Here is a 64,583-nt window from a genome sequence, read left to right as displayed (position 1 = left end):
CAGTAACCAACAACAACGTGATCGGCTGAGAAAACAACAGAAGTTGATGACAGACAAATCATAAAAGCTGTGAAAATAAATCCTAAAAGACGTGTCTGTAAAATCACCAACAACTTCCAGAAAGCTGGGGTGATGCTCTGACAATCTACTGTCCTCAGGAGACTTTGACACAGAATTTCAGATGCTACACAGCAAGATGCAAACCTCTGACCAGCACCAAAAATAGAAAGGCAAGATTAGAGTTTGCAAAAAAGCACAAAGGTGAGCCAGAAGAGTTTTGGAACTGTGTTTATGGACCGATGAGACAAAGATGAACCTTTATCTAAGTGATGGGAAAGCAAAAATGTGCAGAGAAAAAAGGGAACTGCAATGATCCCAAGCACACAGCCTCATCTGTAACACATGGTGGAGGTGGTGTTATGGCATGGGCATGCATGGCTGCCTCTGGAACAGGCCCTCTCAACTTTACTGATGACTTAATGTATGATGACAGTAGCAGAATGAATTTGGAAGGGTACAAAACCATCTTGCCTACCAATATTCAAGAAAATGCCACCAGATTCATTGGGAAGTGCTTCATATTGCATCAGGACAATGACCCAAAACACCCTGCCAGTTCAGTCAAGGAATTTATAAGGGCAAAGAAATGGAAAGTCTTAGATTTAGTCAATCTCCAGATTTAAATCTGATTGAACATGAATTTCACCAGCTGGAGAGGAGAGTAAAGGCAGAAACTCCCCAAAACAAGCAACAATTGGAATTGGCTGCATTAAAGGCTGGGAAAAGTATTTCAAAGGATGAGACCAAGAGTCTAGTTATGTCTATGGGTCACAGACTCACTGCTGTGATTGTGTGCAAGGGATCTGCAACTAAATAATAGCTTTTAATCTTTTATATATGCCTTATGTTCAACTGTCCCAATACTTATGCTCACATCAATGAGTGGGATGAACTCTAAAAATGCTGTTCTTTTTATTTGGTAAAACATGTATGTGTTGAAACGGCTAATAATAAAATGTGACATACTGTAGTTTTGTCTCATATTCATCTTTTAATCATATTTGCAAATGTCTTTACTCCACAGCCAGCAGAGCAATTTTGTCTTTACTGTTCCAATAATTATGGAGGGCACTGTATTTGGACACAGGCAAATTTTGTATTATTTTAGCTGCTGACCAAAACATATTCAAGTTACAGTTATATAATGGAATATGTAATATGGGCTTAAAGTGCACACTCTGAGCATTAATTTGAGGGTATTCTCATCAAAATTGGAGGAAAGGTTAAGGTATTACAGCTCTTTAATATGTACCACCCCCCTTTTTCAAGGGACCATAAGTAATTGGACAATTGACTCATGGTTTAAGTCACTGTTTTATGGACAGGTATGGGCTATTCTTTCTTTATTTCTACATAAATTGAGCAGGTAAAGGTCTGGAGTTGATTCTAAGTGTGCCATTTGCATTTGGAAGCTGTTACTGTGAACCCACATCATGCAATCTCCATACAAGTGAAACAGACAATTGTTAGGTTTCAAAAACAAAACTAATCCATCGGAGCGATAGCAGGAACATTAGAAGTGTCCAAATCAACATTTTGGTACATTCTAGGGAAAAAAGAACACACTGGTGAGCTAAAAGAGGTTTTGACTGTGAATTAAACAAACTTGTATTTGTGATGACCCAAGCTGACCAAACAGTTAATTGTGAAATGTTTGCACTTTGTAGAGTATAGTACCAGCAGTTCAAGCATTTTCATAGGATCTAATTTGTAAAAAAAGACTTTGATTCTCGAATTTATTCAGTAAGGCTGCTGTTGTCACTGGAAAAACTTTTACCCTGTATGCGCCAATCCGGAAGCCAGAAACGCGGAAGTGTGAAATAGGCTAATTGAAATAATTCTATTTCTGTGCCAGTTAACTTTTTGTGAGCGTGTCTGAGATACAGTTTTTGGGAGAATCAAATCTTGTGCTTGTTGAATCCATTTAGCACGTTTTATAACAGGTGAGTATTTATTGCCATGAGAAACTGAACGTCTCTGTTTGGATGCTGTCAAGGAAAATCCAAGAATCAGGTGTGAGCATCCCTGGTTGTCTGTTATTATTTTCTGTTGGACATAAGCTTGCCATAGAAACAGAGTTATAGTTTGGAAAATATTGCATAGCCAGGGTGAAAAAAGACATTTGAACAAGCAGGTGTTGTGTGTCTGTGCATGAATGTGTGTGATTATATAACCAGCTCATACCTGGGCCAACATGGCTTCCATTAGGATGCTAGTCTGTGCAGTCAATTCAATTTCCTGAAAGATGCTAAGCAACACTGAAATTCTCTGCAGTGATGCAAATTTTTTAAAATGCAGTACGACTTGATAGATGTCAGGGATCCATCACAGTCTCAGTCACCTCCGTCATCACAGTCACCAGCTCCGACACACACCAGATCCCTGTCACCAGATTACTGATCACCCGCACCTGCAGCCACTAATCATCTCTCCTTCAAATATACATTCCACGCAGACACGCATCGTCTGGTCTACAGTTCACTATACCCCGAACAGTCACCAGACCCTGTTTGCACTAACCTGTATATACTTACCTTATAGTTCTCCAACGTTTCTCCTGCGATCCTCCTGCGAAGTATCCAGTCATCTCTGGTTACCGATTTCCATCGATCCTGTGAAAGAGGCTCACTTTTGTTCTCAGCTAAGACTCATAGAACTGTGCATAGCTTCAAGATACTCACCCGCCTTTCTCTCCACATGATCTGCAATACCTGTCAATAAACCATCCTGCTGTTTCACTTACCTGTTGTTCCCGACTCTATTTGTGACAGAAGACCAGACTTCAAGATTTGCCTGACATGATGGGCATCCTCCTCATCTCTCAAGACCCAGCAAACCAAATTCTCACATGCTTTCAGCTTGGCCGCTCGATTGAGGACTTTGTGGAGGAGTTCCTCGAGCTGTCACATCAAGTTCCTTGGAACGATGACACATTAAAGACCGTTTTCTGGTGCGGCTTGGATGAGCACCTGTATCTACACTTTCCAGCAGTTGCTACTCCAGGTTCTTTTCAAAAATAGATTACATCCTGAGGTTATGTGAGTCATCATATACAGTAGAGGACGCTCTTCCTGAGTCCGCCATTCCCCAGTCAAGCCAATCAGCCACCGCACTTTCAAGCCTGCCGTCTGCGGGGGAAATTAACACCACCGTCCGTGGCCAACGCAAGCCTGCCGCCATCCACGGCCAACGCAAGCCCTCCGCCGTCCGCGGCTCTCCCAAGCCCGCCATCTGCGGGGAACTCTACGCCGCCGTTCGTCCAGACTGTAAACCCAAATCCGGTTTTGTGCATATCCAGATGGAATCGGATTTGAATAACTGACTGTCCACACAGCATATTGCAACTGTTCATATCCGATTTGTGTGTCCATAAACGCTCTTTCGTTTTTACTGAATGTGTATTGGTTTCTATGGTAATGCCATTGCGTTATGCCTACGCTAAAAACAACAGCTAACAGCAATACAGTTTGCTATACAGATGTTGTCTTATCATTGCGGTTGCGCTGTATTATATTTCGTCTTGTGAGGCAGTGGCAGAAATGCAGGAAGCGATCTGCTACTTTTGCTTTTTTTTTTTTTTGGTCTCCGCTAGTTTCAAAACACAAAGAGGTACGTATACTAGCAGTATATTGTTTTTTCCCGCTTGACTTCGCAACGACACACACTCGTTTCTGCCAAAATGTTCAGCATGTTTTCTGCAAAAACGTCTTGCGTGTTTAGGTTTTACGTGGCGTGAGGACGTGAAAAAGCTAGGCTAAATCAGATCTGACCGGTCAGACTGAAACAGAATTCCAGAAATGCGATTTGAATAGGATTCCAAACCACATACGAATGTAGCTCGAATCGGATTTGCACAAAAATTGGATTTGGGCTGACAGTCTGAATGAGGCTATAGAACTGTGCAAAGCTTCAAGATACTCACCCGCCTTTCTCTCCACACGATCTGCATTACCCGTCAATAAACCACCCTGTTGTTTCACTTACCTGTTGTTCCCGACTCTATTTGTGACAATAGAAATATTAATTGTGACAGCAAGTATGAATGCAAATCTCTGTTTGTCACTTCACCTCTCAAATGAGGTAGTAGAATAAGTTTAATGTCTTTGCTGTCATTCTGCCCTGCCAAATTGTGCTGGCTCCATGTTTAATCTCTACAGGATACAAAAAAGAAACCAGCCTAGACCAGCATGGAAACTCACAGCCGTGTTGGACGTGGCTCTGGACTCGGTTCATCTGTTATTACTCTAATTTCCTTTACACTTGTTGGATGATGACCAGAGCTTTCCCAGAAATGCCGTAAGAACCACTACATGAACAACTCTCTTATATAATACATTCAGCTAGTGGTCGCTGAAGAGCTTTCTCCACTACTCCCTCATTATACTGGCATACTAACACTGTTATCCCTTAATGTTCACGCGCAGACCAGATCTGATTACTTCCTCAAAGAATATGAGCTCATATAGTGATGACATATTTGTAACGTTTTATTTCTGAGTAACAGTAAATAAAATAAAAATGACCTGACAAAAATACAGCATGTATAGGTGTCTGCACTAGCAAATGAGACTTGAAATACAATCACATGTAGACTGGGCCTAAATAAAATTTGTTTTGAGAATGATACAGATAATTTTACACTTTCATTTGAACTCATTTTATTTATTTTTTTCATTTTGAGGTGTGCTTGTTACACATGCTACATGTAATTACTATTATAATAACAATTAATTGTGCATAATTACATGCAAGTAACCCTAAAACAAACCCTAATCCTAGTCCTAACCTTAACCATACAAAAAGTACATCTAGTACTTACTCAGTACTCTTTACTCAGTACTTGAATGTATGATTACACTGTAAAAAGGACACCTTAAAATAAGGTGTAACTATATTTTTTACTAAAGCAGTATGTGAACAGGACAGGAATACCCTTATATGGACATGGTTTGGGAGGGTCCAAACAATCCTTTGCAATCAATCATTCTATGCCTTAATCACTCCAAAGAGTAAAGTATATGTGTTTAATTCAAATATATTTCAAATGTGTACCGGTTTTTATTTTTTATTTTTTATTTTTTATTTTTTTGCTGCAAACACACATAAAAATGAATAAATATGTAAAGGAGTTTTAATTGGTTCAAGGCAACTCTTCATATAAATGGCCATTTTATTTACCCTTTACCAGTGGTTGCTGACAGTAATCCACACGATTCCAGGCCATCAATTAACAAAGTGAAAAGCTGCATGTTTGTAAGAAAATCCATCATTAACGCATTTTAACTTTGAACGGTCGATTCTGGCCAAAACACCAGAGACTATCTTGTTCTGTCGGCACCCATTCGCTGCAGAGGATCCATTGTGATGCTAAATTTCTTCAAATCATTTAAGATGAAGAAGCAAAGGGTAAATTTTCACAAAACTTTTATGTTTTGACAACATAGACTACTTTGTCATATGATGGCTGTGCATAATCATCCCCTCTACAGAGGTGGTCTAAACTCTCAATTGCTATCTCTTTCAACCACAGATGTTTACCATTCCCAGTCTTGTGCCAGATGCCTGGTGTGCATCTATAAGCAAAGCGTCAACCCTGAAATGCGTAGACAGACAAAACCCCAATTCAGAAATTCCTGCTCCACACGCACAGACCATCAGGTTTAGTGAATCATTCTGTCTTCAGCAGCTTTTTTCTTTGAATATGGCTTTCCTGTCATTACAAAACCAACAAGTACAGTTATCAAAGCAGTTACAAGGTTTACAGCAAACTGTGAGTCAGTGGGAGAAATGTGTTTGAGGATGATTTCTTTACAGGGACATAGAGAAAACGGTTGGTGCAATAAAGAAGATTTGTGGCATTCCCAGACACCCCATTCATACTTTTCAAAACTGTAGAGTAAAGGTGAGAAACAATATTCCGCTTAAATGTTTGTCATTGACGTTGACATCACTTTGAGCTCAGTATTAGTAGTATGAGCTGATATCATCGGCGGAAGAAATCTTGAGTTTTACACCCCGCTCAAAACAAATAAACAGACCGGTGTCCTTAGCAACAGGCCTTGCCTAAGAGATTTAAAAAATGTGCCGGTTGTGAGCTGAAGAGAATTCATAATATACTTAACTTCTAACCTTAAAAGTTCAACATCCGGTCAAGACACTCCCACTCACCCGAGCACAGTTTCTGCTTTACTTCAGACGTTTAAACATCTCAAATATTTAAAACATATTAGATAGAGAAATTTTTTTAAGACCAGAACTGCCCATAATGAACTGAAAATGGAGACTGAAAAATTATATTATTATTAATATAATAATATGATATTGTAACTGTTTTCAGTTCATAAAGAGGATGTATATAAACAGATATGAGATGTGTACACAGGTGCAGAGGTCTTTGACCGCTTCATTTTGTTTTGCGTCACTCTGTATAGTTAGTTTATAAACAGTGTTTCGCTACTTTAAATATGAACTTTTATAACCTTCAGCAAGCTACAATGCTTAACTGGTAATGATAGCAATGTTTCTAATAGCTGTTTAAAAAAATATTGTGTGATGCTTTGTGTTGAAAAAGCTGTCTAGTCTGTTGTCATTATCTGATTTCATTCAGTGGCTGATACTCATCTCGTTATCAGATGAAACCTGCTAGTGAACTGAAATATGTAGAAATTGAGATATCAGAGACTGTACATATTTGGAAAAAAAAGAAAGTGTAACAGTGTATGTTAATGTCGTCCTACATCTTAAATAGTAAATTAATGTATGCCAGAAGTGTCAAATCTTGTATTGATATTTTATATAGCATTAATCATGAGTTTGTCATAGTTGTGGTCCAGTGATGCCAGTACAAAAATATATGACGTGTACATTTTCACCTGTGATACTTTACACAATCACAGCCATGTAGTGCTTGATGATAATGATGTAATCTATGATCTAGATGATCTGTATGTGATAATGACAACACTGTCACTGTTTGGCATGATGTATCAATTCTGTGGCACATTAATCATCGATTTGTCATAGGTGTTGGGGTCTCATATCAATGTACTTTATACTTTACACAATCTGTGAAAAGTAATTGCAGTGTACTGAGTAGGTTTCAGGTGAAATTTGAAATTTTGAAATTTGGGTAAAACTAGAATTTGTTTAGAATGTGAATGTGAACGTCTGGGGTGTATGTGTATGTTGCTGTGTTGCCATCATGATCAACATCCTGCTGTGTAATCAAAGTGTCAACATGTTTGTGTCTGTACCACCTGTTTATCAATTTTTTTTTTGTTAGATGCTCCAAAGGCTTTATGCTGTTGTAATGCTAGTTTAAAGTTGGTTTGAAATGCTAAGCAAAATTCTTTATTATTAAAGTTTAAAGGGATAGGTCACCCAAAAATGAAAATTCTGTCATTAATTACTCACCCTCGTGTCGTTACAAACCCGTAAGACCTGCGTTCATCTTTGGAACACAAATTAAGATATTTTGTGTTGAAATCCAAGAGCTCTCTGGCCCTCCATAGACAGCAATGCAACTACACAACTAAAAAAAATGCAACTAAAAAAGTTGAGCCAACTTCAGCAGATTTTTGAGTTCTCTCAACTTATTTTTGTAGGATATTCTCAATTTATTGTTGTATAAACTTAAAACAACAAGTTGAGAAGACTCAAAATCTACTGAAGCTGGTTACCTTAATTTTAAGCTCAACTGTTTTTATTTTTTTTACAGTGTACCACGATCAAGGCCCAGAAAGGTAGTAAGGACATTAAAAATAGTCCATATGACATCAGTGGTTCAACCGTAATTCTACAAAGCTACAAGAATACTTTTTGTGGGCAAAGAAAAAAAAGACTTTATTAACTGAGTAATTAATGACCGAATTTTCATCTTTGAAAATATCTTATAATAATTATATATTAAATATAATTACATATATGAATTAGGTTTCATACAGTGTATATATATATATATATATATATATATATACATATATACTGTATGTGTGTGTGTGTGTGTGTGTGTGTATGTATAGGACAAAACAAGCATTAACAACTAAAAATGAAAGTCTCTTTTTTTAATTCACACCCTCAACAGCAATTTTTTTTCCTTTTAAGAAAAATATGACAGTATATTATAAAAATAATTTTTCTAGACCTTGAAAAGTCATGTCAGTTCATCAATTCTCATAACTTTTTTTGTAGATTTATATATACACATTTTCCAAACTCTAAAGTAATTTTGAAATTTTTTTTTTTTCAATCTTCAACTCTTATTCAGTAAAATAACTGTAAAAGGCAAGGGGCCAATGGGCTAAAGACTGAGAACTGCTCAAGATGATAGTGACAGCCTCCTTAGTAGTTAAATTGTTTGATATCTAGATATTAATAGTTGAGGTCACACTTTAGTTTGGAGACCAATTCTCACTATTAACTTATTATTAACTGAGTTTTGCCTCAGTAAACTTCTAATTTGCTGCTTATTAATAGTTGGTAAGGTAGTTGTTAAGTTTAGGTGAGTATGATTAGGGGATCTAAAATAGGATCATGCAGAATAAGACATTACTATGTGCTTTATGAGTGCTAATAAACAGCCAATATGCTAGAAATGTGCATGGTAATAAGCAATCGCAACTACTTCAAGTGAGAATTGGTCCCTAAACTAAAGTGTTACATTGATCATCACTGTCTGAAATTGTCCAGTAGTGCATTTTCTAACCTGTCTTCACAACAGGACAAGAGACAGTACTCTTCTTATTCAGTCTGGACTGAACATCAGTTTAATGGGGTAGTTCACTAAAAAATGAAAATTCTTCCATCATTTTCTCAACCTCAATCTGTTCCAAATCTGCATGAATTTCTTTCTTCTGCTGAACAACAAAACCAAGTTGCTAGTCCCCAATGACTTCCATAGTATTTTTCCATACTATGAAAGCTGAGCTTCTTTTTTGTTCCACAGAAGAAAGAAACTCAAGAAACAAGCTTTAAATAGGCTGAGGATGAGTAAATGATGACAGAATTTTAGTTTATGGGCGAACTATCCCTTTAATTACTTTTTTATTTAGTTAAATAAACACACATAGTTGCTAATCTAAGTCCTGAGCCAAGTTTTTTTCTTTTTTTTTTGAATTAGGGCTGGCCAACTTTAGTTTTCTTGCCAGCCAGTTTCTTATACCACAAACGTGCAGTGAGCATGTGGGTTTCGTAACTTAAATTGCATCATAGATTTGTAACCCCTTTTGACCTTTGTGTGTGATGAGCAGCATAAAGCCAAGCCTTTGTGATTTCTGCTCTTCCTTTAGCCTAAACTAAACATCCATTTCAATTTCCTCTGTCAGTTAGGTAATTTGACTCGCCACACCAGTGAACAAAACATTTTTCAGCTGGTTTTCTTTGGCATGTTGGTGCTTGTACAGCCTTTACAAGTTCCCATGCAACACCCAAAGAATTGTCTCAGCACAATAACCCAGTTTCTCCAATTAATTTCTTTGATTTACAACATTTAATTCTTTTAGTTTATGGTTGTCAGACACACCTTTATTGCAGTGCATTGAGCCAATATGTTTCTGCCTTTGCTTCTTTTTTATCCATAATAATATAATTTAATTTCCCCAGCTAGCATAAATGTGATAGTAAAAAGTCTTGCTGTCATTCTAAGTATATCAAATCTATTTACTAATATATCGCTTGAGACTTACCAATATAAAAATGATAATTAAACTTTATTTGGAGTACCACTTGTGCACAATGCACATTTCTTAATAATAAGCCTAAAATGTGTTTTAATGTCACTATTAATAAGGATAGCATGATCTGTGTATAATAGCGATATTTAAAGTGTACCTAAAGCGTACTTTCAATTGTTCCACTTTAGCACAATCAAATATGCTTCAGTAAATCTTTAGTTGGACTTCAGCACTATTTCCACACAATTAAAGTGCATTAGGGACTAAATTAGTTGTTACAATTTAGCAGAATTGCATACTAAATATGCATATTGCATACTTTAGTATACTAAAAGTACAGATGCAGGGTATTTTTATTAAGTACATAAATATGTAAATGTATTTGTAGGCTAGTACTTAGAATGAAATAAATGTATTTTGAATATATTAGTATATTTATTTTTCACTAGGGAAGCCATAAAGGAAATTTTCAGTCATATTCTACATTTAGATACAATAAACTAACTACTGTATTTTTGCACACTTGCCTTATATGCTTAATCTACATGTTAAAAATAAATCTTTCCTCCATGCAGAGAACCTGCAAACTTCTGCATTTGAACTTTGCCTGCTGTCCGGGAAAAGTAAGCTCTTCTCCCTAATTTTATCTTCCAGTTAGCCCGTTCTAGGCACTAAACCACTTTCCCAGAACAGTTGCCCTGGCTAGATTTTCCTGCCCCACTAATAGACACATTCCCGCACGTCATCGTGCACAGCTTGCTGTGTATTTTTCCAGCTTGATTATTATGGAGCTGGACAGTGTATGTTGATTCAGGTCAGTACAGTGGTGTTATTTTGTCTGGGTTCATTTCAGTCAGTGTGCATCACACAATGTAAAATCATGAGGAAGTTGGATCTACTGAATCACTATTGGCTCAAGAGCTTCACTGAGTCTCATTTTTGGCAGACATACTGCTTTGCAAGTTCAGCAAGTTAATCAGTTTCACCTAAAATGTCTTTTAGTAAAAATCACGGACGAAAAGTTTAGCAGTTACAGCAATTACAGGGCCAAGTGAAGTATACATCATAACTTCAGCACAATCCAAAGACTCAGAGAACAGTAAAACAATTATTTTAATTAATCTGTTTTCAGCAGAATGCATGAATATACAATGTATTATTATACACATAAATAAAATACATTTTATTTAAAAAATTTGTAGGACATTTTTAAATACAATGCTGTTCAGTTTGGGGTCAGAAAGATTTTTAAAATCAGTTTGAAGTCTGTAATATTTGATCAAAGTACAGTAAAAAGGGTAATATTTTAGTATACTATTATTATTTAAAACAACTGTTTGCTATGTTAATATATTTTAAAATGCAACTTATTTCTATGATGGCAAAGCTGAATTTGTAAAATTCACGTTTATTTGACATATTTAACATAGAAATCCTTTGTAAATTTTTTTTATAAATGTCACTTTTAAATAAATGTAATGCATTCTTGCTAAATAAAAGTAATAATTTCATTTTGGAAAAATCTTTGTGACCCCAAAAGTAAGAATTCAAGAAATGATACATGAAAATGTTTTCAGCCAATATGTTATTGCATTTTAGTTAACTTAAACTAGACATTGTATTTTTGCATGCTTCCTTTATATTCTTAATCTATGTCCTAAAATGTATTTTTTCCCAATCTCAGACCCCAGAAATTTCTGATTAGATTTATTGTATATACATATTGTATATACTTTACGTTTTTCATGATTTTTTTCCAAATCCAATTTGATTTTGATCATTGTGCTGAGTAGATGTACTGTGTAAATAAGAATAATTGACAATGAAAAGACACAAGACATATATTAACAAAAATTAAAATTTTTATTCAAGAAATGCTCATTATTAGCAACAGTTGCAAATTGAAATGTAGATATGCTGAAACAGCTACATTTAATTATTGGTTATAAAAATCTAAGAGAAAGCCTCATGTGACTTTCTTTCAAGTCTGTGTAAAACAAAAAATATATTAAAACGCATGTTGCATGTCAATAGCAATACAAAAACCCAGCAATAAATACATATTGAAATAAATTACTTAAATAAATAAACAAATAAATAACAAATATGACATCAAGTATCATGGTGAAGGCAACGAGGCCTTCAAAATCTTTTAGAGCTCTGAACTTCGCTCGTTCAAGACAACCGTTGGGTTAATATTATTTTGTGTGGAGTGCACAGAGCTTGAATTCACGTTTTCTGAACTCTGATATTTCACATCAGGCACCTGAAAAGACACCATCGGACAAGGTCCCTTGATATTCATGCACACCAGCTTCTTCAATGAGGCTGTGTTAACAATGTCAAATCCCACTTTCCCACCAAATGTGCTAGGCATCCAGTATTCAGGAGAACAAATAGCATTTCCCATGAGGCCTTTGAGAGAGTAGGGCGCTCCCATCTCCACTATAGTCTCCCCAAACACAGAATTGGGTCGGGGTTTCTCCACAAGAAGGCCAGTATACAGCTCAACCACATCTATGTGACCGTACAGCTGCTTCATTTCGGCTGCCAGCTCCTTGTCTCCTGTTTTACCATACAGATAACATTACAATTAAATAAGATGCATTTTTTCAAAATGTTCCTATTTCTGAACCTATGTAGTTTTTGTTTTTTAAATTTTTTAATTATCTTACCTGTCATCTCCTCAAAAGACGAGTAGGGCTTCATGTTGAAGCGTTTCCTGTAGGCATTTAAAGACTGGTAGCGCATCTCTCTGGAATGCTCCAGAGCATTAACAGCCACTCCTTGAACTGCAGCAGGCAGGTTACGTCCACCAGCAACCTGCTCACACAAAAATGATAGACATTAGCAAAGCCAGCAGAGTAAAGACTAAGGGATTGTTCACCTAAAATAAACACTTCCTCACCCTCATGTCATTCCAAAACTGTATGACTGTGGAACACAAAAGATATTTTGAAGAACTATGTTTGCCCAAAGAATAAAAGTCTATAGGGTCTAAAACAAAACTGGACCCCAATCACTTTCATTTTATGGACAAAAATCCATTCGTTTTACAAAATATCTTAATTTATGTTCCATGGAAGAAAGAAAGCCATTTGGAACAGCATGAGGCTTCTCTGAGAAGCTTTCTATCTATACTGAAACTCACCCTTCCAGCCGTCTGTTTGGTGAAGGAATCCACCATGTTGTGGATGCCGTGTTGGGTCAAAATAGAGTTGTTAAACACAAACTGGTGGTAGCCGTAGACCTGGTCCTGGATCTGAAAGTTGTCAGGCATCAGTGGGTGCCAGTGATACAGAGTGTTGAATTCAGATGAGATGCGGTTCTGGTACTGGAAGCGCTCATTGAAGAGAAGCTCCGGGTCAAACTTGAGCTTGAAGTGGTAGCCACTCAAGTGCTGAACATAGTCCTCGATCACAATTTTGATGGTCTCACCTGGGAGAAAAAAAGCGGGAATATTGAATTCCTCCACGAAGTTATGAAGATCAGCAAAGTTTTGGATGATAAGACCAAGACTCACCAATCAGGATGAGGCGAGTGGTTTGGAAGATTCTCTCGTCGTCCCAGTCGGGATGCTCTTGCTTTATGATATCACAGACGCGGTTGTGTTCACGAAGCCAAATGGTGGCATACATCATCAAACCTGGAACCAGACCGAAGGCCTCATGGCCCACAGCAAATCTCTGTTCCTCTGGGATGTGAGGAGGATAGTGCATCTCCACCTGGACATCCTTCACCAACGGAGGATACACCTCACCATCCACAACCTAAGAATCAAATTTTTCATTAACTAGGTTTAAACCAACAAGCAATACTTGTGTCCATTTTAACAGGATCGTTCACCCAAAAACAAAAATTCGGCCATCATTTATTAACCCTCATGTCATTCCGAACCTGTACCTCCTTTCTTCAAGATATTTTGAAGAATGCCTTGAATAAAAGTCAATGGGATCCAAAGTTTTGTTTTGGTCCCTAATGACTTTTATTGTGTGGACTCCGCAAAAGAATGAAATTACTGAAAGACAGAATTTTCATTTTGGGGTGAAAAAATCTTTTAAGTGCTGTCCATTTTAATGTCCACAAACCTGATATTTTAGCTTTCCATCTTTAAATAGACGAAGTTTGTGTTGTCTCTCCAGTGTCTCTCCATAAATATGCCCCAAATCCACCTAAAATGTTAGAGAACCTTTAGAAATTGTATTGCAGTTCCTTGTTCCTTATAGACTTTGGATGGGATGTAAAATTTTCCCAAGTAAAATGGTTAATGAATGCTACTTACTCCATGGCCCAGGGCTTTTGTGAAGGCTGGTCCTTTTTTAAAGTCTGACTTGAAGAACTGGTGAGAGAAATGCTGGGCGAAGAAAGCAAACATGAGACTGGTCTTCTGTGGATCAGGGATGAACTGTTTCCTCACCAGCACCTTCTCCACCACCTGCTTTGCATTTGGGAGATCGGGCATAGGGCAGTTCTTGGGCAATGGAACAAGGGTGCGGGTGTAGTAGGACAAGTTAGAATACGCTTCCCAGCTTTTGTAGTCATAATCTGCATTGTACGTCGGTGGACTGTTGACCAAATGGGACCTTGCTGTAAAACAAGAAAGAGGAATAGTTTTATTTTACGAATGTACTTTTTAATTATGTTCAATTTTTCTATGAATCCACTCCAAAACTACTTTATTGAACTTACATGTCAAGACATATCTCATTATGGCATCTCTCAGGAAGGAGATGTTGTTGATGATGTCCCAGATCCATTTATAATGCGTTAAAATATAATGCACTATGCTTGGCCTCGGTTTCAGAGTTGATTTGATAAGTGTGAGAAGTTCGGCTGTGAGGCAAGAAAAAACAGTGTTGAGTGAACACATCTTCTCTTATTGTAAAATCTTTGTTAAAAAAATCCATGGCCAGACTTACGAGTAGTGCAGTTTTCACCATAATATCCTGTCCTGGTACAGTCACATTCATAAGCATCAGCACCCTTAGACAAACACACGGCCTGGTTTTGGCAAGGCTGTGCACAGCAAGGGTCATCTGCAGGAAACATTCATAAAGAAAAGGCATGATTAGACTGCATTTGGGTAGAACAATCAAACTCTGAAAGAAGCACGCAAGTCTAACATTGCTAAAGCTGAGTTCACTTACATCCTTCACCGGGAAAGATCCAAAAGCTTGAAAGTAAGACCAGGCAAATCAGTTTATTCATTCCAGAAGTTGTGTCTAGAATGTCTTACTCCGAAGCAGAAGTGAGTTCTCTGGTAGAGCGCGTGGAATGTGAGCGTCTGGATGTGCTCCTGTGCCTTTTAACTGCAGGAGAACGGGAAGATAAGAAAAAAAACTGAGGGTTTGTTGCGTCATGAGCCTTCTGTATTTTTCCATGTGTTGCACGTTTTACGTGTTTATTCTTTTTTTCAGGATTTATATTCAGGAAGAATTAGCTAGGCTTAATAATTTATTATTAAATTAATAGAAAATGATTTATTCATTTGAAATATGTTATTTATTTATCAAATTGTTATTGGTAAACACGTTTACAAAGACAAAGACAAATATATAATAAATAATAAACCTAATAAAAATATCATCTTAATGGCAGCCTATTTATAGCTATTCGTAGGCTATTTACAACTAGTCTATAGCCTATATTCTGAATTATAGGCTATATAACATATCCAGTGTTTATAAGTAGCACTTTATGTAGGCTATGTCCCTCCAAAATATGCTATTAAGTAATAAATTTATTAGGCCTATTATAATTATTATACATATTTGATCAACTAGACACTTTAAATTGGGAAATGATAGAATTAATGTGTAAACCTCCGTAGTTTTCAAAACCAGACACGACCTGGAAAAGATAATCAAAGATTATGATCGCGTTACTTTAACTCATGAGCGCCACCTTGTGTCGGAGAAAGTGTCGCTATTAGCCTACATTCATTCGTAATCTTACATGGTTTCTGGGTTAATTTTTATGCGTCATAGTTTAATCAATCTGTCATTATCTTAAATGAAATCCTGGACATTTGCATGCGATGACATTTCTCATTTATAACATATGCTTAAAAATATGAGCATAACGCTAAAATCATTCCCATCGGAGTCCTAGTGAAATTTGAAGAGCTGGGGCGGGGAAAGAGTTTTGCGTCCGCCCTGAAATCGACTCATTTGAGCGAATCGATTCGTTTGAATGATTCGATTCAATAAACTGGTTCAGGAAACTCATTCAACATTATTATTGAGTCATAGATTTAGCGCTTTCTTGTTTGTAGCTAATTAGATATTTTATTCAATAATGATATCATCCCTGCTACGATATTTTCGATTACTTTTATAGGCTATATTAGCTGTATTTAGCCTACATTTTGCTGGTCCAATTTGGTTCAGTGAGTCAAATTAAAACCCTGCCAGCCCTGCATTTTGGCATATAAACTTTCTCAGTAGTTTAAAAAATATTGTGTCAAACGTTACGGTGTAAGTTAGTCCCAACCCTTCACCCACCTCATATAGGTTTAGGGTTTTTACTTATAAACTGTATTCTGTAAGATTTACAAACGTTGTGCGTGTCGGTTCGATTGAATCTTTGCAATGAACAGTCTCAAACAAACGATTCGTACATCTTTTAGTCCGCCCAGTAGCGCATTCCTTTTGGCTTCCTGAAATGACTTTCTTGTCGGAGAGGGTCCAACATCACTGTGCCACCAGCTATGGTAAGTTATTGCATGTTTCATTTCTCTTTAAAGTCGTAAAACGTTTAGTATCCATGCGTGTAAGACTTGTGCAACAAAACCCTGCTTCAACAGTTTCTATCATACTTCTGAACTGAGAGCGAACTTGTGGGTCTCAGAATTCGGAAAGGCGTATCATGTTTCAGTATTTGTTTTTTATTGTCTAATTTCACAGATGTTTTCCGGACTGTCTTGAAATAAAGAGTCTTCCTGACCTCCACATTGCTGCCAGAATGTCCTCCATAGATCCCTATCAGTACATCATAGTAAGTTTCATTATGTCATTAAGAAATCTCAAGTAGAACCTGTTTCATTAAGTTAGGGTAAATTCATCCTTAATGTTGACATGGTATTTGGAGATTTTTAATAAATCTGTTTTAATTTTAATATCTATTCATTTATTCGTTAATGTTGTCAATAACATTTAGTCTCTATGTTGGAAATGAAAAACTGTAAAGCTGCTGCAGTGGTTGGATTAATTTGCATGCAGACATCTGCTGAATTAATGACATTCGAGACACATGTAGTGTCTAGATATAATTCTGTTTGGGAATCACCTAATGTCTATTTCCTACTTCAGTAGTTAAATGAGCTTCCTTTATACATATTTTACTGCTCTTGACGCTCTAAATCCTTGACTTTGTGGATCATTATATGCGCAGGTTGAGCATCAGTATTCTCATAGATTGAAAGTAAATGTGGTGAGAGCTCAAAATGTGACAAAAGGAGCATTTGGGGATTTATGTGAGTATATATTTATGCTGTCATTTTTGCTGTCTTCTTGCTATTTAAATAAACCCTTGAATGAATATTTATTTTCAAGTGATTGTATGTTTGTTCACAGTGGACACCCCAGACCCTTATGTGGAACTGTCCATACCAACCACACCAGAGTCAAGAAAACGAACACAACACATAAATAACGACATTAACCCGAAGTGGAATGAAACATTTGAATTCATATTGGATCCCAATCAACCCAATGTTTTGGAGGTAAAAAAAATTCTACTCTCATTACTTATGGAGTATTATTTACATTGGCCTTTAAAAGCATTTTCTGTATCTCCTGTTTCAAAACAGTGGTCCTAAAAAGTATTTTGAGACTTAAGGCACACTTTAAAATATACATTTCTTTGAATTAGATTACGGCATCAAATCAAGTAGAATCTGCTGACAAATTATACTTGACGTTTTACTAGAGTAACTTCACGTTTCTCAGCTGCTTTTGCAGTGACTTTTAACCAGCTGGTGTCATGGTGATATTTAGTGGATTTTTTGGAAGTCAGAACCCTATCAAGTTTACACAAGGGGCACTTGAAGCTATAAAGTTCCCCAACACTTTTTGTCCTAATTTTCACCTAGAACTACACTAACGTTCAAAAATTTGAGGTGAACAAGTTTTTCAACACCAAATCAGCATATTCGAATAATTTCTGAAGGATCATGTGACACTGAAGACTGGAGTAATGCTGCTGAAAATTCAGCTTTAAAATACAAAACAGTTATCTTAACTGTTTTAATAATATTTCAAAAAATTGCTGATTTTGCAGTATTTTTAGTCAAATAAATGCAGTCTCGGTGAGCATGAAATATTTAAAGATCTGTATGCATTATTTCACCATTTAAAACTGAATAAATGTGTTTTTGTGAAATGTTTTGCTTGAAAAGTGTGCCTGTGCTGTTGTTGGTTTATATGGCATGGTTTATGAAGTATTAATAAAGGTGTTGTTTTGAATTGAAATACATCAGCACTTTGATATAATGCTGTTTGAATGCTCTTTATTTAGATGACACTGATGGATGCTAATTATTTCATGGACGAAACTCTGGGCACAGCTAAATATTCCCTCTCAAAGCTCAAAGTGGGGCAGACAGAGCATGTTACCCTATCTATTGGCAAGGTAAATGTTTCTTCTTTTCTTTTTTTTACACCATGAACCTGCATAAACTAAATTCATAGTTACTGTTTTTCAGTGTCTTGTTGTTTACTATTATTCTCTGATTTTTGCTAGACGACAAAAGTGTTCCTCGACTTGTTCTTAGAAGTGTGGTATGTATGAAGAAATGTTTATTTCTATAAATTGTGTAAGTTTTATGCATACAAGAGTGGATGAGGGACTGAAAGTGAATCATATTTGTGCAGTGCGTCCACAGACTTGCGCTTCAGCATGACACTGTGTGATCAGGAGAAACTCTTCATGCAGATGCGCAGGGACAGAGTTATGCTCAGCATCAAGAAGCTTCTCAAAATGGAACACCCACGCTTCCTTCCAGCCTCACCTAGAGAAGTAAAGTCAAAAACCACAAAAAAACTGCCTTATAAACAGCTATACTAAAAAAAAAATCTTATCTCTAGCGACAGCGATCCTTTCTGATAGCAGCTCTATTTTTGTGCAGGTTCCCACCATCGCCATTTTGGGTTCTGGAGGTGGTTTCCGTGCAATGGTTGGTTTCTCTGGTGTGATGAAGGCTCTGTATGAATCTGGGGTGCTTGACTGTGCAACATACCTAGCAGGACTTTCTGGGTCAACATGGTCAGTAAAAGTCGAATGTTTCGTTTTTTTCTTTAAAACTAATGCTAAAATCCCATGGACTTCTACAATCTTAAAAATACAAGTAATGTTTCCAAAATGGGCTTTTCACAGCATTGCCATTGTAGAACCATTTTGGATTCCTTTAAGAACCTTTCAGTGAACAGTTCTCAAAAGAATAACGTATTTTCTTAGAGTGAAGAACATTTTAGTAATCTGAAGAACCTTTTTCCACTATAAAGAATCTTTTGTACAGTGGGAAGGTTCTATGGATGTTCATGGAACCATTAAAGAACCTTTTCAGGGACCAGAAAATCCAAAAATGTTTATGCGGGTCCCTAATTAACCATCCAAAACACCCTAGCAACCACATAACAATATGCTGAACACTATTCTGAACACTTCAACAACCTCATCAATCACCAATCACATCAAAAATGGTAAAAATCTTGCATACATCCATGTTGCTTATATTTCTACAGGTATATGTCCATGCTGTACTCGCACCCTGAGTTTCCCGCTAAAGGCCCAGGGGATATTAATATGGAGCTGATGAACAGAGTCAGCAATAACCCGCTCAAACTGCTCCTGCCCCAAAATATCAACCGCTACGTTAAAGAGCTGTGGAAGAAGAAATCGGCCGGACAGCCTGTCACCTTCACTGACATCTTCGGGATGTTGATCGGAGAAACTCTTATACCAGGGGTGAGATATGCAGGAATACAAACTGGGTTATTGAGTTTTTACTGCAGTAGGCCATCAAGAGCGGCATGAACTGCACTGGGCTGCACTGTACTCTATTTATACACTGTAGTTTGTTCAAATACAAAGACTCCTTTGTATGTTGTCTCTCTATTATGCATCCCAATGCAAATGGACCCTTCTCTTGGGGAGGATGGTCCTTGTAAATCAGGAAGATACTTCTCTATACAGGAAGGAATGTGTACTACCATTAATGTATACCATTAATATTTTTTTAAGAAAGAAAGAAATGAACACTTTTATTCAGCATGGATGCATTAAATTGATCAAAAGTGAAATAATGTTACAAAAGATTTTTATTTCAAATTAATGGTGTATTTTTATAACATCAAAGAATCCTGAAAAAAAGTATCATGGTTTTCACTAAACAGCCATATCACCCTGCAGCCCAAGACCGGTTGCCCACTGAAGCTAACCAGGGTTGAGCCTGGTCAGTACCTGGATGGGAGACCTCCGGTGAAAAACTAGGTTGCTGTTGGAAGAGGTGTTAGTGAGGCCAGCAGGGGGTGCTCACCCTGTGGTCTGTGTGGGTCCTAACGCCCCGGGGACACTATACTGTCAAAAAGCACTGTCTTTCGGATGAGACGTTAAACCGAGGTCCTGACTCTCTGTGGTCACTAAAAATCCCATGGCACTTCTCGTAAAGAGTAGGGGTGTAACCCTGGTGTCCTGGCCAAATTCCCTCTACTGGCCCTTGTCTATCATGGCCTCCTAATAATCCCCATACACTTGATTGGCTCAATGATTCTCTCTCCTCTCCACCTGTAGCTGGTGTGTGGTGAGGAGAGAGAATCATTATAAACTCATAATTAGGAGTTATTAAAGACTGTTATTTTGAGTTATATTCTCGTCTCCGTGTTCCTTATTCATCCTTGCTGTGTGCACCGTGACACCATCCTTTTAGAAAATGCTATGCCTTATTTTAATATCAATTTTTTTTTACGTGCATTGACACAGATGCTCTAAAGAAAAAAAGTTTGATCGTTGAGCTTACTTTGTGTGTGTGTGTGTGTGTTTTGCACAGAGAATGAACACCAAACTGAGCTCCATGCAGGCGAAGATTAATGACGGTCAGAGCCCCCTTCCTCTCTTTACCTGTCTGCACGTCAAGCCTGATGTCTCTGAGCTCATGTTCGCAGGTAAGATGACAGTTCACAGAAACATTAAGAATGCTACATTATATTGTATTGTCCGGTATTGATTGTGTGAATTGTAGAATTATGAAAAATAAATGAGACCACACCGCAACTGTACAAACATATTTGTACAAATTTGTATAAAACCACTTTCATAGCCTCCATGGAAGCTGAACACTATCGATTTGTTTAATACTGTGGAAAACATGCAAATACTTGTTATGGGACCTAATGATTGACCCACTGTGAACTCACTATGAACTTTCACAGTCCCCCCCCGCAGGTGTAGACACTATTTTTAGAGACTAGTCATTTTCTGTTGAATGGGATCAGAGATTGTAACTAAACAGATGATGGTTAAGTGGAAGTATTTGTCAGTTCACTTGCTGTACATTATGCATTGTATTTGTCTGGACATGAGTCACATAGTCGAGTAGTATTTTGGTAGTGCAGTGTAATAGATAAAAACGCCTTTGATTGTTATTTTGACTTAATAATATTGAGTTTGTTTGCTCTGTCTCAATCAGACTGGCTGGAGTTCAGCCCGTATGAGATTGGCATGGCCAAATACGGCACCTTCATGTCTCCAGGGCTGTTTGGGAGCAAGTTCTTTATGGGAAGCGTTGTGAAACAATACGAGGAAAACCCCATACATTTCCTCATGGGTAAGACTGGGACTGCTCTGAATTTCAACAGAACGGTTTGCTAAGAGACTACTCAATATGCATATGATTACTCATACTTCCCATCAATTTATAAATAATATTCCTAAGAAGTTTTGAAATGTATAGAGTTGGACTGAAGCATTAGTTCACTCCAGAATTACAATTTCCTGATTATTTACTCACCTCCATGTCATTCAAGATGTTCATAGCTTTTGTTCTTTAGTTGAAAAGAAATTAAAGTTGAGGAAAACATTCCAGGATTTTTCTCCATATGGTGGACTTCAACAGGGACAATGTGTTGAAGGTCCAAATTGCAGTTTCAGTGCAGCCTCAAAGGGCTCTACACGATCCCAGCTGAGGAATAAGGGTCTTATCTATCGAAACAATCTGCCATTTTCTAAAAAAAATGTATATACTTTTAAGTATATACAGCCACATTGAAACTGCAATTTGAAAATACATTACAAGAATACTATACAATACAGTACAATACAAGAAAACTGTTATTTTAAATGAATGAATAAATGTTCATGACACTGCTGTTTTTACATATGACGGCATACAAATTGCAAATAAATGCAGCCTTGTTCAGCATTTATAGGCTCTTTCAAAAACATAAACCTTTTTAAAGGTAGTGTAGGTAAATAAAGTTTGTTACAGTGTGTTATATAAATAAAAACAATGAAATATAATTCAGTTTTTGATTTTGAATGACCTTTGCCGACAGCTGTTCAAAACAAACATGAATATTGAGAGAGAAATCGTCAAAAGACTAAAAAACATGCTCTTCGTGCTTTTTTCTTATGAGTAACACTTTATATAAATGCTAAATGCGTTGAACAAAGAACACTTCTCTTGCACAAAAGAACATTTTCTCAGTCAGACTATGAGCTCTACATCTGAATTTATAATCCTTCATAATTTTGTTTACTAGAATATCAGTTCCAAGTATTGTTTGTCTTTAAGCAATTTTAATGTAAGTGTATGTGCTGCAGGTGTATGGGGCAGTGCTTTCTCCATCCTCTTTAACCGGGTTCTGGGGATGAAGGAGACCACCAGCAGTAGCACAATGGAGGAGGAGCTGGGTGAGTAAGATTGTGTCTTACTCTGTTAGCTATCAGAGGCAAAGAACTTGATGGATGAGACAAATTGCTCCACATTTCAAAAGAACCCAAATGTAGGCCAAGTTAGATTGTGATCATATTGTCAGTTTGTATCCTTGTAACATGCTGAAATGTGCCATTACTTGTTCTTGTGCAGACATGTACAGTTGACACACATCAGTGCATGAGTGATAAGTGATAAGATTAACACACTGCCACACTGATCTACACATTCAGAGTTGAAGTAAAGCATCATATAACACTAACAGATAAGTACAGTAGCATAAGTAACAGTTCAGTAGGTTCATGTTCCACTGTTCATACATACGTTTTGATTAGATAATATTTAGCTTTTTTTATTTTTGTATTAAAGTTTTTCCAGACTGGGACTTTATTTTCAACCACGTTTAGTGTAGTAAAGAATCAGGGGATCACAATGAAAAATCTTAATGTTCTTCTATGCTAAATTTAAATAGGCCTACTTTTTTGTGAGTTTCACCCATACGGTGAAACCCAAGACAAGGTAAAGAAAGGGGTCGTCTCTTATCGTAGGTCCAATCTGAAACTTTTGCATCTTCTGTTTTTCAGAGCAAATTAAACCCGAGCATATTGTGGGTGATGATTCAGCAGATAATGAAGAGGAAACTCGAAGGGGTGAGAAAGTTCTCTCTGATCGTTTATCTCTCTTTCACTTTCTCATTCACACACGCACTCCATTCAGTTCAGGGCTCAACAATAACAATGGCCTACAGGTTTGGGGTCAGTGTGTGAGAGTTTCAGATCAGTTGATGGGACTGTCACATACACTGTTGCGTCATTACATCCCATGTTTCTTCATGTACATGTTTTTATACCTTACATGTTTAAGCATTTGGTTTTGTGTGGTATGATGAACATTGTTATTTTAATCTTGTTTTATTTATTTATTCATTTGATGTTACCAGGGTACTATTATGTATCTGTTTAATGGTTTAGTCATTTTATTAATTAATTTATTTATTCATTCATTCATTCATTTATTAATTTAAATTGCTACCAAGGTATCATTATCTAACTGTTTTGTCTATTTATTTATTTGTTTGTTTGCTTTAATTATTACCAGGGTAACATATATCTAAAGGCCCATTCACACCAAGGACGATAACTGTAAAGATAACGATAAAGATGTAGCACGTGAGCATTTCCATTTTTGCGTAAAGGCCCGTCCTGACAGTGCGTTAAAGGGATAGTTCACCCAAAAAGGAAAATTCTGTCATTTATTCACCCTCGAGTAGTTCCAAACCTGTATGAATGTCTTTGTTCTGCCGAACACAAAGGAAGATATTTTGAAGAAAGTTTGTAACCAGGCTGTTTTGGGGCACCATTGACTTCCATAGTAGGGAAAAAATACTATGGAAGTTAATGGTGCCCCAGAACTACTCTGTTTCCCACATTCTTCAGAATATCTTCCTTTGTGTTCAGCAGAACAAAGACATTCATACAGGCTTGGAACTACTTGAGGGTGATTTTCATTTTTGGGTGAACTATCCCTTTAAGTTTTATTTTATTTACTGAATGAGTGTTAGCACGTACACTCGCGTCAGACAGACGGAACACAGTAACGTTAGAGAGGGAGACAATTAATATTCAGTGAAAAAACATTCATTGTGCTGAAATATCTGTTGTTGTACGTTAAATTAAGGTTTAAAAGTCAACATGTAGTGCAGGTATTTTATGAGTAGGAACTGTAATAGGGATAACTGCGTGTAATTGTCTGAATATAAATATCAGATGCTTCATAGGCGCCTTTTAAAGGATAAAGAAATGACAGTAAAGACGACTAAACTAGGCTATATTCACTAGCCTACATACAATGCTTAACAAATTTATGTGAGGTTATAAACAAATTATGTAAATTTTGTGCCACTGCTGCACTATATTGGTGATTACCAAAAAAATTTTTTTTTTGTTAGCTTTAGTCCTTCAACAGTAGGCTATTTTTAATGCTATAATATTATTGCTGTTATCTAAGAAAGAAAAGCAGAAAAAAAGTAAAGCGCTTTATAGTGTTTTTTGTTTTTTCAGATACCCAATTACAGTCAAAAATTACATAAACAATACCAGCAAGAATGCAAGCTATGAAAGACATAGGAGGACATTTTTGTTATTAGGTGAATAAATACTATTTAGTTATTTGTTTATTTTCCCAATAAATAACATTTTTATTTTTAAATAATTTTTTGACCGATTCCTAAAATATTTGTTTTCTCTTTATTATGACAGGTGGTCTAATAAATTAAGCACTGTATGTTTTCATAGTATTCAGTTGGCACGTTTGTTTGAAGGACATTGGACAGAATGTGGAAGTGTTTTTTGTCAATATAAAAAAAAAAGGGAAAAAAATAAAATTTGGCCTTTTTTTATCCGATTAATCGAAGAAGAAGAAAAAATTAATCGGCCAACTAATCGATTATCAAAATAATCGTTAGTTGCAGCCCTACTAAAGATAAAGGTTTGTAAGTATACTCTAGTGAAAAATAAATATACTAAAATGTATTTGAAATACATTTATTTCATGCTAAGTATACTACAAATACATTTATATTTTTATGTACAATACTTAATAAACATACTCTGCAATTGTACTTTTGGTGTACTAAACTGGTATATTTAAAGTCTGCTAAATTGTGACGACTAATGTTTTACTTAATGCACTTTAATTGTGTGGAAGTAGTGCTGAAGTCCAATTAAAGATTTACTGAAGTTATGTGATTGTGCTAAAGTGGAGCTATTGCAAGTATACTTCAGGTACACTTGAAATATCTTGCATTTAAAGACCGATATTATTCAAAAATCATACAATCCTCATCAACAGTAACATTAAAACATATTTTGGGTTTACTGTTAAGTTTAAAATAAAGTTTAATTATAATTTTTATATCAGTAAGTCTTAAGCGATATGTCAGTAAATGTTAATAGATTTGAACTATGCTTAGTATGAAATGTATTGTATGTAATGTATATGTATCTTTCTGAAACGTTTACGACACAAAGACTTTTTTTTTCCATTCATTTTTGAGGTTGGTGCAGTGAAAATATTAGCAGAGTAGGTAAAAATCTGGTAAAAAAAAAATGAGCCAGAGAATCACTGTTTGTCTCTGTCTCTCGTTCATCCAGGAGGCACAGAAAGCGCAGAGGCAGAAGATGAGCGTCAGCGTCATGCCCAGGCTAGCTGGGTTCAGCGCATGTTGACCTCCATAATGGGGGACACCACCCTGTTCACCACACGTGAGGGCCGTGCCGGCAAGGTGCACAATTTCATGCTGGGACTCAACCTAAACTCTTCCCTGCCCTTCTCTCCCTTCAGTGGCCTCATGAACCAAACCTCAGTGGATGAGGAGGTTGATGCTGTTACAGGTACTAATGAATCATTTAGCTGACACTTTTCTGCAAATTTAGATACATTTTGATGTAAAGGACCTCCAAATGTTAAACACCTTGCAAGGACCCCTCCTTAAAAAGGAAGGCTTTTATAATTAGAAAAGCTATATGTTTTATTAGTGCTGTCAAACGACTAATCGTGATTAATCGCATCCAAAATAAAAGTTTTTGTTTACATAATATATGTGTATGTACTGTGTATATTTATTATGTATATATAAATACACACATGCATGTATATATTTAAGAAAAATGTTGTTTATATTTTAAATTTATATATAAAATACATTAAATGAATATAAATACATACATGTAAATAGATGTAAATATTTGAGAAATATATGCTGTATGTGTGTGTATGTGTGTATATATACATAATAAATGTGCACAGTACATACACATATATTATGTAAATAAAAACTTATTTTGGAAGCGATTAATCGCGATTAATCGTTTAATCGCATGTATATACAGACTTCATCTAGATTATTGAATATTATTACTATATAGATATAATAATTTTTATATTATTAAAGTTATGAAAAATCTCTTTTTTTACGGCAATATTAACTTTTTTCAAGCTTAAATATTTTTTACTGATATTTTTAACAGACCCCCTAGCACCTACTTGGGGTCTTCACGTTCCATTTTAAAAAACCCTGACTCACAGTTCAACCAAACGCAAGGTGCCTTGATCAAGGGCACAATAGTGAGAATTCAAGGATCACCCTTCAGAGGATTCAAACCTACACCTTTTTTTGTCCAGAATTTTACTATGTATTTTTCTTAGTGCCTGAAACCTCTACTTAACCTGGTCTTGCAAAGTATGCAGTTAAAAAGAAATGGGTGTGACGGACTGTAGGTGGAACAATAGGCTGAAATCTAGTCAGGTGCCGCAGGACTTGATGATGGGCTTTCAAACATTATTGGTGTCTGAGTGGGAGGAAGTCAGTTAGTCAACTCTCAAAACTTCTTACATACCAACACACCCAGTGCAGATTAAGTTTTCTCCCAGGGGTTAAAAATGCAGAAACATCACACAGGAAGCATCTTTGACACATGAGACAGTTTATGCGCTTTCTTAAGTTTATGTGTCATTCTGTTAATCTCACTGATGATTAAGGCAAAGTCTAATTTACAATTACTGATAATAATTGCACTGCATGTCTCTTTGACACCGCAGCAGTCTACTTCCTGTTGACACTTGGGTGTGGGAATAAAGATAAGTGCTTTGTAAGAATTTGTACAGTAATGTTGAATAAATGATGACATTGTTGCATAAAACTTTCATTACTCACAAGCAGCTAGGTGAGTGTTAGTAATGGCATTCTGCAGTTCCTTTATAGGTCATTGGCAAACAACAGTGATGACATTGAAATTATATTTTCCTGCAGATCCTGACGAGTTTGAGCGAATCTATGAGCCCCTAGATGTGAAGAGTAAGAAAATCCACGTGGTGGACAGCGGTCTTACCTTTAACCTGCCCTACCCTATCATTCTGCGGCCACAGAGAGGAGCTGACCTCATCATTTCCTTTGACTTCTCAGCCAGGCCCAGTGACTCCAGCCCACCATTTAAAGTAAGTTTCTGACATGAAGCTAATGCATGACACATACATATTAAAGGGATAGTTCACCCAAAAATGAAAATTCTGTCATTACTCACCCTCATGTCATTCGAAACCCGTAAGACCTTCGTTCATCTTCGGAACACAAATTAAAATATCTTTTAATACTGACTGTCCATAGACGGCAATGCAACTATCACATTCAAGGCCCAGAAAGGTAGTAAGAACATCATTAAAATAGTCCGTGTCACCTCAGTGGTTCAACCTTAATTTTATGAAGCTACAAGAATACTTTTTGTGCACAAAGAAAACCAAAATAATGACTTTATGCAACAATTTCTTCTCTTCCGTGCCAGTGTTTAACGCACGTAACTTTTTGACTGTACTAAAGCATAAAAATACCATTAAAGCTGCAAGCAGCGATGACGGGCCCAAGCCGTCAGTGCAACCGCCACCCCCGTGTCATCAGGAAAACGGTGCCCAGCGAGCACATGCATTACAGTAACCCTCTGGCAGTTTGGTTTTAAGGGATACGACAATTAAAGGGTTAATCCAAACCATCAACTCTGTGAAACACACACACACAGAACAACATATAAAACTTTAACTTTGTAACACTTTACAATAAGGTTTCAGTTTTTAACATTATACTTATTGTTCATGTTAATTAATATAGTTATAGTATTTATGGTAACACATTCTATGAAGCCCATATTTATACATAATACAAGTATTCTCAAGGCATTATAATGAATGCATAATGCATTATAAATAACTTTATAATATGTTATATCATCTCAAGAATATTCTTAAGAACAGTTTTAATGTATTATAATAGTTACTTATTTGTGGTTATAGCTTTTAAGTGTATGATGATTTATAACACACAATGAACACGATCCATCTGTTTAAGTTACAATGGATTATATTTCTCATAGTTGTAATGTATTATAATTCTCATATCTTGCCACGTTACTTATGTTACTTTACTTAAAGCAGACAAAGACCACTTATAAGTAATAATAATAATAACAATAATATATTTTTTTTTTTTCTCAAACAGTCAATCAGATATCAGATCAGATGAATGTGTAATATGACACATTTGCTTTGAACCATTTCTATTGTAATATCAGTTTGATTATTTTGATGGCACCCTTTAGACAGCTGTTGTACTCTGCAAATACATGTCATCTAGCAGTCATGAGAGTATTAGTAGTGTGTCTGCTGAATATACTGTATGCTGACACTTTATTTTGATGGTTCCTCAACAGACAAACTGAGTATAGGATACTTTGCCAGTATGTGAACAATCTACCTACCCTACCTAAGTCTACTGATACAATTAGTTTTATATAAACATTCATGCACTCAAGAGATGTTGTAAGGTATTTATAGGCAGCTATAAATGTTTTTTGTCGAGCATGTATATAATGTTTAATAATTGTATTTTCATACTTTATTAAGGATCAATTTAACATTTCTAAATTATTATGTTATTTTCGCTCCATGTGTTAATAAATGCTTTATTAACACATATTCCTGCTGTAATTCATGATTAAGTCAGGTAGTTATAAAACATTTAGCAGTTGCCAGCCATCTATTTGTGTGAGCTCATCTAAAATGCGGACTATTTATACCTTATAAAGCAGTTACAATGCAGATTTAAAGGCTCATTTATCTTCCAAACAGAAAATTTAAACAAACACAACACAGAGGGATACAGAACACAGAAATATTTTTTTCACGATGCAAAAAATGAAACAACTTTACACTTGATAAAAAAAGAAGAAAAATAAACCTCTGCAATTTAATTGAAAAAATAAAAATAAATGAATTAAAATTAAAGTGTACAGTTGTACAGTTAAATTTTTTGCATCTTGAAAAAATATTTCTGTTCTGTATTCCTCTGTGTTGTTTGTTTATTTTTTCTGTTAGGAAGATGACTGAGCCTTTAAATCTCCTTTGTAATAGATATGCCTAATAAATAAAGAACAAGCCAATTATAGCTGTATTTAAAAACTGCTTACTAATGACTATTAATGTTGCCACAATGCTTTATAATAACTGCACACTATGAATCATTAGGTAAACATTAGTAAATAGTTAGTTCATCCTTTATAAAGTGTTACCCTATAATGTATTTTAATTGTTGTTATGATTATTCATGAGATTTTATAACACATTATAAGATTTTTTATAATGCATTATGCATTCATTATAATGCCTTAAGAATACCCTTACAATGTATTATAAATATGGGCTTCATAGAAAGTGTTACCGTATTTATTAGTGTTAGTTAATATTCAAAACTGAAACATTATTAAGATTTAAATTTTTATCTGTTAACATTAATTAATGCACTGTGAAATAACGAACATTTTGATTAACTAACATCAACAAACATTAATAAATTCTGTGAAAATATATTTTTCATTGGTAGTTCATGTTAGTTAATGCATTTACTAATGTTAACAAAGGAGACATTATTATAAAGTTTTATCAAAACCTTTAATGAAGTCGTCGGGGAAGTCGTGGCCTAATGGTTAGAGAGTCGGACTCGTAATCGAAAGGTTGCGGGTTCGAGTCCCCGGCCGGCAGGGATTGTAGGTGGGGGGAGTGAATGTACAGCGCTCTCTCCACCCTCAATACCACGACTGAGGTGCCCTTGAGCAAGGCACCGAACCCCCAATTGCTCCCCGGGCGCCGCAGCATGGCTGCCCACTGCTTGTTCACGGTGTGTGTGTGTGTGTGTGTGCATTTGTTCACTACTCAGTGCTGTGTGGTAAACACAGCAGTGTGGTAAACACAGCCCACTGCTCCGGGTGTGTGTTCACGGTGTGTGTGTGTGTGTGTGTGTGTGCATTTTTTCACTACTCACTGCTGTGTGTGTGCACTTGGATGGGTTAAACACAGAGCACCAATTTCGAGTATGGGTCACCATACTTGACAATACGTCACGACTTTACTTTAATGATTTATAAGCATTTTTTTTCAATTTTATTTATCCAAGCATTCGTAAAATATTTTTGCCTGCATTGCAGCTTAGTCTGCATCTGTCAGCCGAACTGTTTTACTGTTATTTTTAAACCACTATTAAAGCATCAAAAGTTTAAACAGACCCTCTCTCTCTCTTTCGCTCTCTCACCCACCCCCTCAACCCACACTCAACTCACACAGTCACCCACCCCCCACACACAGAAGTTAAATCAACTGTCTGATAGTTTTTAAATTTTCTGCTCTCCATAGTGTATTGTAAATTCATGAAATTAATCACATTTCCTCAGAATGACTTGTTCTGTGTATGTAATTTTTTTATGAAGTGTTTGGAAGCTGCTCTTAAAAGATTTTTTTTTAAAAAGTGCTCTCTTTTTTACTGTAAATTTAATAAATTGCCATTAAAACACTGTTCAAGATATCCTAAATCCGTTCGCAATTTAGCATCTTCAGTATCTTGGCATCATGTTGAAAAAAGTTTGGTGTGAATTACTTGTTTCTGCTTGGAGTATGAATTAATTTGAAGCCTAAAATTCCCAAAAATTGACATTAAAATAAAAATAGCTAACTTCATGTTGGTCGTAGCTACTGACTGTAAATTAGAAAGTTGTCTGGCTTGATTAGAACAATATATGTACAGAGTTTGGTGTCTGTAGCTAAAACTAACCCCCCCATTTTTGACAAAAGGTGGCGCTATAGAGTGCCTCTTCCACGCCCATTTATGAGCTTTTTCCAGTGTCTAACTATCATTAATACTGATATGTGTGTTGAGTTTCATGACATTCTAAACATGTTATCTCCCTCAAAATCACCAGAAAAGAATTTTCAAGTTTGACAAGTTGCCATGGCAACATAATTTTAGATATCAATATTCCCTTCAGTTTTACATCGGCTGTGTTTTGACATTATTCTGGTGAAGTTTGAAGCAAATCGAATAAAAGTAAGATGCTGAATTCAAAGCATTTTGAAAACGACACACTTCCTGCAGCCAGTTGGTGGCGCTATAACTTTGACTCCTAATAGTCACATCTATGCGATCAGCATCATACAACGAACAAACCACTGAAGTTTGATTAAAATCAGACAATGTATGTGGCTGTTATTAGGCATTTCCTGTTTCTCATTTCTCACGTTAAGGACCCCAAAAGTGCCCGGATACTCGAAATAAAATAAAAAATAATAATAATAATCCTTAGGAAAACAATAGGGCCCTGCGCCTTACTGGCTTGGGCCCTAATAATATATTTGCAGATATTTAGGACACTTGCTAAGTTTACATTTCTCTGAACACATTGCTACAGCTAGTTATTCTACTTTGAAATGTGTGTTCCATGCTGGAATGTCTGTTTTTGTTTTGGTCCATGTGTTTCCACCCACTGCCAATTTGTTCAATAGTATTTCGACACCCTGGGTTGCCAGTTGAGGGAAAACACAGCGTATTGCAGCCACAGAAGCCAGCAAAAGAGCTGGGTCAGAGATTACAGATTCTACCCAACCTAAAAGGCGTCAGCAGCATCCATCTAAAAAGCTCTGTGACCAGTTTAAAGCTTGTCGCCTTCCATTGTCAGTTGTGCTCGTTCCTGTTGCATTTCCTCAGTCTGGCAACCCGTGTAGGAGAAGGAGGGTGGGAGAAACAAATCTCTCCAATATTTTGAATTTGGACTGCAGTACCCATTTCAAACACTAGCTGTCAATATTACACACAATGCTGTTTGAGTTTACAGTAAAAAGGAAGTCCATTTTTCCCAGTGTTGCCAACTTAGCAATTTTGTTGCTAGATTTAGCAACTTTTCAGACTACCCTAGCAACTTTTTCAAAAAGCACCTAGCAACAAATTTAGCAATTTTTAAAAATGTATTTGGCTACTTTTAGCAACTTTTGAAAAGGGACTCAAATCTAAAGAGCAGTAGCCTAGTGACTGCAGACTTAACTCAAGATGAGCGATTCATTCATAAATACCTGGGTGTGGTGATTCGATATTTTAGTGCTAAAAAAAGAACACTTGTGTCATCATTTCTTGGGCTGGTTGAATTGGAGGCGGGTGATGCAAAATCAATAGCAAAGGCAATAGTTGAGTTTCTCGAAAAGTGTAACCTTAAAAAAGAGAATCTTCAGGGTATTGGTACTGATAATGCCTCTGTGATGACTGGGGTGCACAATGGAGTCCATAAGATTTTAAAAGAAGAATGTGCTTTGCCCAATTTGGTACTCATTCGCTGTGTGTGCCATTCTTTACAACTGGCTGTCAGTGCAGCATCCAAAGAAACCATCCCTAGATGTGTTGAATACTTAATCAGGGAAACCTACAACTGGTTTTCGATTTCCCCAAAACGGCGAGAGGCATACAAAGCAGTGTATGCCACCATTAATTGTGGTCAGAAACCCCTGCAGATCACCAAAGTGTGTGCCACACGTTGGCTATCGATTGAGCCTGCGGTAACTCGCATATTGGACCAATGGGAAGAACTGAAACTCCACTTTGAGTTGACCAAGACCAGTGAGCATTGCTACATGGCAGATGTGCTCCATGCCATGTACATGGACAAGACCAACTATGTCTACCTTACATTCTTAAAATCAATCCTGTCCGAAGTACAAGTTGCAGTGAAGTCATTTGAGGGTGAACATACAGATCCTGTCAAGCTTTTGGAAAATCTGGTTCACCTCTTATCATCAGTTTGCAGCAGAGTAGTCAATCCTATGGCAAAGATTGATGTCCTGAAGGATGCCATTGATGGTCATCTCAGTACCTTTTTGAAAGCACATTGTCCCAACTCAGTCTTGCTCCAGAGGACGAAAAGGTCATTCGGAGACGATGCATCAAGTATGTTGTTGCTCTAAGCAAGGAGCTGCAAGCAAGGCTCCCAGACAATCTCGAAATCTTACGAAACATGGCTCTGTTCAGTGTTAAGGAAACAATGAAGCACAATAAAAGCAACACTGAAATGATAAATGTAGCTGAGCTACTGGGGTACCAGCCCCAGACAATTGATAAAATTGTTTCCCAATGGAGAAACATACATTTGTTGAGGTGGGAATCAACTGAAAATACCATTGAGTTTTGGAGAGAAGTGTATAACTACACAGATGCTTCCGGGTCAAAACCATTCGAAGAACTGCGCAAAGCTGCACTGGCTGCCCTCTCCTTGCCACACTCAAATGCAGAGGTTGAACGGCTGTTCAGCCAAATGAGTGTGGTCAAGTCAAAGTTAAGAAATAGACTGTCACTGCACACTCTTAACTCCATACTCCTTGTGCGGTATGGACTGAAGCTGGCTGGTGATTCTTGTTACCAGCATAAACTACCCAATGACGTTCTACAACAGTTTGGCACCACCGCAGCATACAGTTTTAAAGCCATTCCATCCTCTTCTGCTGATACCAGCTCATTGACAGAGCAGCTGGACAGTGAAGATGAAGATGATTTGCTTGCTAACCTATGAATCATCAATAAATGGAGTTTATGGAACTAGTGGAATCAATGGCAGTGTACACTGCATTGTGAATGAAAAAAGTGCCAGAAGAAACACTGAACAGCTAACCAGACAAGAAGAACCACCATCCTAAGAGATGCCTAGCAACAGACACATCATATCACATACAAGTTAAAATGCTAACTACAATTATTTGATATAATTGTTCATTTACTGATACCTTGTTATTAACATGTATAATTGTTGTTCATTTAGGTAGCATATTAACTACCAATACAGTGCTTTAATTGTTTAATTGTTGTTAATTGTTAATTTCACTAAAGAAAAGAGACTACATAAACTGTGATTGTTCAAAAGAGTGTAACTGTTCAATATCAGTGTTATATTTAAAAATAAAAATATCTGATCAAAAAGGTCTTGTGTTTGTATTACTTTTACAAATAGCCTACTACACGTATATAATTTTTTCAAACAAATCTAAATTAACATTTTAAATAATGTTTTTGCTGAGGTGGCCAGTCAATTTGAGAAAACTCATTGTGTTTTCTGTATATTACATAAAGATGCAGTTTTGCGTTGCGATTACGTAATGACGCCGTGACGTCACAGCGTCATTTAGCAAATTAAATCGTTCCACCTTTAGCAACTTCCTCTGAAAATTAGTTAGCAACAGTGATTTTTCCCGGTTTCACAGTTTCTGCTTTAAGCTCAGTTCCTGTGAGCATAGCAGAATGGGTCTTAGTTATACTAAATATTATTGCAGTTTAGAAAAGCGGAATTCTCAGCAGTCATTACTCCAGTCTTTCTAATATGCTGATTTGGTGCTCAATTAATAATTTCTTATTATTATCAATGTTGAAACCAATGGTACTGCTTAATATCTGTGTGGAAACTTTCATACGTTTTTAATCCACCGTTCTTTGATGAATAGAAAGTTCAAATCAACAGCATTTATTTATAACAGCAATCTTTTGTAACATTGTAAATGTCATCAACTTGTGTCCTTGTTTGTCTGTGTTAGGAGATACTGTTGGCTGAAAAATGGGCCCGCATGAATAAGCTGCCGTTCCCTAAGATTGATTCGAAAGTATTTGACCGAGAGGGTCTGAAAGAGTGCTATGTGTTCAAACCCAACAAGGGAGACAAGAGCTGCCCCACCGTCATTCATTTCGTCTTGGCCAACATCAACTTTCGGAACTTTAAAGCCCCAGGTGAGAGTATGTCATTGTAACAACCAATCAGTAAATAAGCTGTTTTGTGTTTCACTACCTTAAATTGATGTTTTTAAAAAAGGGCTAAATAACAGTAAATGTACCCAGCTCATTTCAAATCATGACTTTCTGTGGCTCAAATAATAAGTGAGTCATTCCAGCCTATTCTGTGAAGTAGTGAGTTGTCTGGCTGATTCAGTCTATGATTCAGACTCTATGGCTACTACTGCATGTTCAGTTACATCTGATTCACCAACTGGGTCTACTGATTCATAAAAAAAGAATCACAGAGACTTGTTTGAAAATTGTAAAGCATATTGCACTGTATGTTTGCATATTTGTATGTTTTGTGTGCAGTCAACAAGGACACCACAATAGAAAGTTGTCAATACGTTATTTGTCATTATTATTTGTCAGTGCAACTTAATATAAATTTATACTGTAAATACACTACCATCCAAAGGTTTAGGGTCAATAAGGTTTAAGAAATAAATACTTTTATTTAGCAAGGCTTATTAAATTGATCAAAACTTACAGTAAATACATTTAGAATATTACAGAATGCTGTTCTTTTTAACGTTCTAGTCATCAAAATGTCTGAAAAGTACCAGTTTCCACCAAAATATTAAGCAACACAACTGTTTTCAACATTGTAGTTTTTATGAATATTTTGTAATATTTTTTATTTTGTTTATTTCTGTCATTTTTATTAGACTTAAATTTTTTATACAATTTCATTTAAATTTTAGCTATTTTAGTTCATCAAGTTACACTAAATAAAAATGCGAAATGTTGCCCTGACAGCTAAATGAAATCAAATGCTATATATATATATATATATATATATATATATATATATATATATATATATATATAATTGTTTAACTTATTATTTTTATGGTTTTAGTTAGCTATAATAACCCTATAATAACAGTTATTACTGTTTTACTGTATTTTTGATTTAAATTAATGCAGCCTTAGTGAGCATAAACATATTAAAAAATATTACCAACCCCAAATAAACTTTTGAATTGTACTGTATAAAGAGGGATCTACAAGTCTGAGACCACATTGAAATGCAGGGATTCAAACTCTTAATCTAAACCTGGAAATTATGTTTTAGGATGTTAGAATTTTTTAAATGAAGAAATGTTTTGTCAAGCAAATCAGATTCTGTACTATTTTTAGGACACTTATAAATTGTTAGTGACGTGTGAACTTTAAAAAAAACCCTCTAATTTCTGTTTTCTTGAAGGAGTTCCCAGAGACACAGACAACGACATTGAGTTTGGTGACTTTGACATATTTGACGATCCAGCCTCTCCCTACTCTACTTTCAACTTCCAATACTCCAACAAGGCCTTCAAGAGGCTTCATGACCTCATGGAGTTCAACACGCTCAACAACATTGAGGTCAGTTTTTCTCCTTCAAACTCTGATTCAGTCACACTCACAGCAGTTTTTACAGTTTGTTTCTGGTCTTCTTTCAACATGACTCTGTTTTGTTTCGTAGGTTATAAAAGAATCGATTAAAGACAGCATTCTTCAGAGACGAGAGAACCCCTCACGCTGCTCAGTTTCCCTATCACTCAATGAGATTGAAAACAAGAAGTTCCTGAAACGAGATACCAGCATTGCAAAACGACACACCTAACAGATAGTTGCAAAAAGCTACCCAAAAGCCTTGACGTCTGAAACTGCATCGGTCCACTGGCGCTGGTTCTCATTCAGGCATTTCATGAGAATCACTGAGCAGATTCATCAGACAAGACTGGATTGACCTTATTACAGGGTCATTTTTATGCTGCATTCCAGACAACTTTGAATTCTCCCACCTCCTACTTAAAGATAACCACTGGAAAGGGGCTTTTGGTCAGACTTCCAATTCATACCAACCAGGGTTGACTAAAATTAAAACCACGTTTATCAATGATTCTAAAATAACACTATTACAAACACTCCAATAAGAAGCGCAATTTGACGTCATTACCAATATGGTGGCAAATAAAATGACATTCCGTTGGTTATTTTGAAGTAGAGGTGGACAATTCCAAAAATCCAGGTTGTCTGGATCGCAGCATGAGTGGAACGCTCTAATGGAGGGAAATGGAAAATTTGAATTCAAGTCTTACCCTCCGATTCCAGATTTTCAAATAATTGTATCTCTAACAAACCATACATCAATGGAAAGCTTAATTTATTCAGCTTAATTCAGTATAAATCTAAATTTTAAAAAATTCACCATTGTGTATGGTGAAAAATCTGAGAAATGAGAGTACTGCGCTCTTATTGGTCACTGAAAACATTATCAAATTAGCCAAAATATGTAATAAACAAACACAATGGGCAGGGGACGTGAAGAACTTTACAACATTCAGGATCATCTCCTAACCTCATTTCCAAACGGTTCTTGAATCTCCATGTTAAAGTGCTTACAAATCTGTCTGTGTACTTCTCTACGTGTTCCAAGGAGCCAAGTACTGGCAGCTTTGTTTTCACTTGACATTTTAGTAATTTATGTTCTCAGTGGTGGCCTGAGCCTCAGGACATGCTGTTCCTCATGTTTCTACCTGTGTGATAAGAAAACAATTTATGTTCTCCGTTCAGTTCTACTGTGACGCACCTATGATCAGTAGATGGTCGGTGGTTAGCCTTGCCTTCAGGACAGGATTCATCTCGTATTTTAGTGAAAGATTCATTGCTTAAGAACTGGATTCAGCTGCTTCTATTTATTTTGCTTACAAATGTCGTCTCCTGCCCAGGGGGGAGGGGGGAGGGGAGAGAGAAGGTAAAATGCCATCTTACACCTCCCATGCAGGAATCCACCTCCTTGTGAGGCATCAGGAACAATGACATGATGGGACATGTTGTGAAAATCTAATTTCCTGTTTGTATCAGATATATTTGTGGCACATACAGATCTAACTTCACACAATCATTCCTCTGGTTTACATACTTTATGATGAAATTTTATACAGAATTATTTATTTGTATGCTTATTGTGTAGTTATTGTGTTTTAAAATTGATTTTAAGATTTGGACGTCTCAAAATCAAACATTTGAAGTAAATGTCAATGAGAAAAAAGTGCTTAAAGCAGAACAGGTGAGGTCACTCATAAAACTGAACTGAGGTCAGCAGGATAAAGGTGGCAGGTAGATACCAGAAAGACAGGTTGTGTAGTAAAAATAGACCTAAGCATTAGAGGGCGCATTAGGTCCAAAATAAATGTCTATTATTGCACATTCCTTGCTGTTTGTGGTCTGTACAGTTAGTATTTGACATAATCATTATGTTGCGAACGATACAGTGGGCATGTACTTTTATATGATTCATGTATACACAGTTATCTGTCATGTGCATTTAAGTAATGTTACTAGCCTGTGTAGTGTTGTGCATAAACATAATAAAAGGATATTCATGCCGATTAATGGCCTGAGGACTTTTTACAGGAAATATACACACAAAGTATTTACTTTAAGAAACTGACTCAGGATTACTGAAGGTAAAAAAAACAATGTGGATGTCCCCAGTGCAGCAGGCAAGCTTGGAATATGGAAAAGCTTCCATTCAACAGATAGAAATATTGAATTATATTGATTTTGTCAGGAAAAATGATGATTATTAGTTATCAGTAACATTCTAGAAGAATTTTATGTGGAAGATACACAGTTACAACTTCTGTGGGGCGTGAAGAAAAAGTATTGTAACTAGTAGTGGAACTAATTACTGTTGCCAGAAAGTCATAAGTAAAGTAACAATATTACTTTTGAAAGGAGTAACTAGTAATGAGTAATATACTACATTATTTGAGTAACTAGGCCAACACTGGTAGTTACTGGGAAAAACTGTAGTTGTTTGGAATTTCCTGTAAGTTCTGTATAGTAAACTCAAAATCAAAAATACAACGTTTCATAATGGAAAAGTAAAGTATCCATGTTACTACTACTACTACTACTACTAAATTATCTCTAATAACAAATTATGTTTAAATAGTTTGTACAATCTCATTTATTGTGCCTTATCATCTTGTATCTTACACAGGGCTGACAACATTCCAGGATAACGTTTCTTACAAGCCAGAGAAATTATTCCTGCACAGATTTTTGTTCATATATACACTTCATATTTCATAAAAGGGCTATTATCAATCACATTAACACAGATGTCAACCCCCCCAAAAAATATTTAAGAGCACTGTCAAAAATTCAGGAGCACATTCTGATCAATAACAAAAATTAGCCTTCCCATTACAAGGTAATATTTGACTCAAAGTTTACAGGGTAATTTTTTTCAAATTTGATTAAAATTATGTCATTGTCAAATTAAAAAATCTATATAAGCTTTTCCAAACTTTCTAATAATAAAAAAAAAAATAGAATAAGAACAGGTAGAATAAGAAGAATAAGTTACCAATCAAAAGAAATCAATATTAACAAAATTAGTTTCCATTACAAAGGTGGCACAGAAGAACACAAAAGTGGCATGTAGGTAAATTTACAGACATTTACAGATCAGGTGTCATCGATGTTTTAAATTCATAACAATGTTGTGAGATTATTGTTTTAACTATAACATTTTTAATACAGAATATCGTTTGATTGAAATTATTTAAATAACTGAAATGACACTTTAAAAATAAAAATAAAACTATCAAGTCACTGATTTTTATCACTGAATCATTCATTCAATTAATTCGTTTGAACGGCTGATTCATTCAGGAACGAAGCAAGTGACTGTCTTTATGAATGGGTAATTGAATCACTGACTCACTAGATTCATTTAAAAACGCAGGTTCATTCATAAATAAAACACCGCTGTGTTTGAATGGAGATGCGCAGCGGCTCAGCTGTGGCTGTTTGAAATTTTCGTTGAAGAGATCAGGCAATATTGTAAAAGTCATACAATGCATGTCACTTATTAACTTATTGTTTGAACTGTTGTATTAATTTTAATATCACATTTGCAAACTCCCTTAATAATATTTAAAAGCTGCCACAAAGCTTCATTATAATCAATGAAGCTCTCTACACTGTACAACGAATCTCTGCACTTTGTTTGTCATAACGAGAGGATTTGTGAGCTTGCGTAACTCAGCAATGAACAAAACTCCAGTATTTTGAGCACTGAGAGGATTCTGAATAACATTGCATTCAAGGAATCAACATATGTCTGCAAAAATACGCAAGTAGAAATCTTTTTGAAGCTCCCCTGAGCTCAAACACAAATATCCTGATCGGGTTAGTCACACAGGTGCTCCTAAATATTTTTTGATAGTCGCGCACGCAGTAGCTACTTTTCAGTTGCAAATGCGACTAATGGACGCACTGTAGAGCCCTGGCTGTGTCTTGATATTTTCTTATTTTTTATTCACGTTTCGCACAACCGCTAAACATACACTGTGACCTGACCCAATCGCAATTCTTTATGTATTGTATCATTAACTGTTAATTTTTTATGTATCGACATCTCTTCCAGCAAAATAATATATATAGCCTATAGGCTATATACAAAACAAAATATTTTAAAGGTTTAGTCGTTATCGTAATCACTTCCCAGCTAACATATTGGTTGCAACGACGCACCAAATGTGTCCTAACGACTAAAATACCACCTTCACTAATATTTACACCTCACCTTTAGTCCTGGTCCTGAGGATGTGCTCCGACCATTGCCTTGAAATACATATAGAACTAATAAACTCATCTTTGGTGCAAAAAAGAAACATTACAAAATCGAATCATTCCTGGTATCCGGTAACATTTTGGCTTCATAATGTTTGGAAAAAAAGTTACATGGTTTTCATGGTTTTAGCATTTAGCAAAATAGTGACATGTTTAACTATATTGAACACATACTGGTCAAGCTCAGTGACAAAAAATAATAATTATGGGTATATTGTTCAGACACTCGCTGTGAATGTATTCCACCCTGTTAGGGACATATACATAGTATCACAAAATTTTAATAATGTAAATATTAAAAAATAATGAGCAATATAAGATAGTATATGTCCCTTATGCCATAATGGTATTTTTTATTCTTGAAACAAAAACAAAACAATTAATAATGAATAGAATATGTCTTGATTATTAAGAACAGGTACTTTTTTTGCCCATTTTTGCCAACAGGATGGTAAATAATATACAAATTTTGCTCAAAAACATACACATGCTAATGCTCCTCACCTCACAAAATAAGACAAAGGTATGCCAAACATTTAATGTTGCTTTCAAATTTTTATTTAAAATGACTTGTCTAACAGGGTGGAATGGAGCGTAACAGGGTGGAACACCAGTGTTAACAGGTTCTAACTGCAAATGAGCTTTCCGTAATTATTCTGCATGGTTTGCCATCTGTAATGTGTGGAACTGCACCTACATAATATTGTTACAAAACAATACAAAACAAATAGCTATGTGGGTATAACTACGATCAAATTCAGCATTTATCAGGCTTTAAAAATAACTTTTAATTTAAGTGAACTTAAAACAATCTTCACATAAACCCATTATAAAAATGTCCTATTTATGTGGCCATCCTATCTGTCTAACAGGTACATTCTTAAGAAAAATGGTTCTAAACAATACCAAATTGGGGTTCTTTGGCTTGAAACAATAACAGAATCATTTTTGGTGCTAAATAGAACCCTTTTTTATAAGTTTCCATAAAGAACCGTGCTTTGAAAGTCCTATGTATGACCTGCTGTTATAAATACCCTTTTTAATAACAGTTTATTTTCAATAATCAGTATCTTTATACTTTTAATACAATTTGAAAGTTAACATTTTAATATTTTTTATCTAATAAAAGATTTTAACAAATAAATAATTTACCTGTTAAGAGTATGTTGACAGTCTGTCTTGAGCTACAGAAAACCAGAAATCAGGCTTTGACAGTTACAGATTTGAAAAACAAAAGGCAGGAAAAAGGTATAATGCAAAGAACCATCTCAGCATATGAACTACATGTAAAAAAAAAAAAAAAAAAAACTTTAAAGGACCAACTTTTTTTGTAGGTAATATACAGAAATAAAGTTATCAAACACTTGTGTTTCTTAGATCCTGTACCCACTAAACTACTGAAAGAGTTGTTACCCGTAGCAGAAGAACCGCTTCTCAATATTATTAACTCATCGTTATCTTTAGGTCACGTCCCAAAACTATTCAAGCTGGCGGTTATTAAGCCTCTTATTAAGAAACCACAACTAGATTCTAATGAACTGGCAAATTACAGACCCATTTCAAATCTTCCGTTTATGTCAAAAAATTTAAAAAAATTGTGTCTGCTCAATTGTGCTCCTACTTGCAAAAAAAATATCTCTATGAAGAATTTCAGTCAGGTTTCAGGCCTCACCATAGTACAGAAACTGCACTTGTTAAAATTACAAATGACTTACTACTTGCTTCAGATCAAGGCTGCATCTCATTGCTAGTATTACTTGATCTTAGTGCTGCGTTCAACACTATAGTCCATGATATACTCATAGATCGATTACAAAACTATACTGGTATTCAAGGGCAGGCTTTAAGATGGTTTCGATCCTACCTGTCCGATCGCTACCACTTTGTTCATTTAAATGGGGAGTCATCATGGAGTGCCACAATGATCTGTGAGGTCCTAGGTCCTCTGCTATTTTCAATATACATGTTGCTCCTTGGTAATATTATTAGAAAATACGGGATTAGTTTTCATTGCTATGCTGATGATACTCAATTATATATCTCAACAAGACCAGATGAAACTTCTCAATTATCTAAGCTAATAGATTGTGTAAAAAATGTAAAACTATAATAATTTCAATAATATCCTCCTATTAAATTCAGATAAGACAGAAATATTACTTATTGGACCAAAAAACAGTACACAGAATCTCTTGGATTATAATTTGCAACTAGTCGGATGCACTGTTACGTCCTCTAAAGTCAAAAATCTGGGTGTTATATTAGACAGTCACTTATCCTTTGAAAATCATATTTCCCATGTTACAAAAACAGCATTCTTCCATCTTAGAAACATTGCCAAGCTTCGAAACATGCTACCTGTTTCTGATGCAGAAAAGCTAGTTCATGCATTCATGACCTCTAGACTGGACTATTGTAATGCACTGCTAGGTGGTTGTCCTGCATCTTCAATAAACAAGCTACAGATAGTCCAAAATGCAGCGGCTAGAGTTCTTACCAGATCAAGAAAATATGATCATATTATCCCAATTTTACAGTCTCTGCACTGGCTACCTATTCAAATCCGTATCATTTACAAAATATTATTACTTGCCTATAAGGCCCTAAATGGCTTAAATAGCTCAAATAGTAGAGCATGGCGCTAGCAACGCCAAGGACATTGGTTCGATTCCCAGGGAAGGCAAGAGCTGATGAAAATATAAAAACTGTAACTTGAATGCAATGTAAGTCGCTTTGGATAAAAGCGTCTGCTAAATGCATAAATGTAAAACTCTGGACTTTTGGTAGTACCTAGCAAAGTCCACTAAAGGAGGTAGGGCTTTTCACATTTGGCTCCCAAACTCTGGAATAGCCTTCCTGACACACTCTCTCTGTTTAAATCTAGATTAAAGACACATCTCTTTAGCCAAGCATTCACATAATGCTTATAATCTTGTACTGCAGTTATATCTGATCAAATGCACATTATTATTATTCTTTAGCTTGGGTTGAACAAATAATTTTTGATTAGATAGAACAGCAGCTACACTAATTATGTCTCTATTTGTTTCTCTGTTTAACATCCCGTGGTAACTAGGAATGACAGAAGCTTCAGTCTGGATCCAATGCCTTAAATTATCTGAGATGACCGAACACCTGAGAAAAGATAATGCCAACCCCTCAGAGGACCTCAGACAACATACAGAATTACCAAATTTTGCCATAAATTAAATATATTAAGGTTCTGCAATATACAGGTCCTTCTCAAAAAATTTGCATATTGTGATAATGTTCATTATTTTCTGTAATGTACTGATAAACATTAGACTTTCATATATTTTAGATTCATTACAACACAACTGAAGTAGTTCAAGCCTTTTATTGTTTTAATATTGATGATTTTGGCATACAGCTCATGAAAACCCAAAATTCCTATCTCAAAAAATTAGCATATCATGAAAAGGTTCTCTAAACGAGCTATTAACCTAATCATCTGAATCAACTAATTAACTGTAAACACCTGCAAAAGATTCCTGAGGCTTTTAAAAACTCCCAGCCTGGTTCATTACTCAAAACCGCAATCATGGGTAAGACTGCCGACCTGACTGCTGTCCAGAAGGCCATCATTGACACCCTCAAGCAAGAGGGTAAGACACAGAAAGAAATTTCTGAACGAATAGGCTGTTCCCAGAGTGCTGTATCAAGGCACCTCAGTGGGAAGTCTGTGGGAAGGAAAAAGTGTGGCAGAAAACGCAGCACAACGAGAAGAGGTGACCGGACCCTGAGGAAGATTGTGGAGAAGGACCGATTCCAGACCTTGGGGGACCTGCGGAAGCAGTGGACTGAGTCTGGAGTAGAAACATCCAGAGCCACCGTGCACAGGCGTGTGCAGGAAATGGGCTACAGGTGCCGCATTCCCCAGGTCAAGCCACTTTTGAACCAGAAACAGCGGCAGAAGCGCCTGACCTGGGCTACAGAGAAGCAGCACTGGACTGTTGCTCAGTGGTCCAAAGTACTTTTTTCGGATGAAAGCAAATTTTGCATGTCATTCGGAAATCAAGGTGCCAGAGTCTGGAGGAAGACTGGGGAGAGGGAAATGCCAAAATGCCTGAAGTCCAGTGTCAAGTACCCACAGTCAGTGATGCTGGTGTTGGTCCACTGTGTTTTATCAAGGGCAGGGTCAATGCAGCTAGCTATCAGGAGATTTTGGAGCACTTCATGCTTCCATCTGCTGAAAAGCTTTATGGAGATGAAGATTTCATTTTTCAGCACGACCTGGCACCTGCTCACAGTGCCAAAACCACTGGTAAATGGTTTACTGACCATGGTATTACTGTGCTCAATTGGCCTGCCAACTCTCCTGACCTGAACCCCATAGAGAATCTGTGGGATATTGTGAAGAGAAAGTTGAGAGACGCAAGACCCAACACTCTGGATGAGCTTAAGGCCGCTATCGAAGCATCCTGGGCCTCCATAACACCTCAGCAGTGCCACAGGCTGATTGCCTCCATGCCACGCCACATTGAAGCAGTCATTTCTGCAAAAGGATTCCCGACCAAGTATTGAGTGCATAACTGAACATAATGGCCATTCTTTTATTGGTCGGATGAAATATGCAAATTTTTTGAGATAGGAATTTTGGGTTTTCATGAGCTGTATGCCAAAATCATCAATATTAAAACAATAAAAGGCTTGAACTACTTCAGTTGTGTTGTAATGAATCTAAAATATATGAAAGTCTAATGTTTATCAGTACATTACAGAAAATAATGAACTTTATCACAATATGCTAATTTTTTGAGAAGGACCTGTATAAATATATTGGGGAAACTTAATTTCCTGTAGAGCTGCTTTGCAACGATTTGTATCGTAAAAAGCGCTATACAAATAAACTTGAGAACTGAGAACAAATAAAAAGAACTTGAACTTGAACAGTCTTAACTGCATAAATTATAAATTAAATATAGACTAGTCCATATAGCTACAATTATTGCTATTACCTTTGCTCTTTGATTTGATACCTTTGTTGCTCTGATGCACATCTCATTTTCTCACAACTCTTTAAGTTAATTTAAGATGTTATCTAACTCATTTTAGACTGCGCTTATGAGGATACCCAACAAAACAGGATTAAATATTTTTATATTTCCCTGCTCGCCCTAGTTGGGTGATATTTTTTTCCTCCAAGCTCGGGTTCTCTACCAGAGACCTGGGAGCTTAATGGTTCTGCACAGTATTTTGTATTATTATATACACTACTGCTCAAACGTTTTAGATCAGTAAGATTTTTAATGTTTTTAAAAGAAGTCTCTTCTGCTCACCAAGGCTGCATTTATTTGATCAACTATACAGCAAAAACATTAATATTGTGAAATATTTTTTACAATTTAAAATAATTGTTTTTATTTTAATACATTTTAAAATGCAATTTATTTCTGTTGGCAAATCTGAATTTTCAGCATCATTACTCCAGTCTTAAGTGTCACATAATCCTTCAGAAATCATTCTAATATGCTGATTTGCTGCTCAAGAAACATTTATTATTATTATTATTATTATTATTATAATCAATGTTGAAAACAGTTTTGTACAATTGTTTTTTCAGGATTATTTGATGAATATAAAGTTCAAAAGACCAGCATTTATCTGAAATAGAAAGCTTTTGTATCATTATCACTACCGTTCCAAAGTTTTGGGGTCAGTAAGAATTTCTTTCTTTCTTTGGAAAGAAATGAATACTTTTATTCAGCAAGGATGCATTAAAGTGATCAAAAGTGACAGTATAGACATTTATAATGTTGCAAAAGCTTTCTATTTCAGATAAATGCTTTTCTTTTAACTTTCTATTCATCAAATAATCCTGAAAAAAAAGTGTTTTCAACATTGATATCAACAAATCAGCATATTAGTATGATTTATGTAGAAAATACAGAAATAACTTGCATTTTAAAATGTATTCAAATAGAAAACAGTTATTTTAAATGAAAAATATTTGGCAATATTACTGTTTTTGCTGTATTTTTGATCAAATAAATTAAGCCTTGGTGAGCAGAAGAGACTTCTTTTAAAAACATTAAAATTCTTGTTGATCTAAAACTTTTGAGCGGTAGTGTACACAATTACAATTGTATTCATGTACATTACCACTCAAAAGTTTCATCGAGATTAATTTGCAGTATACAATAAATACTAGTTATTCTATTAGAATTTCCACAATTTTGAGCTAAATTAGCTGTAGTTTTTTGAGTGATCAACATTTAGCTCTCTAACCTTCTATAGATGAACATAACATTTATAACTATGTCAGATATGTTTTTTATTTTTCTTTGATCGGACAAACATTCTCCATAATATAGCCTAACAGGGTGGAACTTTAAGAGTGTGACAAGCAGGAGAACTTTTCAAAAACTTAAAAAAAGGTAGGAGTGAGAGTTGACACTTACCTCCATTTGTACAGTTGAATTCCATCAGAAAAAATAAACAATATCACTTCCTGAAAATGATCTCAGTGCAGTGGAATTGTAGTCTATTTTGGAAGGCGAGGGAGTACATACTAACAGGGTGGAAGATGACTTTAGGGACACGGTAAATTAAAAAAATTGTAAAAATATAAATATAGTTTCACATGATTTATATGTATGATTAGATAAAGTTTAGCCTAGTCCATAAAATAATTTTTAAAAAAATTTGAGGTTTTTATAATTTCATGGTTTATATTTCTAGTGTAAGTTGATTACTTTGCACTGAGGACATGATAAAACTGAACGCATGTATCAATAAAAAAGTGTGTAAAAAAAACTAAATAATATTTTTAATGTCTATTATCTCTGTTTAAGTGATAAAGTAGGCCTATTATGTATAATTAAAGCAATTTCTTATAAATATGTGACTATTTTAGAGAAAATATGAGTAAGTAAATCATAGACACAGAAAATTCACTGTATAACAGGAATGACCCATATCTGCTCCCGTGCCCCTGCTGTGAACTCTGGCGCCCCCCAGGTTGGGAACCACTGGTTTAAGGCATAATAATAATAATATAAAAAATAATAAAAATAAAAATAAAACATTTAAAAATAATAAAAAAGTCAAGTCAAGTCAAACTTTATTTATAGAGCACAACTTTAACACAACTGTTGTTGGCCCAAAGTGCTTTAAAATAAAAAGTTAGATAAACAGCAATAGATATAAAAAGAAAAAAAAAATCACAATATGTACCTGTACACAAAAACATTTATAAAATGTAAAGTACTCAGCATCATTCAAATGCAAGGGTATTACAGCGAGAGCGAGGGATAGATAAAAGAAGCTGATTACAAGATCTTAACGACCTAAAGGTTGAATGTGGCTGGATAAGATGACAGATATAATCAGGGGCTGACTTTTGCACAAAAAGAAGGACCTTAAAATCAACTCTGAATTTGATAGGGAGCCAGTGTAGGGAATTAATTGAAGAGATTAATGCATGGATGACAATTTCCAGATCTTTTCGAGAGAGAAAATGTTTTACTTTTGCACCAGATCTGAGGTGGAAGAAACTACTCTTTACAACCATGTTTACATGCTTATCTAACTGTAGTAATGGATCGAAATAGACCCCTAGATTGTTTACATGGTGTTGTAAGTTGTTATTAAGGGAGCCTAACCTACTTGTCACAGTACTATTGAGTGCAGCGGGGCCTAGCAGAGGTACCTCTGTCTTGTCAGCGTTTAGTTGCAGAAAATTATTAGCCATCCAGTTTCTCACTTCGTCAAAACATGAGAAAAGATGTTGAAAAGATGAGTCATTTTCAAATTTGATTGGAAGGTAAAGTTGTAAATCATCGGCATAACAGTGATAGTTAATATTATATTTCTGGAGAATGGAGCCTTAAGGAAGCATGTAGAGCGAGAAAAATAAAGGGCCAAGAATAGAGCCCTGTCATAAGGGAGGGGCGCAGAAGGTGAGGTGAACGACCCAATATTTACTGAAAATGTCCTACCCTTTAAATAAGAGGTGAACCACTGTAAGGCTGTGCCTTGAACCCCTACTACTGTCAGTCCTCTGTCGTGTGTGTCATGTGTTCCCGCCTCGTGTGTCCATATTTGGTTTGTTTCCTGTCCTTGTTAAATGTAATCATTAGTTAATTCTTGTCCAGCTGTGTTTTGTCTCGTTATCTATGATTTACCTGTGCATTTATAGTCCTGTCTGTTGAGTTAGATTTTGTCTGGTCTACTCGTTTACATCCAGGTAAAACGTAAGCTGTGAAAGCACTGCTTTCTATAGAACCTTAGAAATAAATGGGAGTTTAGAAATCAGCTGGTAATTACTAAGAACAGATGGATCAAGGTGAGGACTATTTAACAGGGGCTGTACATGTTTAAAAGACTCTGGGAAAACCCCACTGGTCAAGGAACTATTTATATTGGTTAAAAGAGCAGGGCTAATAGAGTCCAACACCTCTCTAAGCAAATGGCCAGGCAGTACATTGGATTGACAATATGTAAATTTCATTTTGGAAATCAGTGCAATAAATTGAGATGGAGACACTGGTTTAAAACTAGTGAAACTGCTGGAAGGACAGTTCGGGTGAGAATGAACCGTATCAGGAGGAGAGAGAAAAGATCTGATATATTGTACTTTCTGCACAAAGAAACCTAAAAATTCTGCACAGGTCTTAAGACTGGCAACAGGGGCTGAGCAAGTGGCCGGATTAAGAACTGAATTTATAGTTTAAAAATAACTTTTGGCCTGTTCGCATTCATGGCAATCAAATTTGAAAAGTTTTGTGATTTTGTAACGCTAACAGACTTTTGATAGGTGTTTAGACAATCTTTCAAAATTTGATAAGAAACCTGAAGTCCATCCTTTTTCCACCTGCGTTCAGCCCTCCTGCACTCGTGTCTGAGTGCACGGGTAGAAGCATTTAGCCAAGGTTGAGGATTGGATATAGCTTGCTGCTTTCTAAGCTTCAGCGGAGCAACAGTATTTAATGCAGTAGAACAAACAGAGTTTAAAATGAGAACCAGCTGATCAGTGTTCATATCAAGTGAAAAAGAGACCTCAGGATTAGAGAAAATTGTGGAGTAAGATTTAGAGAATTCTAGAGCAGTAGTGGCGTGAAAAACACGAGCGCTGCATACAGGCTGAGAGAGGATGGGCTGTACATATGGAACTGCAGGTTCAAATAATACACAACAGTGATCAGAAATACCAGCATGGCAGATGTAGCATTTTGACCATCAGACACACAATTTTGCATTTGATTTAACAAATCAATTAGTTATTAGATTAACAAATGGTCACAGACCCCCCCCCCCCCCCCATCCAATACACATACTGGTGCTGGTGTGTCTGTCAATGACTCCAGGCCCCTGGTTTCATGGCAACTCATCTGATAACACTTGTTTTATTGCTCAATGGAATGCGGGTAGAGCAACACTTCCTCTTAAGCTTCCTCTTCCGGTCAGCCGTCGGGCAGTTTTTGTTCGTCGGCCGACGAAGTCTTCTCAGTTATTTGAACCTGTTGAATCGGCGTCGGGGCTCGTCGGTCAGTCAGGCCATCTGATCATTCTGATTGGCTGTTCAACTGGTGAACCAGTGCGTGAGAAAAAAAACCCCCGGAAGTGACGAAGTAAGTAAACGACGAAGTCAAGAGGGAATACACAGAACGCTCATTATTTGTTTGCATTTCTCATTCCGATACGCGAATATTTAAAAAAGATATGGCTGTCTGGAACGAGGCAAGTGAAGATGAATTGATTAGCATGATCCAGGAAAGGCCAGCTTTGTATGACATAAAAATGTTATGTCAACCGTGTGGCAAAAGCTGAGCTGTGGCATGAGATCGAAAATAAACTTGTTATATCAGGTAAGATCTCCTTTTTGTCAATTGAGGTCTTTAGAAACTTGTTTATTTTTCAATAGTCCATGAATCTTGTAGAGCAAAAAGTAACATTTGTTGGTATTACAAATAGTCATGAAATTGACCTAATAACTACACATAATGCTTAAAAGAAATTGACTTTGCCCCCCAGAGAAAGACCTCAAGAAGCGGTGGGATTCATTGCGAACCCATGCGTACATGCGTTACAAGAAACATGGACATTGTAAGCTGTATTGTAAATATGGCATGCACAGTTGTAATTTATATTATAGTTCTTGCAGAAATCTGTGTAGACTTTAAAATATCTACTGTTTGTGTTCATTTTATATCATTGCCTTGTAGCAAATCTTTTGCCCATTGTACTGCACATTGGAAAATAAAACACTTTTGACTTTGGGTAAAAGGTACTTGCATTCACAATTCTTTATGTAAAAAAGGATCACAAAACACAATGATGTAAAAACCTAACCTTTATTTAGCAGTCACACCATCTTCATAAAACCGAAACCAAGGTTTTTATCAAAGACTGGAAACAAACAAGTTTGTCACATGCTTATATTTTGTATACATGTATACCTTCAGGTATTTCTCTTTTAAGACCTGGTAGATTGCTGCACAGGTTTCAGGAACGAATTGCCGAATTGTAGTCATTCCCACTCGGAACTGGTAAGAAAGGCTCTTGAAGCTTTCTCCTGCACACAAATGTGCTTAACTGTTTAGAAGCTGATCTCTTAGAAGTAGTGAATGCCTCACTTCTTTCTGGGACTTTTCCAAACTCCCTTAAAACTGCAGTTGTTAAGCCCTTTCTGAAAAAGTGCAATCTTGATAACACCATGTTTAGCAACTATAGACCCATATCAAATCTTCCTTTCATAGGTAAGATTATTGAAAAGGTAGTTTTTAATCAGCTAAACAACTACTTAAACTCAAATGGATACCTGGACAATTTTCAATCTGGTTTCCGAGCACATCACAGCACAGAGACAGCACTCATTAAGATAATAAATGATATTCGCTTCAATTCTGATTCTGGAAAAATATCAGTGCTGGTACTACTAGATCTTAGTGCTGCGTTTGACACTGTCGATCATAACATACTTCTAGAGAGACTGGAAAACTGGGTCGGGCTTTCTGGGATGGCACTCAAATGGTTCAGGTCATACTTAGAAGGGAGAGGTTATTATGTGAGTATAGGAGAGCATAAGTCTAAGTGGACGGCCATGACATGTGGATTCCCACAAGGCTCAATTCTTGCACCGCTCTTGTTTAGCCTGTATATGCTCCCACTAAGTCAGATAATGAGGAACAACCAAATTGCCTATCACAGCTATGCTGATGATACCCAGATTTACCTAGCCTTATCTCCAAATGACTACAGCCCCATTGACTCCCTCTGCCAATGCATTGATGAAATTAACAGTTGGATGTGCCAGAACTTTCTTCAGTTAAACAAGGAGAAAACTGAAGTCATTTCATTTGGAAACAAAGATGAAGTTCTCAAGGTGAATGCATACCTTGACTCTAGGGGTCAAACAACTAAAAATCAAGTCAGAAATCTTGGGGTGATTCTGGAGACAGACCTTAGTTTCAGTAGTCATGTCAAAGCAGTAACTAAATCAGCATACTATCATCTCAAAAACATTGCAAGAATTAGATGTTTTGTTTCCAGTCAATACTTGGAGAAACTTGTTCATGCCTTTATCACCAGCAGGGTGGATTACTGTAATGGTCTCCTCACCGGCCTTCCCAGGAAGATCATTAGACATCTGCAGCTCATCCAGAATGCTGCTGCCAGGATTCTGACTAGAACCAGAAAATCTGAGCATATCACACCAGTCCTCAGGTCCTTACACTGGCTTCCAGTTACATTTAGGATTGATTTTAAAGTACTTTTACTTGTTTATAAGTCACTCAATGGCCCAGGACCTAAATATATTGCTGATATGCTCACTGAATATAAACCGAACAGACCACTCAGATCATTAGGATCGAGTCAGTTAGAAATACCAAGGGTTCACACAAAACAAGGGGAGTCTGCTTTTAGCTATTATGCGGCCCGCAGTTGGAACCAGCTTCCAGAAGAGATCAGATGTGCTAAAACATTAGCCACATTTAAATCAAGACTCAAAACTCATCTGTTTAACTGTGCATTTGTTGAATGAGCACTGTGCTATATGTCCGAACTGACTGCAATGAATTTTAAGTATAATCATTTTCTTTAAATTTATTTTAAATCAATTTCTATATCATTTTAAAATTCCTTGTTTTTATTATTTTTATTTCCATGTTTTTATTGATTTTTAATGTCTATTTCACTTTCTTTTATGTAAAGCACTTTGAATTACCACTGTGTATGAAATGTGCTATATAAATAAACTTGCCTTGCCTTGCAAAGATTACAATCACATAACTCTATTATCGATGTTCCACACCTTTTACAGAGTCAAATCAAACACTTTTAATGCATTTTCATTACATTACATTAAATCAGATTATTGTTATCAATTATTAAAGGCATTGTGCTATAAACAACCACAATTATGTTTTATGTTGTCTCTTTTTAAGTAAGCTCCAACTGCCATCCGAAATAATCTAATTATTTTCTTTTTATAATGCTTAATGATACACCGACATAAACACAACTGAAAAAGCGTTGTAATGTAATATTCAAATAACGAATAACCTTTAGCTTGCTTACCTGTTGCCAAGTAGTCTCTGGAGTATCCATGGTTTCACCCATTTAGTGCGCTTTTTCCTTATTTTTCGTGGCCGCTTCTTCTTTTCCTCTTCAACAAGCAAAAGACCAAGGGCTGACAACGCCAGTGCCATTTGCAACGTGTCAGACATTTTCGAAATATCAAGATTCCATCTGTGGTGAGCGAGATTCTGATCTGATTTCAGGCACCTTTGTTTATGTTTTGTATCCTTTTAACTCTTCCGGTTTCCGGCTTTGAGTAACAAACACAGACTACTGCCACCTGCTGGTACGTAAAGGAATTTCTTCTTTATGCAGGTGCAGAAGGACGTGCTACTTGGCCATCGGGTGTCGAGCGTCGGCTTGGTGTGTCAGGGCAACTTTGGACCCAGACGCTGCCGAAGTCGGCAGACGTCGGCCGACCCCGCAGTCTGCTTTCGTTGCCACTAGTTCGAAGGCGTTGGCTTGGTGTGTACCGGGCTTTAGGAAAGACACATTACACCATAAAAATGGACTCTTCTCTACTTAATTCATAGAAAACCCTTCTTTGAATGAACACACATATCTTTAGGTCATTGTGTATATTATTACTGTTCTTGTATATGTTTTTGTGTATTGTACACTGTTTTCTGCATGCTTATGATAGATCACTAGTTAATATCACTTTAGCTGCATCATGTTTAGTCTCTATCAATTCATCTTCGGATGATCTAATTGAGAGTGAATATTACATGTCGATACCTATGCAACATATTAGTGTCCTAAGAATCTTTAGAAGTTTGTGCATTAACCCAGGCGAATTACCTATGCAAATTACCATGTTCAGAGAGAAAGGGTCGTTAAACTTTCCCTCCAAAATCCAGGACTCCATTGGATATTTGACACCCCAGATGTGTGACCTCTATAGCAGATAAGCTCTCACTTCAGAGATGCCCAAGCAGTCTGTGGTTTTGTTAGATCCTAAGAGGATGTGAGCTAGAACGTTTTCTGGACCCTCTAAGTTTTTGTGCCAGGCCTTTGCGGCCTTGTCTTTCCATTCAACCAAGCTCCTTGGACCTCAGCATGATCTCTTTCTTAGCTCTTTTCCATTCAAAACTTGGAAGAACATTTCTACCTGAGAACATCTTTGGAATTCATCACTCTTCAACCTTGAAGAACGTGATCGAGAGTCCAAAACTTTGAAACCATTAAGACTTTCATCTGAGACTGCATTCCGGACACTCGGCCCAACCAAAGGCAGTGCAAGTATAACATTTAACTAAACAAAACAGAGTTTTAGTATAAGTTATAGACCCCATTATAAATGGCGCTGATAGTTTTACTCAGGTAGTTAAATGACTTTCTCCATAACTGCATTCTCTGGTTTTCCTGATGGTTTCATCCATCAACGCTCATTAGCCTTTCCCATGTATGAGTGATTGTATGTTTGTTTGTTAGTTTGTTTGTTTGTTAGACTAGTCTGCATTAGTGTTTAGTTAATAAAAGTTGTGTGCACAAATTACATGAGTTTCTGATTCTGCCTTGCATATTAAATGTCCCTTTACGATTTTGACCTTGCTACAATGCTCTAATGCATTAAAAGGAAAGTATTTTCTGTGGCCAAGGAAATACCCTTTCTTAGAGTTGATACGAACTTACACTGAATGTTCGCTGGACGGACAGATCAGCTGATGGTAATTTAATTCTGCGACAGTTATTACTGTCAGGCGATATAAATAATTGTAATTAATCATAATTAATCATAATTATTTATATACAATTCCCTTTTGAGGGACTTATAATTGTTACAGAAATGGTGGAGAATGCGGGCAATCGTTTAAACATTATTTGCAAGCAGACTCAGTATCAAACTTGTGTTTGTGTCTCATAATTTTATTAACGTCTTACACATGCAGTTTCTCATAAAATCTGATAGACTATAGCGTAAATGCACCTTACTACGAAAAGTTTATCAATGCTATAATGTGTGTTTAAATCGTACAATAAGGAACTAACCTGATATTAGCGAAGAAATCCTAAATTCTGTTGTTAGTAGAGTGTAAATCTTCTCTGATAAAGAAATCTCAGATTAGCAGCCCATATAGATGGTACCAGACTAAATTAATCTGATTTTGGGGCGAAGAAATCCCCATTTAATCTTTAAATGTGTAAATCTTCTCTGATGAACAAATCTCAGATTAGCAGCACAAATTAATCTGCGTGGAGAAGAAATCCCACTTGCAGTGATATTAAAACTGGGCAACGAAGAAATCTTGCTACAGTATATTTAGTTAAATGGTGATTTGAGCGATGTTCCTCATCTTCCCAGAGTTAAGGCCTTTTTGTAACTTTCGCGTATCATTGTAGTCACTGAGGTAAGGCAATTGAATAGCGAATTAATGGTGTAATTCTAGCCTATCTAGCTAATAATTGCCATTGTCTGTGAAGTGAATGTGCTGTTTTGATTTGTGAAATAAGTTGTATCTGAGTACCGCCATCCTATTTCGACTTGTAAATAGACCAACAGCCAGCCCGCATCCATTCTCTTTTACACTCTTTTTAATCCTTCTCACCCCAGTCTCTGAATACACAGATCCTACATTCCTCATTCCCCAATCAGTCTCATTAATTAGTTGTCAGTACGATGTTCAGTCTCATTAACTAGTTGTCAACACGACACTCCAAACACAACACACATCACACTATCCCCTCCCAATGCAACAGACTCGTCCCCGAGTCATACTGAAGCCTTATCATAATCCTGCGTCCACCCAGGTAGACGTCGCTCTCGTACTGGACGCTGCAACTTTGACTGATGCATCAACACTGTGGAGCCATCCTGTCATCCGTCCTGATCCTTCTCTTGTATATCAGGCTCTTGGACGGACCGGTGTCTAGGGCCAGTAGACACTAATGCTGATCCTTCCCTTGGTCCTTCTGAGTTACGAGGGAGCACTGATGCCCTTTGATGAACCCAACTGGCCCCTAAAGGGACCTCTGACTGATGCTCTAACTGGTCAGCCACCCTCTGACTTGACAAGGACTCAGCTCCCTTCTGTGGTAGGGCCAAGGGTGCCAATGTTTCTGAGAGAGAAGAAAGAACATGAACGTTTGAGTCGGTTATAATGTACCACTATCTCAGAACCCCCCTCTGCTAACACCACACGATACAATACATCAGATATGCATTCCAAAATCTTATAAGAGTTTGTAACGCCTTTGTAGATTTGGACAAATACCTTTTTTCTTAACCTTGTTCCGTACCCACACCCATAACCCCACAGAATAGAACTGCAAATTCGCCCGAAGATCAAAGGTTTCCTTCTGCTGCCCAGAGGCTTTAGCCTGATGTCCCTTTACTGCCTCTACCACTGTGGATAAGGTGTCCGCCAACCCAGTCACATACTCACTGGCTGACAAAAACTGCTCCTGATGTAAACTAGGGCTGAGCGATTAATTGCATTTGCGATAATATCGCAATATGTAAAAACACGATTTTTCAACCGCAGAGGCTGCGATTACACTCGGCCACGTGACACGCGAGAGTAAAGAGGTGTGTTCGACTTGAAGATCTATCGGTGTATGACATCAAAGTACGGCGAGAGAAAGCATAAGGAGACGCCCGCTCTCTTATAGCTTTCGCAATATTTGATGATACACAGCGATCGGTCTAGCTACGCTGCTTCAAGTCGAACACATCTAAGCAGAGGAAGCATCAAGTTGGCACGCTATGTTGACAAGTCTGCAGTTTGCAGGTCTTACATATCATGCAGAATTGACGCGCTACATGTAAATGATATACTTTCTTGTATTTTCCTGTCAAAATAATGGAGTTCCTTTGGAATTCTTCAGCTTTTAATTAAGAACTGCCGGGTTTTCCGGTAGTGGGCGGGACTAATGCGCAAACAACAATCTCATTAGCTGACGCTTACCTATTATCCTCCCTGTTTTGATTTCAGCTAATCAGTTTGAGCGAACGCAGACAACCTGATTAATATTCATGAACCCAGCAGCTCAATAATCCTTAGTGCATTTTATATTGTTCTTATTAGTAGTAGAATTCATAGTAGTTTTATCTTATCAGTATTATTTGTAGTTTTTTATAGAAACACTAAATGACAAACAATATCTTAAGCACCACCACCAGACCTAAGTTCAGTCAACATGACAAATATGCATTCATACATGGTTATTCTAATTACTAAAGTTCTATCATCATTTAATGCTAAATTATCATAATATCATATAATGTTTGACCGACTGATGCTAAGTGAGATATTTTTAAAAAACTGTGCCATTTTCCAAACATAAGCTTTATATATACAGTGCCCTCCAAAAGTATTGGAACAGTAAAGACAAAATTGCTCTGTTGGCTGTGGAGTCAAGACATTTGCAAAAATGGTTAAAAGATGAATATGAAACAAAACTACAGAATGTCACATTTTATTATTAGCCGTTTCAACACATAGATGTTTTACCAGCTAAGAAGTTCAGCACTTTTAGAGTTTCATCCCTCTATCTGATGTGAGTATAAGTATTGGAACAGTTGCCTCACAGGTCTTTCTAAGTGATCAGCTGTGTCCTGTTGCATTAATTCTTCAGATATTAAAAGCAGGGAATGTGTCGTATCAGTTATATCCATTACTTCTGCATTCTGAATCTTGCATTCCATGATGACACGCACACAAACCAGGATGAAGATGAGGGAGCTGACTTTGAGAGAAAAGCAAGCAATTTGAATGCTAAAAGAAAAGAGGAAGTCAGTTAGAGCTCTAACAAAAACAAAGGGCATGGAGAAATCAAGAGTTTGGAAACCACCAGCAACCAACAACGACCTGATCGGCTGAGAAAACAACAGTAGTTGATGACAGACAAATCATAAAAGCTGTGAAAATGAATCCTAAAAGACGTGTCTGTAAAATCACCAACAACTTCCAGAAAGCTGGGGTGATGCTCTGACAATCTACTGTCCTCAGGAGACTTTGACACAGAATTTCAGATGCTACACAGCAAGATGCAAACCTCTGACCAGCACCAAAAATAGAAAGGCAAGATTAGAGTTTGCAAAAAAGCACAAAGGTGAGCAAGAAGAGTTTTGGAACTGTGTTTATGGACCGAAGAGACAAAGATGAACCTTTATCTAAGTGATGGGAAAGCAAAAATGTGGAGAAAAAAGGGAACTTCAATGATCCCAAGCATACAGCCTGATCTGTAAAGCATGGTGAAGGTGGTGTCATGGCATGGTCATGCATGGCTGCCTCTGGAACAGGCCCTCTCAACTTTACTGATGACTTAATGTATGATGACAGTAGCAGAATGAATTTGGAAGGGCACAAAACCATCTTGCCTACCAATATTCAAGAAAATGCCACCAGATTCATTGGGAAGTGCTTCATATTGCATCAGGACAATGACCCAAAACACCCTGCCAGTTCAGTCAAGGAATTTATAAGGGCAAAGAAATGGAAAGTCTTACATTGCCCAAGTCAATCTCCAGATTTAAATCCGATTGAACATGAATTTCACCAGCTGAAGAGGAGAGTAAAGGCAGAAACTCCCCAAAACAAGCAACAATTGGAATTGGCTGCATTAAAGGCTGGGAAAAGTATTTCAAAGGATGAGACCAAGAGTCTGGTGATGTCTAAGTTCTGACGAACTTCCAAGATGGCGCCGCTGTGTGCGCCACTTTTTTACCTACTTTTACTTTCTCTTTTTACACATTTCACGTCGGCACTGATCACATACAACATAGAAACACTTTTGGACATTGGAAACCGCTACACCAACCTGCTTCAGGACACTTTATCCACGAATCCTGCATGGCCTCTGGAGATTCTTCGGAACGCAGAGACGAACAATAACCCCCCGAGGCGACGGATCAAGAAACACCGCGGGAAGCGCGCTGGAATTCGAGTCAGACTCAGGAAAAGGGCTCACAGTCCTCCTCTTCCAAGCATTCTCCTTGCTAATGTCCAATCCTTGGAGAATAAGATGGACGATCTTAGAGCCAGGATTAGTTTCCAACGGGACATTAGGGACTGTAACATCCTTTGTTTGTCAGAAACGTGGCTTTCGTCCTCGGTCCCGGACACTGCTGTAATGCCGAGTGATAACTTCTCTGTCTTTCGGACGGACAGAACAGCAGAGGCCGGTAAATCCAGGGGTGGAGGAGTATGTTTCATGATCAACAAGAAATGGTGTGATCCCAGGAATATCTCCATTCTGTCGCGTTCCTGCTCGCCTCATCTGGAACATCTTTCCATTATTTGCCACCCATTTTATCTGCCCCGGGAGTTCTCATCGATCATTGTTACTGCTGTGTACATTCCACCACAGGCGGACACCGGCTTGGCTTTGTCTAAGCTTCACGATGTGCTCAGCGGCTACATTAACAAACATCCTGACGCTGCCTTCATCATCGCGGGGGACTTTAACAAAGCCAACCTCAGACAGGTCATGCCGAACTTCCATCAACATGTATCCTGTCCAACTAGAGGACCAAACACACTGGATCATTGCTACACTCAGTTCAAGGATGCCTACAAAGCCCGCTCACTACCGGCTTTTGGCAAATCGGACCATGCCACAATTTTTCTAACACCGGGATACAAACAAAGGCTCGTTCAGGAACCTCCGGTGCAGAGAGTAGTGACGCGCTGGTCCTCCCACTCAGAGACTATGCTGCAGGCGGTGCTTGATGACGTCGACTGGGACATGTTCCGGGCGAGTTCTTCTGACGTCAGCGAGTTCACGGATGTAGCATTAAGTTTTGTAAACACGCTAACCGAGCAAGCTACAGAAACAATAACGATAAGGACATTCTCCAATCAGAAACCGTGGGTGGACAGAACAATCCGTGCCGCGGTTAACACACGCACTGCCGCTTACAATGAGGCTCTTCTGTCTGGGAATACGAGCGAGTACAAAGCATCGTGCTATGCTCTCCGACGCGCAGTAAGAGCCGCCAAACACAGATACAGAGAGAGAATTGAGTCTCATTTCCAGCTCAACGACTCTCGACGGATGTGGCAGGGACTGAGGACCATCTGTGACTTCGGAAACAAATCCTCCGCGGAGGTGAGAGCAGATCCGTTGCTGGCCGACGAGTTAAACATCTTCTACAGCCGCTTCGATGGCAACGGCGGCGGCGCGTCAGGAAGCAGCAGGCAGAGCAGCGATGATCCTGTAATCACCGTATCGGAGGATGAGGTTCGGAGGGCGTTAAAGAGAGTGAACGTCAGGAAAGCAGCCGGTCCTGATGGGATAACCGGCCGTGTTCTGAGGTCCTGCTGGTTTGTTCACTTCCATTTTTAATGAGTCCCTTGCTACCTCCGTGGTTCCCACTTCATTCAAAAAATCCATCATTATCCCTGTGCCAAAGAACAATAAACTCTCTTGCCTGAATGACTATCGCCCAGTTGCCCTCACATCTATAGTCATGAAGGTTTTTGAGAGACTTGTAAAGAGCCACATCTGCTCCTCCATCCCTGATACTTTGGACCCTCTTAAGTTTGCCTATCGCCCAAATAGATCCACGGACGATGCCATTTCTCACGTTCTCCACTCTTCCCTCACACACTTGGACAGCAACAATGGGAATTATGTAAGGCTGCTATTCATTGACTATAGCTCAGCTTTCAACACTATAGTCCCCATTAAGCTGGCATCTAAACTCACAGACCTCGGCCTAAACTCCTCACTCTGTGACTGGATTCAAGACTTCCTCACCGACAGACCTCAAGTGGTGAAAGTTGGCCAGTTCACCTCAAACTCCATCACTCTGAACATAGGAGCCCCACAGGGCTGTGTCCTGAGTCCCCTGCTCTACTCTCTCTACACGCATGACTGCGTGTCCTCTCACAGCTCCACATCCATTGTCAAATTCGCTGATGACACTGTGGTTCTGGGCCTCATCTCCAACAACGATGAGACCGCATACTTGGATGAGGTAGAGAGACTCACATCATGGTGCCAGGGCAACTGTCTCTCTCTGAATGTGGGGAAAACTAAAGAGCTGATCATGGACTTTAGGAAGAGACAGCAGCAGCCCTACTCTCCTCTCAGGATCAGTGGGACCCCTGTGGAGAGGGTGAGTAGCTTCAAGTACCTCGGTGTAAACATCTCCGAGAACCTGACTTGGACTACACACATCCAAACACAGGTTAAGAAAGCCAGGCAAAGACTGTACCATCTGCGACAGCTGAGGAAATTCAGGGTCTCACCAGCAATCCTGAAAACTTTCTATTCAGGGACCATAGAAAGTGTATTGACTCAGTGCATCTCAGTGTGGTATGGAAACAGCTCCAATCAGGACTGCAAAGCACTACAGAGAGTTGTGCGCTTAGCTGAGCGCATCTCAGGGTCTGCTCTCCCCTCTCTGCAGGACATCTACCTCAAACGCTGCAAAAATAGAGCTGTTAAAATCTTCAAGGACTCAAATCACCCTGGTAACCGTCTATTCACTTTGCTTCCATCTGGTAAACGCTTCCGTAGCCTGATGGCAAAAACTGAGAGACTTAGGAGGAGCTTCTTCCCCCAGGCCATCAGGCTCCTAAACTCTAACTCTGTGTCATAATATCACTTGACTCCATGTAATATCACCATATCAATAAGTTATTCATAATTTTTCTCCATGTAAATATCATATATCAATAAGCTTCATAATTTTTCTCTACCTCATATTGCTGCTATTCAAATACTCTGTACAACTTTTTGCACATAATTTTTTGCACATTCCTCTCATTACTATTTGTCAACAACATACTGACCTGCACATTTATATTTATATTTTTTTATCCTATCTTATCTTATTTTATCTTATCTTTTATTTTATTTTATGTTTGTACTTCTTCTTAATATTTGTATTCTTTATAATTGCACTGTCCTTGGAGCGGACCTGATCTACATTTCACTGCTGGTTATACTCTGTATAATTGTGTATGTGACAAATAAAACTCTTGAATCTTGAATCTTGAATCTTGAATCTATGGGTCACAGACTCACTGCTGTTATTGTGCGCAAGGGATCTGCAACTAAATAATAGCTTTATATCTGCCTTAAAATATCTTTTATATCTGCCTTATGTTCAACTGTCCCAATACTTATGCTCACATCAATGAGTGGGATGAACTCTAAAAGTGCTGTTCTTTTTATTTGGTAAAACATATATGTGTTGAAACAGCTAATAATAAAATGTGACATTCTGTAGTTTTGTCTCATATTCATCTTTTAATCATATTTGCAAATGTCTTGACTCCACAGCCAACAGAGCAATATTGTCTTTACTGTTCCAATACTTTTGGAGGGCACTATATATATATATATATATATATATGTATATCAGATAATTAATATTAGTCTGGTGAGTAAACTAAAAAAAATTACAAGCCAATGGAGATTCTATTGCCAAGTAGAGGTTGATAATATTTACAATAATCAACTGAATTTGATAGGTGTCTCTCACATTGTCCCACAGAAACATTAAAATAGTGTAGATTAGTATACAAACCCGATTCCAAAAAAGTTGTGACACTGTACAAACTGTGAATAAAAACAGAATGCAATGATGTGGAAGTTTCAAATTTCAATATTTTATTCAGAATACAACATAGATGACATATCAAATGTTTAAACTGAGAAAATGCATCATTTTAAGGGAAAAATAAGTTTATTTTAAATTTCATGGCATCAACACATCTCAAAAAAGTTGGGACAAGGCCATGTTTACCACTGTGTGGCATCCCCTCTTCTTTTTATAACAGTCTGCAAACGTCTGGGGACTGAGGAGACAAGTTGCTGAAGTTTAGGAATAGGAATGTTGTCCCATTCTTGTCTAATACAGGCTTCTAGTTGCTCAACTGTCTTAGGTCTTCTTTGTCGCATCTTCCTCTTTATGATGCGCCAAATGTTTTCTATGGGTGAAAGATCTGGACTGCAGGCTGGCCATTTCAGTACCCGGATCCTCCTTCTACGCAGCCATGATGTGTCATGATCCGGGTTCCTCGCTTCTCTGCCTCCCTCTTGTGGCCGCACGTCACACTCATTCACTACACCGTCTCTTTAGCCTCATCAGTTTCAGCTGTTTTCAGCATTTTCTCTGCAGTCTCCACTGGGACCTCGACTTCACCCAACGCATTGCTGCGCATCAAGAGTTCCAGCTTAAATAATTTGCTACCTGCAGTTTATGTTCCAGTTTTACGAGTGACGTTTTCTGTTGGACAGTTATCAAAGAATCCTGAGAAGATGTATGTTCCTTCCCATCTCAGTGATTAATTTACATTAAAGACTGAATTATCGCTAATCTCGCCTTTTGGTCCTCTATCTCACATAACATGATGTTGTAATTGATGCAGTATGTGGTCTGGCATTGTCATGTTGGAAAATGCAAGGTCTTCCCTGAAAGAGACAACGTCTGAATGGGAGCATATGTTGTTCTAGAACTTGGATATACCTTTCAGCATTGATGGTGCCTTTCCAGATGTGTAAGCTGCCCATGCCACATGCACTCATGCAACCCCATACCATCAGAGATGCAGGCTTCTGAACTGAGTGCTGATAACAACTTGGGTTGTCCTTGTCCTCTTTAGTCCGGATGACATGGCGTCCCAATTTTCCAAAAAGAACTTCAAATTTTGATTCGTCTGACCACAGAACAGTTTTTCACTTTGCCACAGTCCATTTTAAATAAGCCTTGGCCCAGAGAAAACGCCTGCGCTTCTGGATCATGTTTAAATATGGCTTCTTTTTTGAGCTATAGAGTTTTAGCCGGCAACGGCGAATGGCACGGTGGATTGTGTTCACCGACAATGTTTTCTGGAAGTATTCCTGAGCCCATGTTGTGATTTCCATTACAGTAGCATTCCTGTATGTGATGCAGTGCTGTCTAAGGGCCCGAAGATCCCGGGCATCCAGTATGGTTTTCCGGCCTTGACCCTTACGCACAGAGATCGTTCCAGATTCTCTGAATCTTTGGATGATATTATGCACTGTAGATGATGATAACTTCAAACGCTTTGCAATTTTTCTCTGAGAAACTCCTTTCTGATATTGCTCCACTATTTTTCGCCGCAGCATTGGGGGAATTGGTGATCCTCTT

At 37.1% G+C, this 64,583-nt stretch overlaps 2 protein-coding genes across 2 annotated transcripts; one reads left to right on the top strand and one right to left on the bottom strand.

Annotated features, from left to right (window-relative positions):
* Positions 1 to 11,576: 11,576 nt before the first annotated feature.
* LOC306881505 (prostaglandin G/H synthase 2-like) lies at positions 11,577 to 15,031 on the bottom strand. Its single transcript, XM_079435649.1, has 9 exons — positions 14,879 to 15,031; positions 14,651 to 14,767; positions 14,421 to 14,564; positions 14,014 to 14,318; positions 13,820 to 13,903; positions 13,255 to 13,501; positions 12,883 to 13,169; positions 12,407 to 12,554; positions 11,577 to 12,296 (listed from the first exon to the last, which is right to left on the bottom strand). The coding sequence occupies exons 1-9, from the start codon at positions 14,937 to 14,939 to the stop codon at positions 11,884 to 11,886; spliced, it is 1,806 nt and encodes a 601-aa protein (XP_079291775.1). The 5' UTR covers positions 14,940 to 15,031; the 3' UTR covers positions 11,577 to 11,883.
* A 1,352-nt stretch (positions 15,032 to 16,383) lies between these two features.
* Positions 16,384 to 38,714, top strand: LOC306880855 (cytosolic phospholipase A2-like). Its single transcript, XM_079434649.1, has 18 exons — positions 16,384 to 16,443; positions 16,637 to 16,727; positions 17,124 to 17,205; positions 17,306 to 17,454; positions 18,249 to 18,362; positions 18,474 to 18,511; positions 18,605 to 18,749; positions 18,859 to 18,995; positions 19,475 to 19,697; positions 20,779 to 20,893; positions 21,418 to 21,555; positions 22,551 to 22,640; positions 23,247 to 23,312; positions 25,815 to 26,054; positions 27,473 to 27,657; positions 35,098 to 35,287; positions 36,543 to 36,700; positions 36,801 to 38,714. Exons 2-18 carry the CDS (start codon positions 16,695 to 16,697, stop codon positions 36,939 to 36,941), a joined length of 2,244 nt encoding a protein of 747 aa, XP_079290775.1. The 5' UTR covers positions 16,384 to 16,443; positions 16,637 to 16,694; the 3' UTR covers positions 36,942 to 38,714.
* The last annotated feature ends 25,869 nt before the right edge of the window (positions 38,715 to 64,583 follow it).

The sequence above is a fragment of the Barbus barbus genome (assembly GCF_936440315.1).
Source record: "Barbus barbus genome assembly, chromosome: 15".
Taxonomy (NCBI): Eukaryota; Metazoa; Chordata; class Actinopteri; order Cypriniformes; family Cyprinidae; genus Barbus; species Barbus barbus.
Note: the sequence above shows the minus strand (reverse complement) of the source record. Positions and strands in the feature narration are given on the sequence as shown.

Coding starts and splice junctions, on each gene's coding strand:
- LOC306880855 (XM_079434649.1), top strand. CDS start 16,695: ATGTCCTCCATAGATCCCTATCAGTACATCATA. Junction 17,455..18,248: donor ATCAACCCAATGTTTTGGAG/GTAAAAAAAATT, acceptor CTCTTTATTTAG/ATGACACTGATGGATGCTAA. Junction 20,894..21,417: donor CTCTGAGCTCATGTTCGCAG/GTAAGATGACAG, acceptor TGTCTCAATCAG/ACTGGCTGGAGTTCAGCCCG.
- LOC306881505 (XM_079435649.1), bottom strand. CDS start 14,939: ATGAATAAACTGATTTGCCTGGTCTTACTTTCAAGCTTTTGGATCTTT. Junction 14,319..14,420: donor AATGAGATATGTCTTGACAT/GTAAGTTCAATA, acceptor CTTGTTTTACAG/CAAGGTCCCATTTGGTCAAC. Junction 13,904..14,013: donor CAAAAGCCCTGGGCCATGGA/GTAAGTAGCATT, acceptor CTAACATTTTAG/GTGGATTTGGGGCATATTTA.